The sequence below is a fragment of the Gymnogyps californianus genome, chromosome 10, assembly GCF_018139145.2.
Source record: "Gymnogyps californianus isolate 813 chromosome 10, ASM1813914v2, whole genome shotgun sequence".
Taxonomy (NCBI): domain Eukaryota; kingdom Metazoa; phylum Chordata; class Aves; order Accipitriformes; family Cathartidae; genus Gymnogyps; species Gymnogyps californianus.
This window is the reverse complement of record NC_059480.1, coordinates 5,954,357-6,018,707: the sequence shown is the minus strand read 5'-3', so window position 1 is coordinate 6,018,707 and position 64,351 is coordinate 5,954,357. Positions and strand designations below refer to the sequence as shown.

General features: G+C 46.8%; 2 protein-coding genes across 3 annotated transcripts; one reads left to right on the top strand and one right to left on the bottom strand.

The window, feature by feature from the left end:
• Positions 1–9,332: 9,332 nt before the first annotated feature.
• Positions 9,333–35,002, top strand: ITM2C (integral membrane protein 2C). Of its 2 annotated transcripts, none has more exons than XM_050902385.1 (6): positions 9,333–9,446; positions 24,478–24,615; positions 26,490–26,678; positions 26,994–27,104; positions 31,103–31,253; positions 32,556–35,002. In XM_050902385.1, exons 1-6 carry the CDS (start codon positions 9,333–9,335, stop codon positions 32,645–32,647), a joined length of 795 nt encoding a protein of 264 aa, XP_050758342.1. In that variant the 3' UTR covers positions 32,648–35,002. The 2 variants fall into 2 exon arrangements, with proteins under 2 accessions (XP_050758342.1, XP_050758341.1); XM_050902384.1 differs by having other exon boundaries at positions 9,333–9,488.
• A 16,428-nt stretch (positions 35,003–51,430) lies between these two features.
• On the bottom strand, positions 51,431–52,327 carry LOC127020361 (G-protein coupled receptor 55-like). The gene has a single exon (XM_050902874.1). The coding sequence runs from the start codon at positions 52,319–52,321 to the stop codon at positions 51,431–51,433; it is 891 nt and encodes a 296-aa protein (XP_050758831.1). The 5' UTR covers positions 52,322–52,327.
• Positions 52,328–64,351: the final 12,024 nt, after the last annotated feature.

Here is a 64,351-nt window from a genome sequence, read left to right as displayed (position 1 = left end):
ATATGCCCTCCATTACCCACAGTGTGTCATCTTTTTCACTTGGACAGTAAAGATAGTAGGAGATTTTTTAAATTCCTATATGGTGGTACTTAATGCAAGAGAGATTTTTAGGTTCCTCTTGGCAGAGCAGGATGGGACAAGGGGAATGTGTCCCAATGACTTGTGGAGGGACAAACTGGTATATCCTCCACAATATGACCTGGCTGACTAGACTTTCTGCTTTTTGGAAAACTTTACAGGGGATGAATAAAAATCTGGAAAAACACTAATGAAATCAAAACCACGAGTGATTAAAAATGAGGCTGCCAACTGCCTGTCCCACTTACGCAGGGCACTCTAGGCTTACCGTGAAGATGGAGCAGGGCCAGCATGTGCATCCCAGGACTTCACCAAGACAAATCTCAATGTAAATGGGGAGCCACAGAACACAGCAGCCCATTCATCAGAAGCAAATCTGTGGAAATACCCCAAAGGGTAACCCCAGTCATGCTTGAAATGTCCAAGAGAGTGCTCTATGTCCCACCCTACAGTACTGAAGCTTTGCCTGCTCCTGGCACAGCCAGCTGCGTGGCTGTTCATGCAGCTGTGTTAGATGTTTTGAAAAAGCCTGAGAAGAATATATGTTCATGGTACTCCAGCTGTAATATAAACCTGAAAATACTGCCTCTGGGTATTAACAAGACTCTTTAAATGCTCTACTGACCAGCATCTTCACTGGCAGAACAGGGACTAGCTCTGTCCATGTGATCTGCTAGCTGATGGTTTCCTGTATATGTAGGCTTAAAGCAGAATACACATTCTTGGGAATAAGGGTAATTGGTGGGGAGGGATACAATTCAATAGGCCTTGAAGACAGAAACATAGGGGCATGGAGGCTGCCATTGGAGGATGCTCTGTACATAAAGTCATCTGGATTTGCTATGTCTACGCTACAAAGAGAGGGTGGATAGAGAAAGATTGCAGCGTAGTTTGGGCATCTACTTGTAATTTGGGTTGCCCTTGTTCCTGGGCAGAAAGGTGTCAAGCAGTGTAGGGGGACAAGAAGAGAGTGTAGAGAGCTTGCTTTAGCTGTATGACTATTGGGCCCATGTAATTAGCTGGATTAGGGCTAATCTAATTCCATTTTTCATTGCTTGTCCATTGGCACTATTGGCTTCTAATTGTGGTGGAGTCCAGCTGACCCCATGAAGCAGTCTCTTCTAATCAATGAGCAGCTGCCCTCTATGTCATGTGAGATTAGGCCAGTTTTCAAAGAAACGGCAACAAACAGTGAAGTGTGTGTGTGTGTGTTTGAGAAAAGTTTCATAGAAGCTTGTTTTTCTAAGTGTTTCACCATTAAATATTATTTCTTCCTGAGTCCCGTAGGAGGCAGACTCTGGCAGAAAGAATTTGCCTGTGGCTGGCAAGCTGGGTGAAGAAGAAAGTCCTGGAAAAATACCCTTCATGACTGAATTCTGCAAGGGAACCTGATCTGAATCCCTGGTCTGTAAGATCACCAGGCTAAAGTGCTGCTGCCATGTTTGTGAAGCCGGAGCCCTGTCATGTGAGTGTACCAGACACGGTAAATAGGCGTGAGTAGCTACAACGCTTTTTTTCCCCAAAGGAAAGCCAGCTGCTTTTCCTCAGTCCCTTGGAAGATAAACCCAATTTCTATGTCATCAGCTGAATTTTGGGTTCTACCTCTCATCTTAAAGTTGTCAAGGATAGTTAATAGTAGTAATAAGTGAAGAGGGAGCAAATATAATAGGTGGGAATAGGTAATGCTTCTAGCCCTATATTGAATTGCTTATACTTTTGTAGGGCTGAAGCAAAGAAAAGCTGAGGGCTCCTAGACCAGGTCGTTCCCTTCAGCTTCTTTAATGCTTGAACATGTTTCAGCTGGTCAGTGCAAGGGGAAGCGGACAGATCATTCCCATCACTTAAGACTAAGAATACATTTTGGTACCCTTTTCTTCTCAATAATTTTACTCTTTCAGAGTTGAGGAGTAGTGGCTCGTGGGCAGATCTGCCTACAAAGCAGTTTTATTTGTTCACCAGAAAAGCTGATGGGCCAGTGGGCCAAGCCAGCCAAATTGGTGGGAGCAGTTGAGAGTGAAGGTGGAGCTGATTAGGCCGTGCTCGGTGCTGTCGAAAGGTAGCTGGACTCAGAGTAAAAGAGGCTTCTGAGGTTAGAGAAGTCAGCTATCCTAGATATAGATGCCTACGCTCAGGGTTTGAACAAAAACTATTTTTGGTGAAGGTGGTCTTAGGTGTCATCTTTGTTCCCTTGTCCCTGGGACCTTCTGAACAAGAGCATGGCAATTACTAGATGTGGTTGAATTTGCTTGCTTTGGCTTTTATTTCATTTGGGCTGCAAAGCAGAGGATACTTACATAGCAAAGGCTAGATCGATTTCTGCCAATTGCTGACTCTGAGCTTGCTTGAATTTGTATAATATGTGCCGATGCTATAAATAAAAGCAGTTCTGTCTCTTGCACTGAAAACTCTTTGTCAACCATACAATACTGAGAGTTTGTTAGGTATTAATTGAGTTACGGGTATGTATAGGACGCCGTGTGTTGCTAGGAGGGATGGCAGATTCTTTCCATGTGACCCAATTTGCAGTAGGTTTGGGTATGACAAACAAGGTGTCAGAACAAAAGGGTTGTTCACTGAGTCACCCTCCCAAAAAGAAGGCGAAACTGAGGACGTCCAAGCAGTTGTTTGGCTTGGGTTCTCAGTGGCACATTTTTGTCTGCGTGTCTGTCTAACATGCTGGCCATGGTTTTGTTGTTCTTGTTTTTTCTCATCTTTTTGGTGTTTATTTTCAGTATTGCATTCAAAGGCAAGGCACCAAAGAGAAGTACCAAGTCTAGGGAATCAGGGCAAGAAGGAGGGTGCCTGCTGTGCAAATATTTTGGGCAACGACCGGGCATCAGGCAAAAATTTCAGTAAAGACAGAAGAGGTGAAAGGAGGGAGAAGAGATTCAGGCTCTTTCTTCCTTAGTTGTACCGCCAGTTAACATTGAAGTCTCCATCTCCTAAGGATTATTAGTATTATTACGGTGTCCTGTGATACTTCATCCCTCTTGGATTCAAGGTAATGGTAGTTTTCTAAGCGTGTAACATAAAACCCTGAGATGTTCATCAAGATTGGCTAATTAAAGAGACAGCAGACTCATTTAGAGGATGTGGCTGTCATGAAACACCACAGCAATTACCTCTGAGCTTTGAAAACCAGTTCTTCAACAGTCAAACTCCTGGAAAGAGACGACATTTTCTTTCCTCCTTCCCTGCATGAAATCTGCTGGAGAACTGGTGCTGGTATTCAGTGTCATGCTCCTTTCTCTTCAGTGTGTTCTGCTCTTGCCAGAAAGTGTTTTATTCAGGCTGAGCATGCTCACTCACTCTTAGCAAGTCCTGAAGAAGAGGAAAACTGAGAGATAAGAAAAAGGTGGGGTGGCCTTTGCTCACAGTGTGTTACTTGCATGATGGATGGGCGTGAGCTGGTGAAAACTGGAGGCTGCTGGTGTAAGCTAATACACACCTCTTGAAACTACCCAGCTTTTCTGTAGCTGACTAAAATATGCATTGCGCTTGGAACTGTAATGGCAGGCACATTTTCTTGGAGTCAGGCACCTGACACCATAGAAACTGGAGTCAATGGTGACTCCAATGACAACACTCCCCACATCTAAGACTGATACTATGCTGCGTCTGTACTAAGTAACTTCATGTGATGAGCCTGTTGGTTCAAACACTGCTTTGGCAGAGCTCGTGATGAGGGAACGCTTGCCTGCACCTGTCAGGAGATAGTTTTTGCCAGGCCTAATGACATCATGATATTAGTCCTTATGGTGAGGGGGGTATCAGCCAGCCTCCCAAAATCCCTTCCCACTCTTCTGGTTTGCAGGTCCCTAGCAGGAAGGAGGGGCCTTTGGTTCAGTTTGTTGCTTCCAGAGAAGATGCAGGCCTTGGGCTTTTCCACATCAATTGGCCTCTTTCAACATCAATTGGCCTCTTTCAACATCAGACGAGCAGAATATTACAAGGTTGGTGCAGGTAGAGCAAAAAGTCCAGTTCTTGAATACAGAACTAGAAATGAGGTGACAGAAGGGAACGGGAAAGCAAGAGCTCAGATTCTCTGGGAACTGGGGAAGGACGCAGCTGAACTCTGTGGGGCTAAGACCTCCCACCCGCCTTCTCCCACAACTACTTAAATCTAGTCCCACACCTTTTATCTTCTTAAACCAGCATCTCCCCTACATTCTCTTTCTCCTGCTTTTGTTCCTCATCTGTATTTTAACACTTGCATTCATATGTAAAGGTGAGGAATAGGGCCCTTCCCACTTCCTGGGCTTTCTTGGCTTTTAGGCTCGCATCCCGTTCTTTTCACTAACACTTTCCCACCAACTTGAATGCCCTCCCTGCTGGTCACAGCCTTTCCAGAAGTGATACGAAGTACTCTGTGCAGAGTTTTCCAAAGTATTTTGATTTGTGGAACCCCTAACATGTTTCCAGTTAAATTGTGGATACCTCTATAGGAAAACTCCCTCTAAATCATAAGAAGTATAAACTGTACAATAGTTCTGGTAATTTTGTTGTCTCGGGTATGCTCCCTGCTTATCCTATGACATAAAAATACAGATTGGGTATTTAGAGTACTGTCTCCAAGCCACCTTTTTCCTTCCCTTTCTCACCATCCTTCCCTGCTTTTTCGCACATACCTGTTAGGGGCTTTTGGTGACACAGCAGGCAACCAAATGTTAACAAGCATCCTGGCTCTGGATTACAACAGTCCTGTCACCAGTGATTAACTGAACGTAGTGGTTCCAGTCAAATCCATTGTACATCTGGTCTGTGCATACTTTTTGAAATGTGGATACTTTTTTTTTAATACTGACCGAAGGATGCTAAGCGTTAGCCTTTTATAGACTAGAGTTTATAAAAGAGAGATAACTGAGATACCTGGAGCTCGCTAGTTTCCAGGAGGGAGACTAATCCAGGATAATTCTTACTATTAGGAGAAAATTACTCACTTGTTATTTTTGAAGTACATAATGGTAATAGATTTCCATTTACCCTCCTAGGTGGCCCAAGGGCTTCCTCCTGCTGCCTATCCATCAGTTTTGTTTCAAAGAAGAGAAAAGAAGGAACAAAAGACTCGATCCATGATAGCTGTAGTAGGGATCGACATGTTACCCTGGCTGGTGCGGCATGGACACCCAGGAGTGACAAGAAATTCAGCTCAGTTCAGCTGCAGATGAATGCTGTAACTTTCCATGGAAACTACTGGATTGATTCTCTACCTTTGGCTACAGGTAATTGCTTTGCCTCATGCAATTATGTGGGGTAATTAGAAGTAGATTATACAAGGAATAGGAAAAGCCATCAGTGTGTCCTCCGCATTTGTGGTCTGTTCCTTTAAGAGTGATTATGATTATTTTTTTAGGTTTTTTTTAGCCCAGCCTGTCTCTTGCTTTCTACCCAGCTAATCAATATGGCATAGGAAGGGAAAATAAAAGTATACTTTCAGCACATTACTGAGTTCTGCTCATTTTTACAGCACGCTATCTAGTACAAGCCCTTATTGGAACTGCAGTGGAAAAGCAGAATGATTTAAGGACTCTAAAATTCACATTTTCTTCCAGCCTGATATAGTGAGGGACTATTAATACACCAGGCAGACCTCGGAAATAGATGCAGCTCAGTAAATGACAAACACATTTTAGTTGGCTCAGAATATGTTAAGGCGGTTATCTTGTGCTCTCTCTTTAATATTTTTTTTTTCCCCTACATAAAGTGGTACATTTTTGAAAGGTGAAAAGTGGCAAGGTAGCGGACAGTTTCTCTAATAAAGGTTTATAAAGTTCCCACCGATCATTACTTGAGAAGTGCTATCATGCTGCTGTGCTTAACGAAAGATCAGTCAAGTAAATTGTTCCTGGGATTCAACTTAATTACATGCAAGAAATGGAAACTTTGTTATCAAAGACTAATAAAATATCAGGTGGCTTTGATGAAGTCAGTAAGGTGGCAGTTTTAAACTGAAACCTGCTTGCTTAATAATAGAAGAGACAGTAGATTTGAGCAAGATGTTTTATAAGCAGCATGTTTCTTCTCCACTGCAGGACAAGAGACACAGTTTTTAAGCTGTGTTAGTGAGAAACATTAAGTTCATTGTCAGTGTTTATCCTCTAAGCCTCAGACTGAAGGGCCTGTAGCTGGAGGAGATTTCTTATTGAAAAATTCTTTTAGTCTGAAAGTTGACATATGATGACTGGGGTGATTTTTCTTAATGCTTGCAAAGCCATTCATCCAGACATGTAATTGAAATCAGGAGATGCCTCGGAATGACATGGCTGTGACTGATACTTAATTTTGAAACGTTAAATAAGTAAAGACGCTTAAAGTTTTAGACCTTTAATGTTGACCCATTTTATAATCATTTGGATGTTTTCCTATAAATTTTTAAAATACCTGTTTTGGGTTCATTGTTACGCTGAGAATAACTTGCCTTCCTTGCCAGTCCTGCAAATTTTTTTTGCGGTACAGTAAAATTGAGTATTCCAGTTGTATTCACAAATACTGCAAACTGGTAGATTGTTCGAGGCACTTGTGCGTATTTCCATTAAAAAAAGAAAAAAAAAAATTTAAAAAGCATCTTTTAAAAGTGCTTGTTAACATTAACAGCATCCTGCAGGATTCCTGACCTCATGGGGAGCAGTTTTTGCTCCACAGGTGCTTTTGGGGGCCAGTTCCTGTTTTACAGGGTGACGTTGTTTAAGCCGCGCCTGGGCACGAGCTGCAGAACCAGCGGCCCGGGAGGGCAGTGGGCTGTCAGGTGGGGCTTCCTGATGGAGAATAGCCAGACTGGTCCAAGCAGGCTGCTGCTGAGCTGTGAACAGGGGACGCTCCCAACACATATGCTCTGATGTCAGTCTCGCATATTTGATCAATACTACTTTGCACTTAAAACAGGAAATCAGTTGTTGTGCTCCAGAGAAGACCCGGGTTGATTCAGTAGTTGACAGGCCAGCACCTGACTTGCATAGAAAGGGCAGAGCCGCCATCACTGCTGCCTGGTGCTCTGCCCCTGGCTTGGGGTGGTGTGATGCTGCCTGTTGGTCTGTTTGCCTCTGCGAAAATCAATAGACTAGTTCTGTCAGGAGCCCTGATGAACATCAGGAGCCTTGTGCTTATTTCTTTCAGTATCTTTCACAAATGACCTAAATATTAGAAGAAGATCTTTTGCTGTCCCGACTGCAGGCTTGTCCCACCAGTCCTGCAGACTGACTGGTTGGGGATGGGGAGTGGAGGCACGTTTGCCACAAATGGAAAGAACAAACCCCAATTTTCTATGACTTCTGCCTTTAAACTAAAGATTTTTGTGTCAAGCTTTCTCTGCCATTTATCAGATGTATTGAGAGATTTCATATCACTTTTCCCCAGCTGGCATCCCGGCTTTAGATTTCTTCTCTGTGATGAGAGCTGCCCAGTGGACTGTTGGACTGGAGACAAAGGAGGTAACATAGCGTTTCTCAGAGGGCTGCGCGCGAGGAGGAGTGTAGCCAAACAACATAAAAAAAGGCAGGGCGCAATCTATGCCCAAGAGTGATGAAGGGGGTGGAAGGCAGGATAACCATGTGGGTTGAGAGGACTGGGACACAGGGATTTCTGCCCCTCTGCTCCTGTTCTGGACCCGTCCTTGCTCTAAGGCTACATGTTGTTTAGGATAAACATTATTAGAGTAGTTAGCAATTGCCTTACAGCTTGTGTCATGCAAGATCCTGATGGTGTCTCTTGGTTTGCATGTTGAGTGTGAGATGTTTGGATCTGGCTGTAAGCACTCCTGATGCCAGAAACTCAGGACCATCTTGTCTCAGTTTGAGCTCCTAAAATTAGAGGCTGTTTTGGAAATGCTGCCCCTTATCTCTGTGTGAGACAAAACTTGCAATCCTGCTGTAACTTTTACCCACATGGCAGGATGCCGGGGGGACTGAGCGGCTCTAAATATTGAACAATGGCAAGTCAGCACTGTGAGCAATTGTTGAGTCAACGTTGAATCCCTGCCAAAGATGCCTTTTGCAAATAAAATTTAGCACTAATTTATCAATGGGTTAGTTCATAACATGATGTAAAGCACTCAGTACATAATGAATCCTTCTGGATCGAAAGAAAATGCTCATAACGACTTTATTATAAATAAATACTGTGTTTAAGTGGACCAAATCAATGTAAGGGTATTGCTGTGTTTCTCCACTGACAGTTTGCTACTTTCCTTACAATCCACGGCTGGCAGAGAGGGTTTTGTTAATGTTTTTTTTCCATTTTGTTACCTTAACAAAACTGTCAACATGTGTTCTTTACTCCTTGCTGTGCAAGTGCTTCAGTGAATCCTGCGTACAGCCAGGTCCCCACTGTTCCTGCCATTCAGAGAGCCTTTGTATCCGCAGCCCCTCGCAGGCAGCTCTGCTCCCTGCTGCCCCCCAACCAGCATCCAGTGGCACAAGACCAGAATCAGTGGCACAAAAGCAACCCCCTCAAATTCTCTTCTGCATGCCACACTCTGCTTCTGTCAGGAAGGGCTTTTTCTAGATTGTTGTCCCCATGACGAAGGTAATCCATCTGTTCTGCTGCCCAGCGCTCATCCTGGGGGAGAGACCACCTGAACGCTCTTGGTTCCTCCACAGATTCTGGTCTGAGGCCTTGAAACAAATGGCAGCTGGGTTTTTCTCGGCTTTCCCCAGAGTAACCTCCACTCTCTGTGTGCATCTACTCCAGGCTGAGGCTTCGTTATTTTGTTTTATTTTGGTTTTTTTTCCCATTTGCTGACCCGATTTCAGCAGTGCCGCTTGCAGTACTGAAAATTTAGCACCGCAAACAGCCAGGGCTTCCTGGGGCTGCCGCTGCGCCCTCCGTATCCTAAACCTGCAGAAGGGCTCGAGAGCTACAGCCGAAAGCTGTTAAAGCAGGACCTGATGGTGGCTGGTGGGGGAGCGAACAGCTTTCGGCTGAGAGCGGGAAGCAGCCGTGGGTGCTGTTGGCAGGCAGATCCCTAAGGACAGGCTTATCTCCCGAGACTCGGACGGTGCATTCGGCCCCCCCGGGCACCCCTCGAAGCCCGCGGGTGCCCCGGGCGCAGCCCTGGTGGTTGCAAACCCCCGTTTGCCTTCACAGCCCTCGGCGGGGGGCTTGGGGGACACCCCCTCCCCGGCCCCACCGGCGGCGGGCGGGGGAAGCGGAGCGGCGGAGCGCCCCGGGGGTCTGCCGGGGGCGGGGGCGGCGGCGGCCCCTCCCCGGGGCGGTGCCGGTGCCGGCGGCGGCGCGGGCGGCGGCGGCGGCGCGGGGCCATGGTGAAGATCGGCGTCCAGCAGCCGCCGGCCGCGCTCAAGCCGGAGAAGGAGAAGGCGGCGGCGGCGGGGGGCGATGGGGCGGCGGGCACCGTGCTGCTGCCCCCGGGCGCCGTGAGTGCGGGGCAGGGGCGGGCGGGCGGCGCGGCCCGGGCTGTGCGACCCCGGGCCCCGCCGGGCGGCCCCCGCGGGTGGTGCTGGTGGTAGCCCTCTTTGCGCCGGGTTTTTGCCTTTTTCTGCTAAGGCAGAGCTGATGAGAGCTGGAAGGTGCGTGCGTGGGGCCGGGTGTGTGCTCAGAGCTCGCTCCTGTTCGGAGAGGAGCCCTGGGAAAGATAAAAGCGTCTGGTTTTATGGATGTTAGCTCATGTCCTAGAGGGTGCGTAGGCATCTGAAGTTTGGAGAAGTAGGGAGGGGATGAGGCAGGGTAGTTGTGCCATTACGGGGAGCGGCCATCCCTGGGCACTGAAGTAAATGGCCAGCACGGACAAGTGGCATCAGAACTCATCCCTTTGGTCTAGGTGGTTTTGCCTGGGGGAATGTAATTTGGGATTGACCATTCATGGATGGATTTCAAATTCTAACATCTCTGAAGGCTTAGGGTTGGCATGGAGAAGAGGTGAGAGGAACGAAACAGCTGGTGCTGGAGCAGGATGAGAAGCCAGGGGATAAGAGCACACGCAGCTCTCTAGATGCTTTGCAGTATTCAAGATGGGAGTTGACATGCTGAAGTTGAATTGCTCTGCTGGCTTCAGATGATGGGTATCAGAGGGGAACAAGCACTCATGCCTGCGGAGGTTGGGCTCCTGCCAGGCACGAGGTGAATGATGGCGTTGGGGCATCCCTAGCAGATGCAGAGCATGGATGGGGCCTTGGGGTAGAGTTACATCGAGTCCAATCCAGACTGCGTGAGTCATGGGCAGGCACTGGCAGGCAGTGCCGGGCATGTACCAGTGGTGGTATGGCTGGTGCCCCTCTCGAGGAGGGGAAGGTGGAATGAGCACTGTTGTGTTTGGCCAGGAGTTGAGTGTTTCTGAAGTCTCTTGTGCTAGAGAACCCCCAGCTTGCAAGCTCTTCTGCGAGAGTGGACCCACTGGGGTAAATATCACACTGTGTAGTGGGAGGGTGTTGTCCAGAGAGGTGGGCCTGACCCGCAGCATCAAGTCTGCCTTGTTACAGTGCTTCTGTATCAGAGCAGGAGACTTAAATGCCATTTCTGTATTCCTCATAAATGTCTCAGACTGTGCATGCAGTTTGATCATTTATCGAACCCTAATATCTCTCTGACTCAAAAAACCATGGGGGAGCTGTGGTTTTGCTCCGTTCCTGCAGCAGTTCCGGCATGACCGAGCGAGTGGGAATTATCTGCCCTGGAGAGTTGCTCTGCAGTAAGGGCTTCAGGAGATCGCTCAGTTCTGCAGAGAGTTCAGGGAGTCGCTTATATCGTAATGATCTCTCACATCACACATGGATGTGCTTGCAGCTCTCAGCTGTGCTGTCAGTGTCTGAATGGGCTCGGTCTGTCATGATTGCATCTATTAATCTAATGCCTCAGAGCTGTATAGAAACCTGTAATGGGGGAATGTGGCCAACTGTGATCTCTCGGTGATTTTGAGGCTTCATCTTTCCTAATTACGAACAAAAGAACGTGGTAGGTTTCTTCCTGCCATTGATGTTCAGCCCTGAAAGTTGACTATCACACTGGACTTCCAGCTCATGCTGCCATTAAACCAGCTTTCTGCAGCCGGAAAGTTGGTTGTTGTGCTGATCCTGCTCGGGCAGGATCCAGCTCCTTCTCACAAGCACTGTGAGAAAAGGAGTTTAAAAAATAATAAAATAAAAAATAAAAGTAACAGAAGCTTATTTCCATCATTAGTGCTGCCAGATCCCAGGAATCAAAATTAGTCTCATTCAGGTCCTGCCAGATGAATGAAATTGGCTTTGGTAGTAAATAATTAATTTTGGGTTCTTTACATTGCCTTGGGCCTTTCTCTGACTCCTGGGGGGCACGATACTGTTGTTCTAAGCCCACGTGAGCTACAAAGGAACTTAAAAACATGAATTTAGAACAAAGACTCTTCAGCAGTCTCTTAATTCCAGCAGACAGGCATGTAAGAAAATCAGCATAAGACACGTGACAGAAGGGCAGGTTGCGGTGAGTCAGTGCAGCATGAGGGTGTCCAGGGAGCAGCACATCCACTGACAAGAAGGTGGCCTTTTCCTGATGCTGTTTTTCAGGGTATTTGTGACACTGGATTCTTTGGTGTAGTTTGTGCTTAGCTGGACCGAGGGGTTGTGCTGCTTTGTAAAACACCCAACTTGTGGGGTTGGTCTTCCCGTAGCCGGGCTTTCTCTCTCCTCCTGCCAATAATTCCTGTCTGTGTGTGTCTTTCTCTAGCTGCCTTGCAGCAAAATGGCATTGGTGACATGCAAACAAGATGCTCTGCATTCCTTTCCTCTTTGATCTCACAACTTCAATCCCAGTGATAGGAACCAGAGCTGGGAAATGATTCAGCGGCGGCTTCCGCAGCCTGTGAATTTTGGCAGGTGCTCTGTGAATGCAAAGATGTGGCAGGCAGGAAGATGTCTGTGATGCTAATGTGTCCTGAAAAGTGAGGAGTCCTGACAGCAAGCTCGCATGTGCTGAGCCTTGTTTCTCCCCTGTGCAGTTCAGTTTGAATTGGGAAGAATATGCAATTTGAACTCTGTCAGAAAAATCCATGTAATTTTGAGGCAATTGCAACATTTTAAGGGCTTGTAAAAGAAACAATCTTGTTGTCATTAGTAGGAGCTGGGAGGATGTAGCAGCCTCGAGCAGAAGGCAGTTTGAGGTTATGCAGTCAGTAAAATAATTTGTTGTGTTCGTTGGAAAATATTTTCTCAGGTGCAAAATAGTATTCAGTGAGTTTTAATTGAACTCCAGATTTACAGTCTGAAATGGAAATAAATACATAGGCTGTGTCTTTAACTGCTCTGGGAAATACGCCTCTTGCATTTGTGCTGGATGTTGAAATCCACAGGAACCGAGTAAAACTGATGGCAGGAGCTCTCCAGTCAAAATTCGGTTTGGGGTTTTTTTGGTTGATTCCTTGTAAACCCCTCTAATACTTGCAGCTAGTTATTCTGCAGAGACAGCATAAGAGCCAAAGGAGACGGGGTTTCATTAAAATCTTCTGCTTCATGAGCTGTAAATGATAAGTATTGGAGGGAAGAGGCATCTCTCATCCCCCTCACTCTGTACGTAGCGGGGGCTGGCTGCTCAGCTGCCCTGGCCACGGGCTCTGCCAGACGCTCCTCCGTGCTGGCCGGGGGTGAATCGTGCCTTACAGCAAACGCTGCAGCGCAGACTGGGTGTCCGTGGGGACCGGGACGGTTTGCAGATGATGGGAAGACATCTGTGTGTGCCGGGGCTTGCTTTCACAGAAGCCTTTGGGGAGAGGAAGCAGAAAGCAAAACCTGTTGTCTGGGAAAGGCAGTGCTGAGACAGCGCATGCGATCGTGTTCGTCTTTGGCTTCGGCTTGCCAGAAGGATGAATGCTGAGGGGAGGATGGTGTCTGCTCAGGCCGTGACTGCTAGGTCTGGTTGGTGGGAGAGAAGGGCTTTATGGGCGAAGCAGGAGGACTGGGAGAGCTCTCTCCATACCTGCAGGCCTGGCAAGCCCGCTGGAAACAGCTTGGCAGTGGGTCATAGGCCTGGGGGCTGAGAGGGGCTTTCCAGGGTGCGCACAATGGTGTCCTGTGGGTGCAACTGGTGTTTTGCTGTTCGTTGGTTGCAGTAATACCAGGCTTTGGTTTCCTGCCTTTCATCTCATCCGCATTCCCCAAGACTTGACCAGACTCTTCCTTTCGGTGGACTTTGGATCACACCCTTCCTGGTCGTATGGAAAAGCTTCCCACAAGGAGCTGTTTGCTGCGCGGCGCTGGATCCGTCCAACCCTTCTGTCTCTCTGTGTGGTCTCTTTGTAGGCTGCACCTCAGCATGACCATCTGGTGGGGTGCCTCAGCCCTCCTGGCTGCGGGGCCACCGCTCCCCAGGTGGCTGATGGCCGAGCTGCCCCAGCTGCCCCGGCCTTCTCCTTGCTGCCAGCCTGGAGCAGCCAGCAGCAGCTCCCACACCGAGCGTGGTTGCCTGTTTGTACAGAAATAGCAGGGGAGAGCCCTGAAACCAGCATGTTCCCTGAGGGGACAGCTGCCTGTCTGGTGCCCGCGAAGCTCTCTTTCCTGTGACTGCCACTGTGAAAGTCCCCAGTGAGGAGCAGGTCCACTGTGGATGCGGAGCTCTTGGCAGACAGATAGTGTCTCGCTGCTGGGGCTGTTGCTGTGCCCTCACTCCCCACCTTTTTTTGCACTCAGGCAGGCATGGTGAGCTGTGACTGCTTTGCATCGCCTGAGCAAGCCCAAGAGCATGTGTGCTTCATGGGAGGTGGCCGCAGCTTGGAGCAGGACAGGCAGCCATGCCGCTTCTGGCCTTCCCGGAGGTACTGGTGCATCATGAGCAGTGATGCTCCAGAGCTGGGCTCTGGTACATGGGGCAGGTGGAGGAGCAGTGGCTGTTGCTGGCCGTGTAGGCATCTCTGCCGGCCCTGTAAAGCGGAGTCCCGCCAGCTTGGTGGAAGCTGCTGTGCCAATGCAATGCTGGGTTTTGTGAGCGACTTCCTTGCAGGATGCTGTGAGGTGGAAGACAGATGGCGAGGGAAGAGGATGTGAGGAAAAGTCTTTTAAACAGGCTTTTTCACAAAGCAAGCTGTAAATCCAGAGAGAGGGAGAAAAACCAGCTGGTAGCGATGTGATTGGTTATGCTCCATGTGATTGACATGTTTGTGGGCTTGAGTCCAGGCCTGATGCTCCTGAGCTACAGGTATTTTCACCATGTTGAGGTCTTGATTTAGGGATCTAAACATGGTAGATATTAATTTGAAGAAGCTACCTCCTGTAACAGAAGGTTATTCCTGGCCTTTGCCCAACCCTCGCATATCGACGCGGGCTGAAGTGATGACTTCTTTTTGTGTCCTGTATGGAGTCATCAGCTTAAAAAGAAGCATTGTCACTGGTTCTCGGTTCTCTGTGGTTTGGGGATGCCTTGGAAGCGGAGGAAAAGGGCTGAATTGGAAAAAACGGCTCGGACCTTAGTGAAATACTAGACTTGAGTATCTTACCAGACTCCGGACATGAATATTTGATATTCCAGCTGAGCATGACAAAGGATCTGGCTAAAACTGGTAGGGGGATTAAGAGAGGGAATGACTGTTTCTAGCAGAAATGTTATAAATGCGACTGAATTTGGAAACACGAAGCTCTCTTTCACCAAAGAGATGTAGACTGAAGAGCTGGAGGCAGAGAAACTTGAAATGTCTGTCTAGAGGTGTGCATTCTCCCAAAGTTGGAGGAGAGCTGAAGCCAACGCAGCTTTGCACATAGGTGTTCTTTACATGGGAAGAACCTGTTGCATTTACCCACTTTGGGCGCAGCAATTTCTTTGGCAAAATGCAGAAAACCAAGAAATACCTTTAAAAAGAAGCAGTTTTAAAGGGTACAAATGAGCCAAATGTAAGTATGAGGTGGAAGCTTTGCTGTGTATGCTGCATGTATTAATACTGCAGTGCTACAGGTTCCATCCATAGGACGGGAGCCGTCCTTGCTTTGCTGTAAGAAGCCCTGTGCTGTGCAGTGATAAGCAGAACGCTGTTTTTCACCCTGTCGTTGCACTGTGCTGCTCGCGTGGCTGTTCAGGGAGAGGTGGCCTGGCAGGCGTTGTGTATGGCTGCTCAGAGGAGGGGAGCTCCTGCACAGCAGAGCACTGCTTCCAGATCAGGAGAGATGGAGCATCTAGGGAGGATGAGTTGTCCTTGTGCGCAGTTTGGCAATTCCTGCTTTTGCACTACCAAATCTTTGCTCATTAATGTGTTCACAGAGATGGAAAAGGCATTTTCACTTCTGGATGGGTATTTTCTTCCCAGGTGATGCGTGGGAACCTAGGCATGTTTTGGGTTTTTTAATGCCAGTGTTACCGTTTGAGGGAGGACAGTGTGAGGGGTTTTGGTTTTTTTAATTCATCCCTCTGCACCTGGCTTGCAGAGTTGTCTGCCTTGCTGCCATGCCCTACTGTTGAAGTAATTTTGAACAATAAAGCAGAGAAGGGTAAATTTGCCGCCTCTTTCTTGCTGTTGTTAAGCTAGACACTGTTTCTTTGTGGTGAATTTTCGAGAGTAGGACTGACTGTCAGGGTTTTCCTACGCTGCTGCTGTGAGAAGAGATCATCAGTCAGTGTTCTGAAAGGGAGCAGTGACTTCCTTTTATGCTGTGACACTGTGTAAGTCCTGATTTTCAGGGAAGAGGCAAATGTTCTAACCTGAAATCTGGTTCCTTGTTAAGATGCTTCAGCTTGAACTCCGGGAAATGCTGGACTCTGACCCCTCTGCTTGGAGCGAACAGTACAGGTTTACAGCTCTGATGCCCCCTCTTGTCTGCAGAGCCAGCAGAAGGCGGTGCCTTGGCTGTTCCAGCTCATAAGCGTCTTGGGCATGGCTGTGTCCTCCTTTCTGCCAGCCTTTTGGGAATCAGTCGCCTCTAGTGGAAGAGTGAGGTGGGACAGTGATGGCTTAATTGGCCACAGACAGATCAACAGTGCTTGGCTTGCCCTTGGGACATCCAAATGGCTAATTTGCTCTTGACCACCTCTGCCTGCCTGACTGTAGATGCTCAGAGGTGGGTGCTGTAGTTTTTAAATTGTACATTTGTTTGGACCCCAAAACTATCCGGACACGGACCCCCCTTGGGGGAAGCAGTGGTTAGAGCGCAGTGGCGGTGTTCAAGTGAGTCCTCTGCCCAACTGTTGGTCTGCTCTGGTGCTTCATTAGGATCCAAAGCCATTGCTGATTGTGAACAACTTCAGGTGAAACTGTGTGAAACCTTTTGATGTATGTGGAGGTCTTTTCCCTGTCACGTTTTCTGCTTTCAAATGTGTTGAGACAGCACCTGATCCTTTGCACCTTTTGCAAAATCAGTCACTAGCGCTCTTGGCTTGTGCCCAGGACTCCCTGGGCCTCTTGCACAGGTTGGTAGTTGTGTGTGTTTTATATTGGAGCAATTGTACAATTATAGTCTGGGAAAACATGAGCGTGTGGCTGTCGGAAGGGAAGTCTGTCCAGCTCTTTCCCGAGCGCGTGATCCCACTGTTCTGCCATGGGACAGCTCATCACTTTGGTGGGCAGTCAGGCTTGTGACTTGCTTCTTCCCAAGCCACGTGTGAAGGGGGGAGCAAGCAGACTGGTTTTGTGGGCAGCTGGTAGCGGCTTCTCTTCACTTCACCTGGGAGGAGAAGGAAGACTCAGGTACACCAAGAACAAGCTGAAAGATGTTGGCATTTCCTTGCCTCAATTTCTCAGTGTTCTTGTATATTTTTAGCATTGGTCAAAGGTCTTTTAAGGAGTCAAGTGTCTGCCCACCTGCGTATGTCTTTACCTTTGAATCAAGTCTCTCTCTTAAATCAAGGGGTTGGCAAAGTTAAAGAGCTTCCTGTATTCCCAGAGCAGCTGCCGTGCTTCACTCTTGCTTGGGCTGCCTTTTGTTTTTAATTGCTCTAGATAGGTTTTGAGACCCAGTGCCAAAGCTTAACCTTTGTTCTTCTCCTGGGGAAAATTCCCATTCTTTTAATGCCACCTCCCACTTCAGGGTTGCAAAAAACCCCCTGGCCTTCACTTGGCTGTGCTTTCTTCTTCCTTCTCCCAAGTGAGGTCTGCCCAGGTGCTCCAGAGCCTTTTAGCTGTGATGGTGGAGCTGCCCTGGGGCAGGCACTGATTTTCCCCATCATCACAGTGAGTGGCTGCAGCTCCTGTTGATTTCTAGAAATCAGGCTGTGTTTATCAGACTCTGTATTTTGGCAGTCAGGCTGTTAAACACCCAGGTTGGGACATTTTTTGCCTCTGTATCACAGCTGTCTATTTTCTCTCTGCCTGCCTGTCTGTTCAGTGTGACGCTCGGGGCTTTAGCTATGTGCCTGGTAAGAATAGCTGTTTTTTCACAAGGGGCTTTGTTGGCTCTGCTAATCCTCTGAATGGTTTTACTCCTGGGAGAGAGGAGAGGGAGGCTGGAAAAACTCCAGCTGGAAGTTGTTCCTCTGCCAAAAAATAAAATAAAAAAATATATGGAAATGAATTCCTCACCTCTGTGCAAAGAGGGAGGAGAAACAGCACCTTAGTTCCAGAAAGGGATGGAAAAAGCAGAAGGGGGGGGGGTTATCTCTTTTGCTGACGAGGAAGAAGGAGAATGTGATCACTGAGCGCTTAGGAGCTCCCACATGCTAGGCTGCATTTTTAACATCCTGCTGTCTTTGTCGTATAGCAACAAAGCTGGGGGTTTTAATTAGCCAGTGGTTGGTTTTGATATTCTAATTTCCAGCGCTGCGAAGTGACTCCTGAGGCAGGTGGCTTTGTTGCTAGTCACGTGCTGTGGTGTCATTTAAAGATGTGATTAGATTTATTTATTGCAACTTTTTTGCCTTCAGCTGTGATAGTCTCTTAATTACAGGCTTTTTTTTTTTTTTTTTTTTTTTGGCTTCCAGGCAGCTTTGAGTCCAAAAGCCATCAGTTGTGTTCTCCGTGGAAATGCTGCTGCATGCCCTGCACAGGCACTGCTCAAGTACTGGGTGCAGGGAGTTCGGTTGCCTTGGAAACTGTATGCCATATATGTATGTGTGTGTGTCTCTCTCTCTCCCCCCCACCATGCATGCACACATTATTTTCTTTTCTGACCTAAAGCATTAGAAATGCTCTTCAGCCTGGAAGGACTCTCCTTCCAGGTAACGTGCTCATTCAGAGGCCTTTCATTGCTAGTGCTGAGCACTGACCTCTGTGACTCTCTGCCAGGGCAATGGCCCAGGCACTGTTCCCCCCTTGGTGTCACCTGGTATTGCTCCTCATTTCACTCCCTCTCCTCCCTCCAAGCATAACTGCTTTTGAGGACAGGACTCATTTTTTGTTCATCTGGCAGAGGAGCCTGTTTTGGAGCATGAGAGATGCTTTGGTGGATGTAGGGATGAACTGCCTTTGCTGCGATGGTTTGTTTCTCTCTGCTCCTCTCCCCCTTCTTGTCTTCCTTCATCTGCCTTTTCCCTGTGTATAGTCTCTCACTTTCCTTCTCCAGAGCTCTAGCCTCGCAAGTGCTCCAGTCTTGAACCCTGACTGGCCACCCCTGCTTGCTCTGGCCATCCCTGGGGACTCTTCACCACCGAGCTCCCCTGGGTCTGAATGCCTAAATACAGGAGTGGTTGTCTCTGAGGGGCAGGTCTGGATCTCTTTGCCTGACGATTTATCCCACAAACTCTCCAGTGCTTTTTATCATACAGAGCAGCAGCAGTAAGTGCCAGCAGTGCCCAGCACCTGCAGGTAGTAGGGGTGCTGTTTGTGGGGTGGATGGACGAGAGGGCTTTGCTTCGCGTGCAGGAAGAGCAGGCTGCGTCGGTGCGGACATGGGGGTCACTTTCTCGAGAGGTGACACTCAAAGCCAAGCCCGGTGCATCAGAGGGGAGAGGTCAGTCTGTACCCCTTACACCCACTGTGGCAGCACTACAATTTTCCAGCAGTCAGCTGTGGGGTTTTTCCATCTGAAGTCAATGGAGGTGCCGATACTGCAAGTCCTTACGTTTTGTGAAGCAGTAACTGATTTTGACTGTGAATATGGGACTTGATGTGCTGGAGGTAGAGACCTTGAACTGATTTTTTTGTTTTCCCGTAGTCTATATTGGTCTTTGGTTACCAGAAATGAGTAAACGGCAAGATCAGTTAGATTTTCTGATGTGGGTTTCTTAGGTTTCGAGCTGCATCCTTTGAGGAAGCCATGGCTGTCTGTGGCAGTGTCTGTAGTTAATGTCAGTACATCTTCTACGTCGAGAGCTCCCTTGAAACAAGAAGCAACCTCCCAGAGAGGGATGACATATTTTGCTGCCTTTCAGATAGCACTCCTCTCCAAACCACATCCCTTTGAGTATTTACTCTGCATCACATTTCTCTCCTCACTTGTCAGTCGTCAGAATCACATCTACTATTTTCAGTTGCCCAACGCTTCTTTGCCTGTTGGGGGTGTATATTTAGACACTTGCCGAGCTGTGTCCCCTGTTTGTCAGGCACTGCTACACCTAAAATGAAAGATTTCAAACCTCTGTGTTTCAGGAATGCAGGAAAAATGGTTTGTGGAGAGCTCAGAGCTGTTTCCAAAGCTGAAGAAGCAGGAAAAGAATGTGACCTGAGCCTATCTCTGCCGAGGCGGTGTGTGACTCAGGAGGGAACAAGGCGTGACATGACACCTTTAATTTCCTCACTTCTGTCATCTTCAGCAAGACATTGGTGATGAAGGAGCGATAGAATCAAATATCTATTTTTCATAACCCTGTACCGTATTCATGAGAAATATCAAAGGCAACACCTCACTGGGTATGGTTCTTGCTAGCAGCTCCTGCTAGTGTTCTGTGTCCAAAGGCTCAGCGCCATGAAGCCAGTAGGGTTTGCTCAGCAGCAGGTGCCCCTGGCAGTGCCTGGCAGGCGTTGATAGTTTCCCTGCTCTGTCTTACTCTGGCCTTTGGACTTGATTTCCATGCTATGGACCAGACGTTGTGCCTGTAAAGCACAGCCAGGCTTCTGTCCCCCACCCCTTTGTAGAAGAGATGTTCCTTAGCCATTCAGTAACAAATAGGGATAACAGGACACCAGCCATTTTCATCATGTCCTCAGTAAGACCTGAAATTCTGAAGAACATCCGCAAAGACTGAATTAGGACTTCTTTTCCGCCCTCAGGCTAATTTCAAGCCTCCTCTACCAAATAGTCTGTATCATAACTTCATCCTCTCCCATCTGGGTATCTGCCGCCTGTGCTCTGTTCCTGTGCTGGCCCCATGAGCAGGCAGGGCACTGAAGCGTAGTGAAGAGCCTGTTTTATCCAAGGAAAGGAATTCCTTTTTATATTCCAGTGTCCTGTCTGCTGCTGGGCGCTGGGTTGAGTGTCTGCGAAGCAATCGCACCTGTAAACTGGAGCCGAGTCAGCATGTCTGGTTACTCAGGCTTGTGTGCTGGAGCTGCCTCTGTCTCTCGCCCGGTGGGATGAAGTATTAGCAAGACAATGCCTGGCAGAAAACCAAGATGCACGGGCACTCTGCTTGAGAGATGGATGCTTTCCCCCATTGCCCGTGGGGAGGAGGAGTGAGCTGTGCCTTCCCCTTGGGTTGCGCAGGGGAAGGAGCTCTGCCCGCGGCCTCTTCCAGTTTTCCCACTGGAAAGGGAGCCAGCCTGGCCCTTTCTGTAGGGTCAGCAAAGTGGTGGCTTCCGCTGCCTGCACCAGCACTGGAGCGTGTGGTGGTGCCAAGAAATACGGAGCAAAGAAAGGATCGTCGCATGGAGTGGCAGGGTTTTCGTGCCCTGAAATCGCAGTGGGATACTCTGCAGAGCTGTGGATCTGTCTGTGCGTCTTCCTCATGTGCACATCCGTAGCGCCTGGACCGTGGACATCATGCTCTTCTTCCGCCCCTGTTACTTTTCCATCTGTTCATTCATGGAGAAGCAAATGAATGTTTGTCCTCTGCACAGCCAAGAGAGGGGAGGAAGGGCCTTATGTTGTTTTTTGGGTAAAATATGCCCATCTGTTGGAATATCATGTTTAAAATGATGAAAAAAGAAAAGGAAAGCCCATTTGCTGAACTGAAATACTTGTCCCTGCCTCTGCCCAGGGATGGTTTTGACCCCAACCTTTCCCATTTCTCTTGGCCAAAAAACCCCATAGTTGTTTGAGGCAGAAAATTAGTAGGATGGCTTGTTGCAAGAAGAGTGTCTGGTTAATGAATTCTTATGGAATATTGTTAAACATGTGGTGAATGTACAGCGTTTTTGCATGTTAATATTTTGATTTTTGTCCTTGGTGGAAATGCATGTCTCGAAGGCATGATCTGCTCTTCAGGAGAACCTCACTGCCGAGTCTACTTCTTTTCCCCACCACCAAAATTCATGGAGACCGGCAATGCTGCCAGATCTGCAAAGTCTGCTGTGCGGCATGAGTGCGGTGCATGGTTGGGTTTGCCGGTTGGTCCTGGGAGTCTTTCTGGCAGGGATGGCTTTCCTGCAGCTTGCTGCTGGGACCGCCTGGTTCTCTTTATGATAAGGTTAGCTTAGGGGAAAACTGCTCCCTTGCTGGGGAGCCAGGCGTTCCTGTGGCAAGAACAGATGGAAATCAGCTGCGATGGATTTCCCGTTTTTTAAAATACCCACATTTCTACTGCAGGGAGTGGCGGTCCTGTGGGAAGGAGGTACGTTGCGGCATGAGTGGTGCAGCAGCTTGTGGAAGAAGCTTCTTGGGATTTTTCCAACCTGGTGAAGATTTGTTATCCTGGATGAAATGCTGTTAATACAGGCTGTGCACTGCGAACACCTCCAGCCTGAAGCCAAGGTGCTGACTGACGTGTAGCTGCTTTTAAATTGTAATTCATTCACAGTGACAAAGGCTGGTGGCCTTTTAATCTGCTGGGCTGGGGGACGGAGATGCATATTTTAGTGAGGGTTTGCGCAGGTGATTTTTTTAAGCAATATTTTGCAGGACTGTGGTTAATTGTTCCCCTTGGCCTGCCTGGCAGCATTTTTAACCTCACTGCTTTAATCTTCGCTCCATCAGAATGGTTGCTGTTGTGTTTTTCTTTTCCTCAGAATTTGAGGTGGTTTTTTTTGTTTGTTTGTTTTTTTCATTTTTCCTGGTGTTCTGTGACTTCTCCCAGGGGAAAGCTCTGCTTCGCTTCCCCTGCCTTCTCCCAAAATGCAAAACTCAGGCATTTTTCCCAAAGCCAGGAATGCTTTGTAGGGAGCAGAACTCATCTCCTTTGGCAGTGAGAGGTGGGATGTCTCGCTGTGTCTTTGGCTATGCAAAGAGCACAGAGCTGCTCTAGCAAATAGCAAACCAGTGAGGGCTTATTTGCTGCTCCTTACCATTCTTCAAACACAGTATTTCTTTTCAGTGGGAGTATTTTTTTTTCCTCTTTGAGTTGCTATGTCCTTCTGAACCCTCTCCCCAACCTCTCCATGGAGTTAGCACGTGCAGCTCACCCAGGAAGTGAGCAGTGTATTATCACGGGAACCTGGCACCTTTCGGATGTAATTCACTTGCGGAGCATTAAACATTTTCTCAGCCGTGCTTCAGTGTCAGTAGCAGGAGATCTTTTCATTGCTCTTCACCCCCACTGTCTGCACTCCTTTTCTGATGAAAAGTGTCTGGGGAAGTCTGTTTTTGTGAAACACTTGACATGTAGCATGACTTTCCTGTCCTAGCAGTTCATGTCAGAGAGCCTTTAAACTTCCTCTAGTAATGTGATTTTTTTTTTTTTCCTTTTTTCTTTTCTTTGTGGCTCTTCACAGTTGCTGCCCCTCATCTGCAGAAGGAGAGGAAGGGAAAGATTGGAAGTGAACTTAAAATGTGGTATTTTTCAGTTTGCTTATCCCTGTATTTGCTGGAGGAGCAGCGACAAACTAATTACACTGATCCTTCAATGTAGGGAGCTGGCAGTGAATAGAGGTGCTGCGGGTCTTTCAACAGCTGGGATGAAGGAGAAATAAATATAGATTAATTTCTCCTGGAGGTGGGCTGGAATTGTAGCTCTCCCAAAGCAATTTGGTCTTTGCAGTTATCAGTCTGAATGTGGCTAGAAAAGAAAAAGTGGATAGCTGAAGCAGTCCGCATAGGCTGGGAGTGGAGCAGGTAGCAGAGGGGTTGCAGGATCGTGTCTCTGCCCCTCTTCTGCACTTCGATGGAGCTCAGGTGCTGGGGAGGTGGGGGGGATCCCCGCCTGGCGGGCTCCCCACGGGTGCCCCAGGGATGCTGGGGTGCTCTAGTCTCAAGGCAGGAGCAACCTGATGCCTCCAAGCCTGAGACTGAACCGCTGCTCTCATGAGGGCTGCTCCATGGCAGCGAAAGGGGAAAGAGGTGTTTGCTGCCAGCTCTGCTGGGCAGAGCTGGTCTCAAGCCACGGGAGGGCGGCAGGGACCCAGGGGCATCTCCCCTTGGGGCTTCAGCACCTGCACCACCCTGTGGGTTTTGGCCATGTTACCCTGGAGAAACATCTCTCCTTTAAAAAGTGATGCATCTTAGAAATGAGAGGCGGCTGTTTGCTTTTAAGTCTGTTCCTCCAATTCGTACCGGTCTCTGGCTAGCCATGGAGAGAGTGTCTTTCTAATCAAACATGTCAGATCACGTACTGTGCAGAGGGAGTTCATCTGCAGGAGCCCTCCCTGGCGCCTCTCTCCCCTGCCTGCGTGCTCAGCTGAGGTCAGCTTTCAGCTGTTCTGGGTGGAAACTGGGGCATCTCTGGACCGGCTTCTTTCATCTACTTCTGAAAGGCCTTACATCCTCCTGCTTAAGATTTCAGAGGGTTATTTTGGTGGTAAAAACAAGAGCATCGTAGGCTGGGATGAGTGGTCCCCAGGAGGTAACCCTGCCTTTGCACTGCCCTCCTTTTCGAGGGCTGTAACGAGGTGAGCTGGCTACTGTCTATACAGATTGGGCAGCACTCTAAAACTGGCAGATATGTTTTCTTTAGATGCTCTGACCGTATTCCTGGAAGGTGTACAGGAATCTGCTTGAAAATGAAGTTGAGATCAACATAGCTGTTTGGGTAGGCTCACCCCAGCAGGGCCAGGAGGTACCTCTCTGAGACCAGTAATTTCCACCTCAAAAATTTCCCCTGAAAAATTCTGCAAGAGTGGCAGCATTTCAACAAAAATTTTTGAGTATAAATACGTAAATGCTGTTACATTCAGTAGCCAGGAACTGTTAGTTCCTGATTTCCTTTTTTTGGTCAATCCTTATCACCCAATGAAACAAAGCTTGACTTTGTTCTGAGCACTTGGTGAGAAGCAGAGTGTACATATATGTGCGTGTGTTCACACACACACACATTTTTGTATATATATAAATCTATATATATTGGGGGTGTGGGAGAGCAAAATGCACAAGACATGTTTTACTCTTGCCAGAATGCTGTCAGATGTGAAGTCGCTTAGCAGGACGGTGCCTGCCTTCTTCAGTCACACACCACAAACCCGTGCGTGGCCTTTGCATAAAATATAGTTGATTTTCTGATCCCTTGCAGCAGCAGCTGACCAATGCTCTCATTTTTGTCTCGCAGGAGGAGCCGGCTCCCGTGGTGCAGGGCCGGAGGTCATCCCTCAGCGGGGTGTGCTACCTGACCATGGGTCTCCTCGTACTGCTTCTGGGCTTGGTCTTTGCATCGATGTATGTGTACAGATACTTCTTCATCACCCAGGTAGGGGCGAGTCGGGAAGGACTGCTGGCTCTTCAGCCAGAGCAGCCAGACAAGCCACTTCAACCTTTGAAAGAGGTGGTGCAGTTATTTATTGCTTTGCACCTTGGTAACTCAGGACCCAGCCGTCTGGGCACTGCAGACAAGGCATGTCTTAAGTGGTAGGCTCAGGCTCACCTCCACCCTGACTGCCAGGAAGGGCCTTCCAGAAACCCTCCTCTTCCCTTCCCTTGTGGCTTTGTTGGCTTTGTTTTCTTTTTTTTTTCTTTTTTTGTAAACTCCATGAAAATATCCTGCCAGTTCTACCTTTTAAACCCAACACCACCGTTGTCAGGGGTAAGGCAGTCTGAAAGCGTGGCTTGTTGCGAGGGGAGAGCGGGGAGGTAGAGGCAAGGGAACAGCTTTTTGCAGTAGGTTTTTTAGGCTCTAGCACAGCAAAACTCTGTAGGTGTAACAAAAATAGGTGCCACTATTAGTAAAGCAAGCAGAGAAGTAAAAAGTAAGTGGGAGATGGTATGGAAGGTGAGCCCTCGACCTCCATTAAATTCAGCACCTTTTCTTCCACATAGTCTTTGCAAAGCCTGGCTTAACTAAGGCACTGGGCTGGCAGCGTTGTGGTGCTTTTTAAGGAGGAAACTGCTGAGCAATATGGCTTGCTGAGTGTTTAGCCAAGAAACCCCAGAGCATCGATTTGCACTGAAGCCCTTGTTCTGATGTGGAGCAGCTATTAGTGAATGAGTTCTCACAGGACTGCCGGCTGCCTTCATCTCTGCAGCCAGCACTTATCCACTCAGCAATATAGTCTTTTTATACACTCCCTTGCTCCATAAATTTTCTTGCTGTCCAATTAATTTGCAATCTTTGTTTTAAGACACATGAGTGCTTTATTACCCGTGCTCATTTATACCTGATCTGGAAACCCTGTGACAACCGTAGGGCTGCTCAACCCTCCCACACACCGCTGTGTTAGTGTGACGGCACCCTGTTGCAGGGCTTTTGGTGTAGACGCTTCCTTATGAGAAGAAGCCCCCAGCACTGAGGGAAGTTTATCGACCAGGTTATAGACAGCATTCAGTCCATCACCCTGTCAATAACCTACCCTTGGCGCACGCTGAACGGCACTGGGAAATGCCCGCTGGTACGTTTGGGGCCGCCTGTTGTCACCCCAACTGCCTGACTGCGATACCAAATGACAGCTCATATCCAATTACACAGCAAAGCCCGTTCAACGTGGTTGGAGATGCTTTGGGGAGACCAAGGCAACGGGACCTTTATGTCTCAGTCTCCAATGGCTGCAGTTTGTCCCTGTGATCCTCGTGCTCAAACTTGATCACTCACCCTGCGTTAGCTCTCTTGCCCATACCTTGTGCTCCTGGAGCCCTGGAGAGCAGCTGCTCCTGTTTTGCAGTGAGGCGAAGCTGCTTTGTTTTGGTGCGTTTGCCATATCCAGGCTACAAGTGCCTTTAGAAATGATGCTCTGCTCGCCCCAAGCTTGTATGCCTTATGTAGTAAAATGCAGTTACTGGAAGCCATGTCTGTGGAGCAATGTGAACAGCCTAGTTATGAAATTTAAGAGCCTATAGGCAGTCAGTTTGCCTTTCTGAATTACTCCTCATGAAATCCCACAGGGAATCCTTTATTCCCTTTGGACCTGGCTAGCAGGAAGGGAGACGTGGTCATTTCACAAGGGTGTTTTGCACTATCTTCATCAAGAACGTTTTATGGTAAAAAGACTGATCTTGAAATATCTTCAAGCATCTGTTTGAAAAGAGTGTTTTTACCCAGTATGGCTACATTTCTTCCCATGTTTGTTGTAGCTGTTAATGGGGTGTGGGGTATATGAGTGTTGCACCTCTGCCTGGATCTCGTCCCCACAGCTGCCCCGCGAGAGCGTGTTTCACTGCGGTGTCCTTTATGAAGACTCGCTGTATTCACCGTTCAAAGGGCAGCTGGAGTTGCACGAAGATGTCAAGATTTACATTGAGGAGAACTACGAGCAAATCAATGTCCCAGTGCCCCAGTTTGGAGGGAGCGACCCTGCAGATATCATCCACGATTTCCAGCGAGTAAGGAGCTCTTGGGGCCTTTGGGGGCATAGCACGGGGCTGAGCTGGGGTGCACCAGCACGGTGCTCATGGCCTAGCACTATCGCTATTGTCACATATGTCTACAATGATCTTATTACTGAGCTGTCCTCCTTCCCAAAGCCCCCTCTTAGATTTTCCAATCTGCTCACCTTACTTGGTAGGGGGAGGTTCTTGGGCAGGTTTGTTGTTTAAAGCAATTTCCTGTCTTCCCTGAATTCCCTCTTTTCACCCATTTTCACCACTACATTTCATTGTGAAGGGCTCAATTCCTTAATTTCTGTGCTTGGAACACAGGGTCTGACAGCTTATCATGACATAACGCTGGATAAATGCTACGTCATCGAGCTGAACACCACGATTGTGATGCCTCCTCGCAACCTGTGGGAGCTGCTGGTTAACGTGAAGGTACAGCTGCAGTCCTGCTTATTTTGCATGCTTTTCTTGAGTTGGCTCATGGGTGCCAACTGGAAGCTCGTGGGAAATCAAAACTGCTGTGTCTGTGGAAGTAGGCCTTGGCCCTGACAGAGCTGAGCCTTCATGTAGAGCGAAGGCTTCAGCAGGTTTAGCTGAAATATTAATTTTGCAGACAGCATGGTAATACTGGCATGATGGATCAGCCTGACCAGGGTGACACAGAGAAGCAGCAGATTCCTTCCCTTTGGTGTTTACTGATTGTAGGAATCAAGTCAAAAAAGAAAAATTTCCCTCCTTTCACTCTTGCCGTGGTCACCGCTGCAGTTTGCCATTTGCAGAGCTCTCAGAGTCCCTTGGGGAGTACCAGGCCTTCAGCTTTCACCCTTTTGGGGAAGGGGATCTGTGCTGCTCTCCCCACTGTGCTGCAGGCTGCAACATCGGACTTGGGCTCGTGCAGTTTTGCTCACAGCCAGCATTAATTGGGTTTAGTACCAGCAGTTTTGTTCAGTTCAGAAGCCTGTGCCGCTATTCCAGTGACTGAAAGCAGTCTTCTTAAAATAGAGTACTACTTAATCTAACAGCAGGAAAAAAAACCAGGATTTTTAAGACTGCAGAAGGTACATATCTATCTCAGTCTGTTGCAGGTAAAGCAAAGCACTGAGCCTGGGTCTTTTACACCCTTCTATGAGGATCTATTTAAAAGAAAAGAAAAAAAACCAAACCCCAATCTAACTCTTACTCTTTCTTAAATTCCCTTTGCTCACTTGCTGCTACATGCAGTGTGATGAACTTTGTAGGGGTTAAGCTCGGATGCAAAAGGTTGTGCCTTGAGAGATGCCGGATCTCCAGTTCTTGTCAAACTCCCAGTTTGTTTCCTAGCTGTCCTCGCAATTTCGTGCACCGTGACCGTCTGGCATATGTGCTGGGAACCCTGCTGGGGTACACCACACATTTACTTACAACTTGCTCCAAACCAGCCACAGCTTCTGACCATGGCAGGTGACCAGTCCCTGGGGCAGAGGGAAATGGAAAAGGCAGGATTGCACAAGCTGACAGCAGAGCCCCAGAAAAAAAACTGAGAGATTGGGAATGCTGGTCACATCCTAAAATAAGAGATATAAAATCACAGTCAATGAAAATTATGCTTTCTCTTTATCAGAAATTGAATTAAAAAGGGGATAAAAATACAGTTAAGATGATCTTACGTGTTTGATTCTTTAAAGAGAGTATAAAGCAGATGTGGGTTTAAATAACTTTCTGATTATTGGGATGGGTAAGCATCCAATCTGTCTATGGAGGTTTTAACATGAACCTTAGAGACATTGTTTTTAAGTGTTTAGCTTCATCTTGAGCTCAGAAAAGGTTTTTTGCCATGAGGACAGAAGCGGTGGAACAGGTTGCCCAGGGAGGTTGTGATGCCTCCTTGGAGGCAGCCTCCAAATCCTTGGAGGTTTTCAAGACCAGACTGGATAAAGCCCTGAGGAACCTGGTCTGATCTCGTAGCTGCCCCTGCTTTGAGCAGGAGGTGTGACCAGAGACCTCCTGAGGTCCCTCCCTAGCTGAGTTATCCTGTGAGCCTGTGATCCTCATGTCCACAGGCATAGCCTCGCTGGTGGCCTGTGTCAGGCAGGGAGGGCAGATTTCTCCCTGCTGTGGGGAACCTTCATCACCTGATGACTTGGCCCCCTGCTCTGAAGTGCTCCTGTTTGGATGCTGGATGAGCTGCGTTGGTCCTTAGACTTGGAGACTTTTGCCTTGCTTCTCTTGCGCCTCCTTTTGCCTTCTCCGCTCCTCTGAATCCAGTTAAGTCCTAACGAATGAGACTAGTTTCCAGCTGAAAGTTTAGTTTTGAAGATGTTCAGTGGCTTCAGTCCTGTTTCTAGGACCAAATCTCAGTCCAGCAAATAATGTTAGCTGTTTGCGCCAGCAGACTGTGGCAGCACAGGGAGCGAGTGAAGCTCCTTTGCCCTTTCCTCCCCGGCCAGCCTGCTGCTGGGCTGCCCCTTTGCAGTGTGGTTGCTGCGTGCTCTGTGCCTGCTCTGCAGTCCCTGCTGTGTGCGGGCACGGCTGTGCCAGACCTGCTCAGGTCTTGGCCCTGTCATCACCACGTATGTGTTACCAGGCCTCTTGTGTCTGATTTTTCTCCTGTAAATGGCAGCTCTGCTACTTCTTGTAGACGTTATTCTGCATAGGTGTAATGGTTTAGTGAACAGGGCTGCATAAGTATCTGAGAGAAAAGGATGGAGGGATGCTCCCCCTGTGCAGCAGCAGGAAGTTGGAGATGACCCAGTTAAATGGTGGACGATCCACATCTTTTGCAGAACCCAGGACGCTCAGTGCTCTAGTTTTCTTAAAACTCTTGGCAGAGAATTGAAGGTATCATGCTTGTTGCACAGTTCTGCAATGGAGGAGCAATGATTCCTGACTGCTTCAGCTGCCACAGCTATTTAAATCTAAAACAATGAAGAAACTGAATTGTGTGCCTGTGTCTCTAAGCCCTGTTGCCATGTCAAGGATATGGCAAATCCTGAGCCTCAGCCCCAGGTCTTAACTTGACAGCTCCTGCCAGTAACTGCGTGTATCGCCTGCCCTCTCCTGCACTCTCCCACTGAGAATCAATAAATTAATTTCTTGCAGAACTGTTGTGTTAGTGTAGTACAAACTTCCACTAATAGTCTAGTCCTCCAGCATTAGAGGAGAGCTTTTTCAATCCAGTAGGCTATGCCAGCCCAACAGCATGGCTAAGTTAAGACAGTGTGTTTCCAGGTACACCTCTATGGACATAACCAGTCCTGTGGTGGAAACTGGAGAGGTGATATTTGAAATTGTGCTGTTGTTGGTTGCTTTCCCCCCTGATTATATTTATATTGGCCCCAGGATCTGCTGGTTCTTTTATTTCTTTGACCCTTCCTAAGCAAAAGGGACCAGAAGTGAGTCTTTGCTTCATGGCCTAGTTAGCATCCAGTCTGCTCAGCAGTGCCCCCCAGCCCAAGCCATAATTGTAACACAGCTGCTTATTGCTGCAGCGGTGCCCAGACAGCTGCAAGATGCCCTGAGCATCCGGGGATCAGCTTGCAGAGAGTCCTCATTGCTGAGGTGGTCTCTTTCCTGCAGGGAAGGAGGCTGCCTCTGTCCCTGGGGTGCTCCCACGTCCCTCATTTTCTCTCTCCCTGTTTTTTCTAGCCCCTGGTGGCTTTCTGCCGTGTCCCCCCACCAGGCACCCCACTCGTCACCCTGGTCTTTATAGCGGCCTCCACCCCAGCAGCAGGGAGCTTGTGTGTGCTGCTTTGCCTCAGCTCGGTCCCTGGCGTGAGCTGCCTTCCTGCACTGCCCCAGTCGCTGGACGATGTCCCTGGGGTGATGGAAGTGTGCCGAGAGCTGGCTTTCCCCTGAGTGCCCACCGCTGCCATGCAGGATGGTGTTTCTGAATGTGGTTCCCATGGCCCATCTCTAGTCCCCGTTCCTGTGGGCTGTAAGGGCAGGAGGTTATTGTGGCTGTGCTGAATGGACGGAGGAGGGGGAAATGTGGAAAACTCAGGAAACTTGGAATCTGAGCAGGGCTGGCATGTTTGGTTTTTGCCTTTTGAAGTATATGTAAAATGCGCATTTTCAGTGTAGTTCCTGGCATTTTGGTTGAGCCGTGATCCTTCTCCAGATGGGTTTGTTGTGCTCTCAGAGTTACAGCTTCGTGCGCCCTCCTTTAAAACTGGGGTTAGTTTATAACAGGGTTGATCCTACACTGGCTTCATCCCCTACGTGAATGTTCAATTTTTGGATCTAATCTGTTTTGTGTGCCCTGTGCTAGTAGCATGGGACAGTTTACTGTAAGGACAGGGAAGCATGTTAACTGGCCTCGGTAAGGGGAGTTTGAGCCTTCAGTGAATTTTCTGCAGTTTGGCTGTCCTTGGTGCTCTGTGTGAGACAGTTCTGTTCGAGGAGATCTTGGCACCGTTTGTGCTTTTATTTTGGTGGAAACTGTGTCATTTCAGAAAGGGACGTACCTGCCTCAGACATACATAATCCAGGAGGAGATGATCGCGACCGAGCACGTCAGTGACATGGAGCAGCTCGGCTCCTTCATCTACCGACTCTGCAGCGGCAAGGAGACCTACAGACTGAAGCGGAGGAGCGCAAGGAGACGTAAGAGCCTTGCCGTGTTCAACTGTCCTAACTCGGTTTCCCCCTGCATCACAGTCGTTATTTCTGCTGTTACAGCTATGCTGGCCTCTTCATGGCGAGAGGGGAGGTTTCCCTGTGGGTGTAAGCACACAGATCTTTTGAGGTGTTTCCCATCTAATTCATCTAAACCCAAATCTGGGATGCTGCTGCTGCAAATGGGTGCTGGCTGCTGTGTTTCTATTGTCTGTCAGCTTAATGGAAACATTGAGAAAATGGTTGGAGGAGCCAGTAATTCATTTACATGTGGCTCATGGGGCTGAACTAATAGCAGTGCTGGTGGGAACTGTTTGGAGAATTTCCCTAATGGAGACACCCGCTTCAGCGGCAGCTATTCAGAGCAGATCAGATCTGCAAATTGCCTTTAATTAATTGAGTTCCTAATAATATGGAAAAAGTTGTGAAGAGGGAACATTGGACTACCTTAAAATGATTTCGTGAAAATCAGCAATATGTATCTTATATACAAATGGTAATATTGCTGCAAAAAGCTCCTTAATTTCAGTATTTGTATTTGGTTTTTTTTAGATACTGGTGTACTTAAAGGCTCACCTGAAACATGAACCTGTAGTCAGTTTGGGTTTGGATCTCTGGGGAAGCTGCAGGGTGCTGAGAACGTTTGGGTGCAGAAGTCACCATGGCTGTAGTTTGTGGTTGCTTTCCCAGTGGGAGCTGCACAGTTGCGCACAGCTGCTGGCACGCTGGCTGCTGCTCTCATGGAGCCCTGGCACGGTCCTGTTTGTCAGTAGGGTACCACTGGGTTTGCCGTAAGAGGGGAGTAGCTGCCTGGCAGAGCTGCCCAGAGTTGAGGTCCTGCAGTTGAAGGGCATGGGGAGCATTACTTGTTGCCCAGGGAGGCTGAGGCCATAGCAGGGTCAGTGCATGAGGGGACAGAAACAGCCAGAGGGGTGGCGATTTTAAGCCCTCCTTGGCTGCATTCAGAGCTGTGCTCTGTACCAGCCTGTGACTTCTGCTGGTTTCATGAGGCTTTCTGGTCTGAGATAACACTGAGATGCTGTCAGCTGAAACCAGCTGTTTCCATGCGGCTCCCCCAGCTCATGGCAGCTCTTACTGCAGGACCATAGCCTAGACAATATGCTATTCTTCCAAAGACCAGATGATGCTGCTTTTTGTATGGGCTGTGTTGTTCCTGCATTTCAGTGTTCAGTGGTTGCATCTCATCTGCTTTCCTTCCCCCACTTGCTGCAGCTCTTCTAGATTATCATTTGTTGAATTTGCCCTCTCCTCTCTTTCAATCACTTCTAGGTATCAGTCGACGTGAGGCTGGAAACTGTCATCGTATTCGTCACTTTGAAAACACTTTTGTGGTCGAAACTGTTATCTGCAAAAAGTCATGAAGCCACTCTCCAGATGTAACCTTCCTTGGCTTTGCTTGCATACACATGCACACACATGCTTTCAGCCCTTTCTTTAGACATGGTAATCTGTCTTACTTTTTTTACTCCCTCCCCTGCTTGTGCAGCTCTAACCTCTTGGGTCCATTGTGGCCTCACAGTGGCTTCTCTTCTCTCCCTGCTACCTACCTGAGACGTTTGCTGGGCTTAAATTTACACAGTGGTCAAAGATAACCTGGGAGTATGTGTAGCTTCTTCCATACCACAGGATGGGAATCTCTTTTGGGAGCAGGTTTGGGGTAGAAGGGATGGCTGAGAAATAGGAGTGCTGGAAATAGGTGCTCTTTTCCTGGCTGAGCAATTTCAGGCTGATATAGTGCTTTGAGGCTGCCTTGGCACCAGGACAGAAGGCACAAGAGGAGGGTTTCTATTTTGATGCTGATGTAATGACCAGAAATATGTAACCAGATGCACTTAGGAAAAGAATAGCTGTGAGGCTACAGACAGGGTGATTCAGAAAGGTTAGCAGAGGGAGGGTTTCTGCCCAAACCATGCTGTAGTTGTCCCAGCTTGCTGTGTGCTGTCCCCCTGAAGACCAGATTTTCAAACATTGGAAACAACCACTATGTGTTGTTTTTATGACTGGCTCCTGGACTCACCCCTCGCGACGTCTCCTCCTGAACGCAGCATGGCTCAGCGTGACCCACTGAGCAATGCAGGGTATCCTGACGGGTGTTCAGGGTGGGCAGGAGGCCAGGGCAAGGGACCATGAGGTGGGCTGGGAATGACACGAATGACACAGCATGTCCCTGCTCCCCGGCCACAAAGCAGAGGGTGAAGTGCAAGGCGGTGTAGCCTTTTCTCTAACACACAGCTGCAGCTGCGGTGGATCCTGGGCAGATCTGCTGTCACTTTGCCCAAATAAATAGAGAGGTAAGTCTTTGATGCAAGGTGCCAAAGCTCCACTGATGTCCCATCTATAGGCTGTGGCTGTGGGTGGAGCCAGGTGGTTTACTCCAGTCCCGTGTCTGTCCTGGCCAGCTCTGCTTGCTTGGGAAGATGAGTTATGTTCACATGGGTCTGTCTTCCTGAGTTGTCGAGATCCCATCTGTGTGCGGATGGTGTGCCATGCCTACCTACAAAGTGGTGTCAACAGCAGAACTGGTAGTTTCTGGCAAGTGCAGAAGCAGATTTTTTAATTTTTTTTTTTAATAGAGTGTGTATTCTTGTATAACTCCTCTGATGAAAGCTGTTTTGACAGTAATTACTGTAGTCCAGCCATGTATCACTTTATCTGCAGGCACCATTGCAGTACAGATATTGATACAAGGCAAGGTTCAGCTGATCAATATACTGCAGAGAAATTGTGTGAACGAAACTGCATTTCTATTGATCATCAGACAGAAGAATTGCAGAGTAATTAAATGTTCTTCCCTCTGTTCCATAACTATAGTTAAAACTAATTAGGTTCTTGAAATGCAGGCAGTTTTTTGGCTTGAAAGAATGGGGTGAGTTTCAACTTGGCACATTCTTGTTAATTGGTTTCCAGCAAATCTGGACCTGTTCACCATCTGTTGAAATGAGCTTGTTTTAGAAGAGGAAGGATAAAGTAAATGCAAGTACAATCATTAACTCAGCAGAACCAAAAAAAGTGAATATATTTTAGAATAAAACTTTTAAGTAATAATACTGTGAGTTAATTATGTGAAAACAAAACAGGATCTCAAAATGGCTATGTAATGCAATAAGAATTAATATGTCCTTAGATGCTGAGAATTTATTTTTTTATACAAAACATGTTAAAACTTTATAGTTGACTAAGTAGAGGAGGACACCTTGGTTTCATTCTGCTTTAAGCTTGATGTAAAATGAAGAATTATGTGCACTTCCTGCAGGTTGGTAAGGAAAGTTTCCCACTGCCAGAGGGGTATTTGCTTTTCTAGTGTTGTGTTTTTCCAACGATAACTTGCTGCTAGTGCTAACCTTTCATTGTGGAGTGGATGACAAGAAGTGGGTCAGAGAATTGGTGCGCTTAATGGAAGTGCCGCAAACTGGTAAATTTAAGCCCTGCATTTCTCTTCATTTCTAGGAACCTAAGCCTGCACTCAGGTGAGCATACAGGCCTTTTTCCCCTTCTTTCTGATTCTGCATGAATTAACCGGTCATTGAATATGCTAACTCTGTGCAATCCCGCAGCTGTAAGGACAAACCTTGGTTCTTTAAGGTGAACTAATGTGGTCACTGTTTCATAGGATGAGAATGCAGTTGTCTAGAAAGAAAACATAAGATGCTTTGTATATTTTGTCTGGTAGGACCCTTACTTCTTAGGAAAAATCCATGGGATAATAAAATCTTTTACCTCTGATATGTAAAGTGTGTGTTTGTTTGCAATGAAAAGCACATGCCCTCCACGAAGCTGTCGCTCGTGGGAGGCAGCAGCCAGATCGCCCTGGAGGGGCTGGCCTGGCGGCATCGTGGAGCCGGGCAGTGGGAGGATGCTGCAGTGTGGAGGCCCTTCCCCACGGTGACGGGAGAGCTGCGTGGGGACGTGGCTGAGCAGCCCGCTGTGGAGCCTGCCCATGCCTGCAGGCTCTGCAGGGCTTTTCCCCCTGTCCTTGCACTTCCCTGGGAGACCCAAGAGCAGCCCGTGGTGGGGAAGTCGCTGCCAAACTGAGGTCTGTGAAGCAGCGAGATACCTCTGCTACGTGGGTGGCTAGTGGGTGTCTGATCTCCGTGCTCAGCCTTGCTTCTCCAGCTGCCTGACTTCTACGTAGAAGTTTGTCTGTTTGCGTGTGGCCTAAGCCTGCTGTTGCCTTCTGGCTGGCTCTGCAGGGCAGGTCTTCGGAGGGCTTCCCTCGTCTCCTCGCTGCACACAGCGATGTGGGTCCCTTAGTGCTCTCCTGAGCTTTCTCTCCCTGTCTTTGATCCTTCTGGTAGGGAAGTGTAAGAATATTGTTCCTGAACTTTGTTCCTCTTTCCACAATTAGTCTGTGGTCAATCAGTTAGGAAGTTCACGTTTCGCTTGTTACAGTAATTTTTGCTGCATTTTGCAGTTACCTCTTCAGTATCTGGATGCTTTTTCCATTATTGGGGTTCTGCAGAAGAGCTGCATCTTACAGTAATTATGTTTGCCAAAGCCTCTTCTCCCAGGCTGGCCCAGCCAGCTCTGCCTGACGGCCCTCTCCTTCCATCGGCACTGGGCCGAGGAAGCAACTCTGCATCACCCCATGGGGAACCTGACCCCTTCAGACATGTTCACCTTTTGAAGGCTGAAATGCTGATACTAAGAACATGACTGATGCATTTCAGTAAATCTAGTTACCAGTAAGTCAGCCACCTTGAGATTTGTCCAGTGCAAAGAAAACGAGCTTGTATTGTGAAAGTTTACATTTTCTTTTGAACATTCACTCTTGGTTCAGTTTTTCATTTCCTGAGGTTGTGTTCATTGCCCCTTGCTCTTAGGAGACTTGAAATAAGTCAGTTCTACTTCTTAACGTTGCTCACACTCTGGCAGAAGGCTGCTTTATTTGATTAACAGTGGCACATATAAAAGCTTGGGAATAAAGCCTGCTTTAGGAGGACTGTGTGGCAGTGATGCAGTTGAAACCGTAAAATATGGGTCACTGTGATAGCAGCTACCACCTAATATAATTTACCTTTTAATACTTGCATATTGCAGTATGGCTCAGTGGTTGTTGTTTAGCTTTGCCAGGCAGTGCTCAGTAAGTCAAAGTTTTGGTTTAACTCTAGGAGCATCCACTTCCAGGCTCTGGTGGATTTAAAAAAAAAAAAAATGTACTGGAAACCTATTAAATTAGCCCTTGAGGGGAGGGACCTTAATGTCTCTTCTAAAACATAAATGAGTTCTTTATTTGTTACAAGTCGTCTACAGCTACATTTACAGTCCAGTCCCATCCCACGAAATACAGCCCACTGGGATTTCTGCAGCCTTTGGATGAGGAATGTTTTGGCCGTGATGGACCAACCACGTAGGCTCCAGCAAGGAGGCTGAAGGACCTGTTTTTTCACCAGCATGATGGAGAGCCCGTTTTTGGTGGGGGCAATGGCTGCATCTTGTTGATGTGTCGCACATGCGTCTAGGCAGGTGGCAGGAGGGCTGCTAGGTCCCTTGGGAAGGGGCAGCAAAGCATGGGCAGTGGGTGCACTTGTCCACCACTGGCCTGGTGATGCCACAAGGCACGGGGAGCTCTGTGCTCACAGGCATCCCACGCAGCAGCTCTGCCAGGGCTTGGCTGCCCACTGCCAGCACAGATGTGGGGTGGCTGGTCCACGGGGTGTCCTGGGTGTCTGAAGGGCCGTGCTGCCCACACTGGCTTGATACGGGCAGCACGAAGTCCTCTCCACAAATCACCTTTTGGCTTTGGGGATGAAGAGGGATTGTTGGGCCGCTTTTATGCTGTGAAGAATGAAAATATCTGTCAAGTGTTACCACGTGAAATGGCTCCCTGATGCACGTGTCTGAAAATTGAGCAGTCCCCATTGTATTACGGTTTATAAGACTTTCAGTTGTCCTTACTGGGAATTGCTACAGCCCATTTAGCTCAATATGAACAGCTGTCTGATACATTATGTCGATGCCAAGCTAATGAAAGCCTGTTCTCACTCTTACACATACTTACGTATGTGCCTTAGGATGTACAAATTGTTCCCGAGCGTTTTGCTGCCATCGTTCTGATTTCCACCCAGGACACTATAAAAGTAAGCATTGTGGATGCTGTCACAGCTTCCCAGAGAAAAAAAGCTATATAATCTACCAAAAATAGCTTCCCAAGTTAGTGTCCCAGGTCTCCGGAAAATGCCAGTTTCTCATCTTTTTGGTAAGTACAATTCCTGGTGGTGGCATTCATGTCCCAGTGAAATCAATGAGGTGCTGCAGGTCCGTTGGAGGGAATGTTTTCTGGATTAAGTGAACAGAAAGCAGAGTTTGAGGGGAGGGAGTCGCTAACAAATATGGGTTGAGCTTTAGTGAATATTTTCAGCTGAAAAAAAAAATAGCATAAAAAGGTAGGTGGAAGCACCTAAACTTCCTCATGTTAAGCTGAAGCATTTGTTTTAATATTTTTAGTAATTAAGTTATTGTTTCTTGTTTTGAAACAATTTTTATCTAAAAATGCTGAATTAAAATGGTCAAGTAACATGGGAATAAAACCAACACGGTTCATTTTGTGTTAAAAGAAACATTTATGTTGACCAAAATGTCAACAAAACATTGCTACTTTTTTTGTGTGTGTGCTGGAAAAACCTGAGATAAAGAACCTAATTCAGGTTCGATCTGAATTTTTTTTTTTTTTTTTTTAATTTGCTTCATACCCCAACAGAAAAGTCCCTTATTATCTATCCAGTATCCAGCCTTACTGCCAGCAGGGCCCAATACGACTGAAAAGGGAACTGGAGCTTGGAGTGACGTTTGGACCATCCAACTTGTCATACTGAAATTAGGAGCCTTGGCTTCCTAGAGAGTAAGGACATCTCTAGAGGATGATTTTGAGTGCTCAGTTCAGGAGTTTCTGCATACCTTAGTCTCCTAAGTTACACAATATGAACACCCTTGTGTGTCAGATATTTTTAATGACTGGTATTTTTTAAAGCAAGACTGACTTTAGGATGGGGTGATACTAGCCGTTGCTTTTCCTGGCTGCTGCGTACATGGCCCCTTGTACGTAGGACACTTCTGCTTCTCTGTGTGAGGACTAAACCTGCTTGCTCTGAAATGCAACTAGCTCTGACTTGCTGTGTCTGCAGGTAAGGAGGTAAGTGCTGAGCAGAAATACCAGTTGGGTGTCCCTGCGTGCTGGCTTGTGGCTGCTGCTTTCAGAGTCTCTGTTGTATTAAAGGAAAATCTCTTGATTTAGGTTGGAGCCGCCTCCACAGCAGCTTCAGCCGATCACTGCGTGACCTTCCCCATCCCTATAGTCTCCTTTCGTATAGTCCCTTTTCCATGGGGTCCTCACAGCTCCCAGGTGGATCTGGTGGGGAAGAGCTCTCCCCAGCAAGGTGGCATGGGGCAGTGCCCCATTGCAGGGGATAGTCCCCAAGAGGGGTCCCCTGACAAAACACCTGCAGGTGGGAGCGGTGCAGCACAGCCCAGAGCCTCAGCCCCTGCCCTCAGCCTTTCCGTGACTGGGCTGTGACTAATGGCCTGCTGGAGGCAACGGGGGGATACTGCAGAGGTGATGTAAGATGCAAGGCAGCCTTGCAACTGGGACTGATTATATACGCTTACACACCTCTTCTGTAGGCAGGTCACGTCAGAGGATGGGCTGGAGCTGGGTGCGTTAGGCAGTCAGGAAGAGCACATGGTGCAGGGACTGCTCAACAATTCCCAGCACTTGAACTCCTTCACTCTTGCTAAAATCTTAAAAGAAATGGGTGGGTTGAAGAATCAAGAATCAGACATTTCCTTAAGTTTGCTGAGAATATTTGCTCTGGGAATATTATTATTCATAGTGAATGTGGCAGGTGTTTGTGCCAGCTCTAATTAACTGTTCTCGCTAGCACAAAGATGTTCTCCAGTGGAAGCTAGCATGTTATTCTATTCATTTGGATTAATTAATGTGAAAAGGCCAAGTATGTAATTTTATACTTGAACTTTTAGATCTGTATTTGAATTGAATTGAAATAATTTTATGCAATGATTGAAATATTCTCATGATCTGACCAGGGAAAGAAGTTTCAAAAAAGAAGAGAACTTAATGTTGGAGAAAACCTCTCAAGTTAAAAATTTGTCGTCTTTTAAAGAGATTTCTCTAGGATGTCACTCTGTTCCGCCATTTGTTATTCATGGAACAACTTGTTCTCAGTAAAGTAACAGTAAAAGCTTTGGATCAGGCCCCAACTCATTTCTCACTCTTTTCAGACAGTGATTTTGTGGTTGCCACTGCTAGAACGACAGTCAATCCTCATGAGCCGTTCTCCCATCTCCAGAAATTGTTGCATGTTAAAACTCGAAGAAGAAGCTATAAGCTTACTTGTTTTGGCACTGTGGACACATGGGGCTGCCTTCTGAAAACGGCGCGATGTCAGCAGCGTTGTCAGAGTGTTGCCCTCTGCAAAGTCTGCAGAGGTTTTGGGGGGTGCAGCCTGCTGCTGGGCCCCGGGTACCTTCTCCTGTGGCGTGGCTGGGTCTGACGGTACCAAGGAGGCCTGGGAAGCGCCTGTGGGCGAGCGGGCAGTGACTTAGCAATGCACATCATTAAGAAATTTGGCAAGCTGTATTTGAGAAATGAAAGAAAATTACAGCTCAGAGTTTTTGAATGTATAGCAGCCTTTGTGGTAATTAAACCAGCAGCACCATGTTAATGGTCTCTGTGGGGGAGTATTGGAAAATATAGACCAATGGAGTTACCCTTCAGAGAAAGGTTTGGACCTGACACAGCTGTGGTTTTGGTTTTGAGTGCTGAAAGTAGCAACTTTAGGCAGCAGTTTATATGACTTGGCTGAGTTCAGTTTGGTCTCCAAATGGACTGATCATTTTGTAGGTTGAATATTTGGGAGCAGTCTAGTAGACTGATGTGTTGTTATACAAGCTAAAAATAAACACTGGAGGTCACTACAAAAATGTCCCCCCCCCCCCCAAAAAAAAAAAAAAGCCCAGGGTGGAATAAACCACGCACAGACACCTACATCTACAGGCTGCCTTTAAAATTAGCTGTGACTGACTTTGCACGGCCACCTGCAGCCCCAGCTCCTACTGGGGGAAGCCGTGGAGGCTGTGTGGGTTGGCAGCCCCACGCTGCCAGCTTGTTCATGTCACAGGTTGTGCAGCTGATTGGTTTTGCAATGATTTTAGCAAGATCTCAGAGTGAGTTAGGGCTGTCAGACTAGCTGGGGGGGAAGGGAGTAGGGGACTCAGTGTAGGGGAGCTGGATGCTGGCTCCAAACTTCAGAAAGTGCTCCCCATCCTTGGCCTTCCCCAGTGCTACTGAAGACTCTCTGCGTTATAAGGAGCTTTTAATATATATTTCAAATGCCCCTTTGGATGTGGCACGGTATGGATGCAGCTTGCTGGGGGACTCGCGTCCCTTTGTAGGGCGCATATCGCAAAGGGCTTGCGGCACACTGCCTTCGAGGCAGCCCGCTGGGGCCTGAGGTGCTAACACAACCTCCTCCTTGAAAACTAACAGCACACCCAGTTATTGAGCAATGCTGGAAAAATCCCACGGCACCACACGCAGCACCTGTTTGTGCACAGGTCCCCGTGGTGCAAATGAGGCAGACAGAGCAGGCGGGTTCACCTACTCCTCCCTGGGGCAATGAATGTGGCTGGGAACAGCAAACAGGTGATTTCCCACTCCACCGCTGGCAGTAACTCTGTTTAAACGTGTTGTGTTTCCCTTTGTGGGCAAGGTCGTTGTGAAACTGTCCCCTAAGTCAGGGGTCTGGGTCAAGGCAAATGCGGTTAGCCCCTGGGACCTGCTTGGATGGCCACGGTGAAATGGCAGCCGTTTTGGGGCAGACTGTTGCGTTTGCCTCTGTCATACCGGATGATGACCTGTTGGGAAAGAGTGCTGAGCTCATCCATAGCCCCGCGCCTTGGCTGGCTGTGTGCTCCCTCCCTGGCCTGCCAGCTGCGGAGACAGCCCTTAAGTAGGTTCTTCTCTTTATCAAGTGCTTAGTTATATTTCCAGGACAGCTGCATATTCGAGGGGTCACAGCTGTCAGTCTCACCTCTGCTTGAGCCCAGGACCTGAGAAGGGAATGAGGGCCAATTAAGCGTGTTCTGTCTCCTGCCCTGTTTTGGTCACTTCTCTCCATTCAGTTGAAGACATCCAGGTCCCCTGCCCTGCCAGGAGGGGCTCCTCTCTTGGCGGCAGCAGGCTGGGTTGCTGAGCAGTGGAAAAAAAAAAAAATTGCCTGATAAAAGTGCTTTGAGAAGCATCTTACAGTATTTTGAAAGAAAGGAGGCCCTTAAAACTGATGCTCATCCACTTCTCCAAGGAACATGAGTGCTATGAAAGTACAGACAGTTGCAATGTAGCTTGGGCAGGTTTGCAATAAGCTTTTGGACCATCTCTCTCTGAGCTTTATAACAGCTTTAAAAAAAGATTCAATTAAGATGTCATGGATATAAATGCATGAAATCCATGAGCAAACAACAGTCAGACCTAGTTGCCTTTATAACAGCGGGTACCAAATATCAAATTGGCTGGTTGAAATGTTAAGCAGGGAGAGGAAGGCATGTCAATTCTGTAATGAGGTTTGCAAAGGAAATGCACTTTGCTTTCATTCAGTGCTTTTGATGAAGTTTTTTAATTGTACTAAAAGGTAAATATTTGGTATCAATCTCCTTGACAATTTGAATTCATCCAGCGTAGCTGTTTCTGAAACGCCACCTCTGCCAGAGCAGTGCTTTGTGCTTGCCCATAGGGACTTCATGGGTCTTTACATTTTCAGTTCACTTCTCTCCCCAAATTTTTCATTAACAGCAAGTGCTCGACTATTTTTATGCTATGACTGCTGGAAGGGCAGCTCCGTGTGGGGCTCTTTGCAGAAGCTGTAAAATCGATTAATGCCTTCTAATATTTGCACCTCTCAGCGCATTCAGTTCGTTTGCTGTGAAACCTGTGGGCAGTGTAACCTTAGCCCCTGCAGCTGTAACAGGGCAGGGCAGCCGCTGCTTGCATCCACCGGCTTGGCCAAAAAGAGTGAATTTTTCGAGCAAGGAGAAGGCTCTCCATGTTTGACACCTGCCTCTGAGGGCTTGGCGGCCACCACCATCACGGCTCTGGTCCCAGGCAGCGAGCGGGGCTGAGGGCTGCTCAGCACCTGTGCCATAGCGTATGGGGCTGCTTGCATAAATTAGCATGTCATTAACTCGTCAAAGGACCCCCATCATTCAACAGGTTTCCTGGCCGCGACTCCCCTCAGCTGGCTGAAGAACACGCTAGGGCGGCAGCACTGAGGGAAGGCAGGAGCCGCCGGCTCAGGCCTGCATGCCCTGCGCCTCAATCCTCCTCACAATTGGTTTTATATTCGCTCGTGTTAATGTCCTGGCACTCACCCAAACACGAAGTAAGTGGGGAAAGCTTAAACAAATAGTTCAGTGTTGAAAACTGTATTGTTTCCTTGCAGAAACATGGCCCTGTGGGCAGCGTTTTGTCACTGGAGCTGTGAGCATTTCTGTGCAAAATCTTCCCTGGGTACAGGAAACTTTTAAAAGTAATGCTGCTTCTCTGACTGAAAATATTTTTGAGTTTGGCAAATGGCTTTGAGGAGGAAAAGGTAAATTCTTTGCTGTCCATATTTAAAAGAAACCCTTGGGCCGCTGCGTCGAGGCGTGGTCTGCACACAGCTGGGCTTGCCCTCCCGGTCCCTTGGTCTCTTGTCAGGGGCCATTGCAAAAACAGGATCCCCAGGTCATCCCGTGGAGACGAAATCCCAAATGTGGTGGTGTATTTAGGAAAGTATTTGAGGGTGGTTGGTGTTTGTTTTGGTTTGTTTTTTTAAACAAAGAAAATAATCTGTGACGGAGGGCGGCAGGAGAAAGGGCTGGTGCTACAGCCTGCTCTCAGAGGATGTGCGGCACCATGAGGGGTGGCATTTCTTTGTCATTTGTTGTTGCTTTGTGATTTAAAAAAATGTGGTAGAAGAAGTAGCTGGCATGGTTGGAGTCAAACGCTGGGCGGCAGCGAGCCCTTCCCGATGTGAATGTTGGATGTGACTTGCTCTTGCTGTGCTCTGATGTCAATGGTGTAGTTTGCAAGAAAAAAAAAACAAAAACCAAAAAGAAAAAAACCAGAGGAAAAAAGCTGTCTTATGTCACCAGGGCTTAACACAGAAAAAAATTGCAAAGCCGTTGGGAGAAATACATGCAAAATACATGATTTATTCAAAGAGTTGTCACTGTGTATATCTTTTCTGGGCATTTTCCCTCTGTGGCAGTTGAAGGCTGGAGTTTTCCCCGTGGATGTAGCAGTGCTTTGCACAAGGCCTTAAATGCTCTCCGCCTTCTGCTGCAGGCGTTACCAACTGCTGCCCCGCTGCTTGTAAGCTCGCTGTACCTGCTCCGAGATGCTCCCTCAGCCCTCCGTCATCTCCCACCGGCAGCCTTCGCTGGCACTTGCTCACCTTGGGTCAAGGGTGCTGTTGCCAAGATCTTCCAAAGGAGCTTTTCACAGCCGGCACCTGCCAAGGAGAGCTGCTATCATTTGCCACCACCACTCTTCTTACTGCATTTTTCTTTCCTTCTTTTTTTTTTTTTTTATTCTTTCTTTCTTAAAGTTTCTTTCTCCTTTAAAAGTTTGGTAACAGATGTTGAAAAGTGTTCCCATCTAAGGGTGTGAATAGGAGCTAAGTGACAAAAAGAAAGTTAAAGCAAATTGGACCCTTGCTTTTGGTTGCATCTACCAACTCCCACCTAGGGATGCAAAAGCAAATCTAAAAAAGCTCTGAAATTTTGTTTACAGTTTAAAGAGCAGCTGATACCTCTTGAAAAACCTTCAGCCCAGAAGGATCCAGTTGCTTTGTCTCTGACTTTTCTTTATTTCTCCTTCATTGTTCTTCCTAACGAATGCTATTTGCATGCAAATGGGACCTTTTGTTTCTCAAGAGCTGATCCATCACTATTACTTATTCGTCATTTGGACATTGACTATCGGAGTTTGAGTCTGTCCAGGGAGTGCAATTAAAGCAGACCCTTCAGACTAATCCTCTGGGATACCGGGCTCATTTCCACAGCAACTGATTGTGATACAGAAAAGGGTTTCTAACTTCAGGTGGATTAAGCATGCAGAAGTTGAGCAAACGTGGTTGTAATGGAGAGTGAGGTGCAGTAATACAGAAAATGAAAGTTACATTGGTGAACTACCTTTCTGACAGGGATGCTTCCCCAGAGTCCTCCAAGGGGCAAGTGTAGGTGTTAAAGAACTGAAATTTGCATGTGCTGTTTCCGGCCATGTTTGAAACCCCACTTCTTCCCTGGAGGTTGTGAATCCTGGAGCCACAGGTGCCTGATCTGCTGCCCCTTTGCTCCAGTGGCCCACCTGCAACACGGCTCTGCTCCACAGCTGTGTTTTCACCTGCCATAGGCTTGTGGTGCTGCTTCTTCATCTCGTTGGATTTGGGAAACTTGCCTAGTGGTACTTCGTGCTGTCTTCATTAACACTCAAAATGTCACAGGACTTTTCTAGGTGTCCTTGAACTGAGCAGCAAAGTGCTTCCGTTCTCTTGGCTCCCTGTCAGGATGACCTTCAAGTTTTGCTGCTTTGACATTTTGTGTTTATCCAAGAAAATGATAGTTTGTACCCTGAACAGTTTTGCCAAAACTTTGGTAAGAGAGATTCCGACCTATGTGGTTCTGTTTACATCTGTGTTTAAAGGACATGTAAACATGAGGTGGGAGCTGGATTGTAAACCTAATGTGACTAGGAAGAATGTTGAAAATAAGATTCTTGGACGTATGCAGTGGAGTTCTGGAAAAACAAACACTTCATCTAATGCAAACAAAATAGTTTTCAGTATGGGAGTCTGGCTGCTGTGTTGTGCAAGTTACACAACCTGATAGACTAAAAGTCAGAATGGGTAGCTTTACCCACAGGATGAGATTTTTGATTGCTAAAAAGTGGGAGAGAGATTTATGATGTCTTTTAAAGATGTTTTGTGATAGGTGTATGTGGGCATCCCAAGGCAAGTGACACAGGCTAATTTGAGAGAGCAATAACCCATAAGAGCATGAAGTATAATAATGATGTGAAGAGTGTGATTATGTCCAGAAATGAAATCTAGGATAAGACTCAGTGATACTGCTTGATTTCTGCCCCATTGTTCCAAAACAAGGGAACATATTATTCTTGCCTCCGTATTTTGTGTTGTAAAGACGGGGGGCATTAAAGGTGTCACTATTGCTACTGAGTGTAGGGTTAAGTTTTGTCTTGCCATTATAGCATGGAGTTGGTTACAAATGCAAATGTGTCCAGCCCATTGCTTTACCTCCTCTCACTCCTGGCAGCCTAAATGTGTTTTTTCTGAGGAATCATAAGGCAAGGTGTGTCAGGCTGGGGGTTTGAATTAAGTGTGATCTGGCTCCTTTTATATGATTTTTGCAGTGAGAGACAGGTAGAGGCGAGAAGGGCCCAGAATAGCCCATCCCCATTCGATTCAGCATTGGAGGCTGGGTGGGATGCCCCAGTCCATCTCAAATGGGAGCAAACACCCCTCGTCGCACAGCAGGGTCCTGCCCCAAGGTCCCAACAGGTCTCTGCGCAGACGCAGGCAGGAGCGGCAGCAAGAGCCTGAGCTCAGAGCGAGATGAAGAGCGTTTTACAGCTCAGGCTTTCTTTTATCTTCTCACTACTCATATAAAATGGTCTACATAAACGTGTTTATTATTAATACCAAGTTATTTTACTCTGCATGAGGGAAACAAATCTATCTGCAGGGTTTTTACAGCCATGCCGACCTTGGTCTGTCTGAAGTCCTGTTCCTTTATTTCTGCCCCATTCCAGCTGCGACGTTTTCAAGCCACTGCACTTCCTGCTAGCGTGAATGAAGTCAGACCGGTGTCTGCTGTCTGCAACTTCTCGTGCTTTCCTAAGCTCCTCTTTAAACTGAGTAAAGCTATTTCAAACAGTGTCCTTCATTGTCTCACATACTATGGCTGGCCGAGTGGGACCAGGTTAGATGCTGGTCTCTGGGAGGTGGCTTTACTTGTAGTCACAAAGTTAATACTTCACAGGCAATGGTCGGGATTGTGTTGGTGTACTCTGAAGTGTAATCTAAACTGGATTTCCTGGGTTTGTAATGCTTAGTTTTGGATTAACAATTGCCTGGCCGTGTTTATAACTCTAAACTGCTGATACTTGCTCTCAAATATAATCCCAGTTTAATGCCTGTTTTGTCTTGGAATAGAGAGAAGGATTAATAGGAATCTGTAGCATACAGCAGACGTGAAGTTTTACATCCTTTGGTGTCTGCAAATGGCACTGATTCAGCTTTTCTTCCTGGGAAACATTTCTGATTCCTCATAGGTTTTTGGTTGTATCAGTATCCCGCAGCAACTTTCTTATCACATTAGACAATGTGGTAAATGTCATTCTTATGGAGTGACAGTGTATAAAAATCAGAATAAAAGAATAAATGAGATAAAACGAAGGAGGTTGTAGGTGTCCTTTGTCTTTCACGGTAGCTAAAGACACTGATTCATTAGAGTTTGTTGCTATGGTAGAAGTTTCTCAGTGAGCAAGAAACCCGACGGAGGCAAAAGTCTCAGCTTTTCTAGAGAATTCAGTGCCTCCAAAAAGCTGAAGACAGAGGCTTGTGAAAGGGAAGGAAGGATGAAAACAGGGCTGAGTAAGGCGGGCTGCAGCACTTGATAAAATTGTAGCTTTGCACTGGCCAGTTGCAAATCTAGGAGCAAACTGCATAGGTCGAGTTTGAGAGTCAAGACTATCCTCCCACCGAAACTGGACACATTCAGGACTCTGCGTGTCTCTGTCACACCAAGGTCAGCAATGGGAATGCTCTGTCACTTTATCGTGTCACTTAGGACACTTTCATGTCTTTATGAGACTTCCATCTCATACCACCAGTAAATGCAGCAGATGAAAAGACCACACAAACAGCTTTGGTGTGTGGGGAAATAACTGTGAAGTGAGCTGGGGTGCGATTTCTGCACGTGCCTATCTGTAGTACTCCACTTTCACAGCAAAATTAACTATTTCACACTTCTTGTCTGTGCAAGTTTTCTCAGATGGCTTCTCCCTAGCATCTAGAGTGCTACAAATTCATCTTTAGGTCATGGTGCTGTCTTTCTGCAGAGAAAACAAAGGACAATTTTAACCCTCTAGTGGCAATAGAAATGCTAAAAACACTTTGAGAGGAGCGTATGCATATGACAATTTCTATAAAAGCCTATACATTTCTCTTGTGACTTGCTTTTCTGAGGTTTTTCTCATTATCACTGACCACAGATGCAGCATTGCTCATGGTAAATATTTTGTTCCATTCATTGTACGTGGACATCTTTCATAAAACATAAAAGGCAATAGTGAAATCTGTAGGAGATACTGCATGCCTGGTACTTGTGCTGATTCTTCCTTTTGGGGAGATGAATGCTTTGGTTGGGTTTTCCATGGTTACATGCAAATACCATCAGTGATTTTTTTCTTATAAACCTTTTTCCTTCCCAATCCACACAGATACTTCCTGAGCCTGAAACACAAGATAATAGCTCTACTAGAAGAAAAGAAATTTGGAGAGCAAAGGACAGATGTGCAGTTAGCGGATACCTAAGTTTGAGCTTCACTGCTTTCCCAGGTGAGTGAGGCTGCAGGCAATAGGACACTTGGCTTGTTTAAGTGTGAAATATCAAAGCTGCTGAAACATATGCCCAGTCTTTTAGTGAAACCTGCAAATAAGTGAGTAGGAAAATTACTTATGTGAATACGATGCAGACATGAATGTCTGCAAGACAAGTCTCTTGGCAAGAAATCTGGCAGCCTCAGGGTGCATTTTGTGAAAGGCCTCTCAAATGAAATGGCTTGGTTGGCCCAAAGGGTGAAGTTCGCCAGCAGAGCAGCTTCATCATCTCCCATGACCCGCTATACTTTCAGTGCTGGTTTAAACCCTTTCCCTTTCACTATCCAAATGCAAAAACAAGTGCAAGTGGAAAAAGTGCTCCATAACAGCTCTCTAGCCCCCATTCGCATTCTTTCAGAATAAACTAATGATTTTTAGCTAAGAACTGCATGTGTTAGGAATGAGTCCTCAGTTCCTGGGGATGAATAATTTCCAAACAAATCCTCGGTTTTGCTTTCTTTTTTCCTCAGATGAATCATTACCTGTATTCTGGAAAGCCTGTGATGGCTTTAGATTGCAGACTTTCAGATTTTTTTCTCCTTTTATTTCTTAGCACTCTGTCTTTAACATTCTCTTGGTGCAAACAGAAATCTCTCTAGTCTCACTAGATAGCTGGTGTCATGATTTGGATATAAAGCCCTACAAATGAAAAAGCTGTTGCAGCTACCCACCTGAGCAAAGCAGGGATCAGACCACACCAGATTTGACCTGGAAAGTGAATGTTCAGAGGCCTAGAAGTAATAAGATCCAGCAGAGAACTTTTGAGTAGAAAATATTGCCTCTGCAAAATTATCATTTCCCCCAGAAATCTAGAATGAAAGTTGTTACCCTGCCCTGATAATTAGGGCTCTCTTAGAGTGGGCAGAGGCACTGCGAGCCGTGTGTAGAGGCAGGGAGCTCAGACGGTGGTTGGTTGTACCCTGTCCATGGGCAGGGTACTAGCTTTTCCACAGCTCAGCGAGTTTGTTTCTAGAAAAATGAATGGCCAGAAACACTGCAGAAACATAGGGGAGAGGCTTGGGAGAAGAAGAAATGCCTCAAGCACTTCTAACTTGTCCTTTGTACAGTTTTAACTATGCTTAATTTGGTCGACATCGCTGCCTCTTCTAAGCAGTATGTTATTGCTGAGGTAGGTAGCCAAGAAGCCAAAAGTCCCTAAATTTAATATTCATCTTGCTGCTGTCTACCAGCACTCTAAATGAAATTACAGTGCAAGTTACTTTATGATCTGTGGGACCAAGGACAGCAGGGTAACAAACAAGTAAGAACAGGCATACTTAAAAATGGAAAAAAAGCTGAGCAACAGAGGAAGCATAAAACTACAGCTGAGCTTCTAGTCTCAGTTATAGCAGTGTAAGCCCAAAGTCGTATCAGTAAAACTAACGGAGCTGCCTCAGGCTATAGAAAAGTAATTGAGATCAGTTTTCTCATAGACTTTGGCATTTTCTGCCTCCTGAGGTACTGACAAAATCCCTGTTCCCTATGTTCAGGCATTACCAGTTAAAGAGGAGGCCCTCTTAGCATGGCCCACTGCTTTGAGATGTAAAATAAATCTTCTGCATCAGCACTATTTTCTTCTATTATTTCTTAACTCTGCTTCCAAAAGGAGCCTGAAATCTCAGTGGTAAAACCTTTGTGTCTGTTGAAGTGCAGTTAGTTAAGAGATAAGTTATGAGCAAGGAGATAAGGATTCACTATCTGCTGGCAGGGAAGCTAGTCAGATATTCTGAATTTACGGAGGGAATCACTGGAAATGGCAATTGATATGGAGAGGGAATTCTTGCTGGAATATCCTGGTGGGCTTTATTTTCATGCACTTGGACATAACCAGGATACGGTTAGTGTAAATACACAGCCCTTGTATCCTCAGAAGCACGATTCATCGCCTGAACACCAAAAGGACTCTGTAAACACCAGCACACCCTTACGTCTATGTTGGGTCAGTGTTTCCCTCCTCAGCAGCTGGACTTCTTTGGTACAGTCTCATACATAGATGTAGCAACTTCAAAAATTTCACTTTTACAGACTGGAGTCTCTACATGCAAAGTCACCAGCTCAGGGAAGGAAGAAATCAATACACGGTTTGTGTGTTATCCTTCTCAAAAGTGCACAGAGAAAAGACAGTTCAAAGGCTGGGATTAGTATCCCTGCCTAGAAGAGGTATTGCAAGGATCCAGCTCAAGATGAATATGAAAACTAATTGCTTCGGTTGTCATCATCCTCATCACTCAGGAAAGCGGCAGCTGGCTGCCGGAGTACCAGTAGAGGCAGCAATGGGGGTCTCCCAGAGCAGTGAGCTGCCTCTCTCCAGGCTGGATGCATGTTGTCATTCAGTTTATCTAGATGTCTGTGAGCACTGATAGGCAGTAACTAACTGGCATGTTAGGCTCCTGCTGGTGGCTTATTTTTTATTGCCTTGTTTGTTTGGGAAGTGGTAGTGCTCAGCTTGCTCCGAGGTCCAAAAGGTTGCTTTCCCCCTAGGATCCTATGTTGCTGGCTGCTGCTTTAGGGATCAGGGCTGCTCTTATCTTATCCCCCAGTAAGGTGGGGGTTGTTCCTTCAGATTCCTGTGTTTGCCACTACATCGGGCTCGGGCTTTTTATTTCATGCTCTTGTTTGGTTTGGCTCTGTTCATGAAACTAGTTTTGTAACGAAGCAGGAAGGAACAGATACGTGAAAAGCCTGCGAGTAGGAGAGGAGCTGGTGAGGAAGCCTGGAACTGGGATAGTCAATTAATCTGAGCTATCTGGGGACTTGAGCTAGCGGCAATATTAGTTAGAAGTACAATGTGGTAGGCACAGGACCTGTCGCTAAAACAAGCGCTGCACCTTGCAGAACAAGTCAACAAGGGGAGAAATGGCATGGAGATCTTGCTATACCCATGTTAACCTAAAGCTGCCTTTAGATTTAGAGTTACAGTCATTTTATTTTTTTAAATAGCATGTGCAAATCTAAACCTGACAGGTGTGCATGTATGTGAGCACGAGCATACATGATCAGGGCAGGGGAGGCAACAGAATTTAGTCTGAAGTTTTTTAGCATACACTCCAAGTCTCTGTTTGTCAGCAACCCAAGTCTATAGTGACTGAAGTCCTGAGGAAGGTTTGCAGGTGCCGTGTAGACAGGGAGGCTGAAAGATGCTACCACATATAAGTGAACAATTTTTTTTTTTCAAAGTAAAGAGGAGTCACATCCAAAGAGATATGCATCACCATTTATAGGAACAATTCAATTTCTTTTTACCCATAAATGCTAACACAAAACTTTATGGAAAGAAATAAAGTTAGGAGCAGTCTCCTGGGAATGGACTTAGTTCTGTTTTTTATGAAAATTTTTCAGATCTGAATATTTAAAGGAAATTGGTTAGACAAGTCATTCAGGACCCTGTACTTTCCACGAAAGCCTCTCCACACGTCAACCCAAGTAACTAACATGCAGCACATGGATCAAGGCTTTTGCGTGGCAGATTTTTCACTGTTTTGTAATGTCTTCCAAGGACTCCTTTAAAACAAAATAATAACACACCCCATCAAGACAGCAGTTCAGGTTTGCCCAGCAAAGGGTGACCTGAACTATGTCTCGTAGCACTTGCTGAAAACTGGTGTGAATGATATTATTCTTCACCAAAAAGTACACGAAGTATGCCACGTGGTAAGGTGTGAAACAGACCAAAAACGCAACAAGGTTGGTCACCACTATCTTCTCTGCTCTAGTGGTGTGTGTTTGGGGGTTGTCTCGTTTTCTGTGCTTTCTCAAGCACCTGACAGTCTGAGCAGTGCAGAAGGTCATGGTTGCCATGCTGCCGAAGAAGGTGGTCTCCAAGGCGCTGAACAGGCCTGCGTTTTCCCACGTACTCTTGGAGAAGTTATGGAAGCAGGATGAGATGTTGTGGCCCTCTCCATGCAGTTGGAAAGTAGAGACTGTCCCGGCTGAGGTGCCCAGGCAGATGACAGCACAGACCATAGCAGCTTTCTTGGTGGATCGCAGGGCGGGAGCTGTGAAAGGGTGCCGGATAGCGATGTACCGGTCTACACAAATGCAGAGGGAGATGAGGATGCTGCCGTACATGTTTACAAAGTAAAGACTCTCCAAGGTGGAGCAAAACACAGACCCCAAGTTCCAGTTGTCCTGAAGGTGGTAGGAAATGATTTTAAAAGGAAGAGTAAACAGCAGCAAAGTATCCAGGAAAATAAGAGCTATCATGTAGACTGTAGATTCTGACAGCTTTTTAACCTTAAAAAACAGGAACGACAGAGCCATCACATTGAACAGCAATCCCAGGGTAAACGTGGGGGTGTACATGATGAGCTGGAACAGTTCCACAGTAACGCTGATATTACTCTTGGCACGGGTGTCATTCATATCTCCAGGTATGCTGGAAGAGAAGAAAATTACCTTCACCACAAGGAAGGATGAAGATCACGTTTAAGACACGGTACAAAGGCCAATGAGGTCTCTATGTGTCCACAGACCTGGAGATCCTTTTTCCTCTCAGGCTGCTGTGTGCTGAATTGCAGCTCCCAGTAACATGGAGCTGCTCAGTGCCAAGGGATCCTGGGGCAAGGTCGTGCCCCAAGGAGGAGCAAGGCTTTCTGGGGTCCAAGCCTCCCTTGCACTGTTACCTCTTACCCCAAACTGTGCTGCCCTACAGTTTAGGCTAGGCAGAGTATAGATATGACTGCACCATCCCCTTGGAGTGATGCGATCTCTTTGCAGAGCCAGGGTAGCAGCCCCTGATTTTAGGGTTACTTGGATTGTGGGGATGGAGGCAATTAGTTGGATCAGGTTCCCTGAATTAAGCTATTGTAAGAGACCTTGGGGAGCCAAGAGCATGAGGGTTCCCCATGTTTACTAATGTGAAGATCCCAAACAGTTGCTGCCATCCTGCATCCTCTCCCACAACCACTGGGCAAAGAGGGGCTGAGATTACCTCCGGCCCTTCTGACAAGCTTGCCAAAAGCAGCAGGCAGGAAGTTTCAAACAGGCTGTTTCTAGCAGAGGTTAAGTCTTTAGAAGAAGAAAGAGACTTAAGAACCCAAGCTTTTGTCTAAACCAGCCAGACTTACCACAGTGGATAAATTTCTTATCTGCAGAGACAGGGGTTGCAGAAAACATGCAGCTGGTTTCTCCTCTGCAAAGAGGGGACTAAAATTGTTGAGGTAGGCACCCTCTGAGCAGGGGTTGTGAAGTAATTCTCTTCTTTAGAGGAAGGGTGCTGGTTTCATCCTGCCCTCAGACTCTCCTGATAAGGACTGGGAAGGCTCTCATTCGTTTCTGCAATGCTGGTCTTGGCTGGAATTGTTTGCAAATGCAAATGCACAGGAATACCTGGTCCTTTCTTCCAGCCAGTTCCGTCACAGCAAATGTAACCTGTAAATAAAGCCTTTCAGAGATCTTTCTGTCAGTGCCCAGAAATTACTTTTGTCTGCTGTTCTCTAATTGTTATTACTTTGACCTAGTGCCTTTCCTACACGAGTTACTGATCTTGATGCTGTTTCATTTCAGATTTGCCAACCGGTTGTCAACTGTGCAGTAAAAGTTCCTGTTCTGCAGATCAAGTCACTCCCCGAATATTTCAGAGGTAAGCTCTCCCGTGCTGTGGTTTGAGAGGGATTAGGCTCTCTTTGAGAGAGATTAGGATCAGCAAAAAGGAAATTTATTTCTTACTTAAAAACCAGTAATTATTGTTAGGATGCCAGAGCAGATTGGCTGTTTGCTCCTTAAGGACACACTGATGCCAGGTAAATGATTGTGTAAATTACTAGTTTACATTACAGAAGTGAGAAAACCAGCTCCAGAAACCCAGCCTGATGAGTAGAACAGGGTGCTGGCAGGGCTGCGGGTGCAGGAGAGCGTACCTCTGGCGGGGTCAGGTGCAGGGATCCATCCACAGCTTCTGTCCTGCTGTAGCAGGTACAGATTTTATTCGGTTCCCCGCAGTAGGCAGTGCTGCTGGCTGTGTAAAGCACTTAACAGCCTCCCTACAGGCAGTAAGAAGGCATGGGGGGACATGGCTCAGTGGGGCAGCAACCCTGTCAGCAGCGCCTGCTCTGCTGCCATCTGCGAGGGACTGAGGGAAGTTTGAGGGGAACTAATGACATTCCCTCGCCCAATTAAAAAAGGGCGGGGAAGCCTGAGTTTGTGAAGCGCTTGGGGATCTGAGTGGCTGGAGGGGAGAAGCACTCCTTGTTATGCTGCAGGTTGCTCACTGCCTGGGAGTTAAACCCTCTCGCAGCCACAGGGCTGGGGAGTTTATTGGGAGCTGGGTTGGGTCCCTGAACCTCCGGATTCACGTGGCCCATGGCAGACGAGGGATTACACTGATGACCTGGGCAGAGATACTGCGCAGTACAAGAGAGTGGCCCAGGCTCGGCAACCTAAAATGCTGCTCTCCCGCTGAGTTCCCTTCACTGAGTGAAGCACTGTCAGTCTAACGCTGGGAGGGAACCCATTACTGAGAGCCAAAGGGATGAAAAGTTAATTAAGGAGTTACTGAAAAGTAATAAATATTGACAAATTTCTTTACTTCATTGCCTCTGTAGGATATTTCATTAGTCCTTTTTTTTTCCCCCAATCCTTTTTTTTTTTTTTTTTTTTTGTTTGATAGTGTGTCTAGGAAATTCTGGGTCTAGAGAAACAGAATTTCAGCTTCTTACCAAGATTTTTACCTGAGAAAAATCTAGTTATGATAAAAAGGCATTTTAGACTAGAGTCTGTTGTGTAGATTTATAAACAAAACAGAAAAAAATGATTTAAAGCATAAATGCAAAGGGTAGCTCTGTTCATTCTTAAAAAAGATAGTATGTAAATATGCTATAAGCAAAACAAGTTATGTAAAATATACTTAGTTTTCAGATCTTGTAGCAAGAAGAAAGCTTTTAAGGCAAGGTTTCACTACAATGAAATATTCTCTCTTGCTATCTTACCTTTGGGCTGTCTCTAGCTCTGGTTGTTGACTTTTTCTCCTTCTCAACTTGTAGAATTCTCAAGTCTTGTGTTTTCTTTTAAGGCAGTGGAGTGAGCTGCATGCAAAGTAACTGCTGGTCAGGATGTCAGAAAGCATGAAGTGCTCCTGCTTTTCGTTTCATCACGTATTTCCACTACGACATCTGTCTCCCCACGCTGTGTCTGCATACACACGCTATATACATAGTATGTCACACAGAGCTCATTTAAGGATGTAAATACATGGCTTTGTGGGGCTAGCGTCTCTGTGAGTCATCCGTTCAAAATAGTCTTCAATAACAGAGAAGGAAATTCTGGCCCTACTGAACTTTCTCTGATTTTTCTTCTACAAGACATGATTTTATTGATTGTATGTAACATCTGTGGGTAGACTGTTAGCTGTCAAAATGTGCTTTAAGCGAAATCCTGAGCTATCACTGTGATTGTTTCCCTTACTTTTCATGATACCAAAAAGGAAAAAGAGATCATTGATTTTCAGTGGTGATCTGATATGTTCACTTCAAGTTGGTATTTTAAAAAAAGACAAGGGTTACTCTTAAATCTGTTTATACTCCTAGGGAGCAGGGAATGTACCCATGGAGAGTGTCAGGTGCTGATTTTGTTCAGGGGGGAAGGGGAAAAAAAGATTTTTTTTTTTTTCTCGTTGTATGCGTGTTTGCAATCTTCTTACCAAAAGGGGAAAGAAAGACCAGAGGGGTAGTTTTGCTTGGTCCTCTGCATACCCCTTAAATATCAAAACTGAGGATTATATTGGCTGAATTCAAACTGTGCATCTGTGAAAGAGATGGGGGATAGGAGACAAGAGAAGAAATAGTACTTGGGGTTTCCCCATGGTATTTTAGTTGAAATGACTCTACTCAAGGAAAAAAAAAAAAAAGGAAACACCATGGGGAAAAAACATGATAGAAGGTCTGAGTGAACAATACCTCATCACATTACTCAGCTAGGTTTCACTTCTGTGTATCCAGTGGTGGTTTTGTGACCACGGCTGCGTTTTGGATATTAACAAAAAACCCCACACAACACAGGCAGGCACCACTACCGTGAAGAGGCATTTGGGCCTGAGCCAGCCTGGGTGGTGGGAACTGAGGCTGCCGTGAGCATGGGATGTAAGCCCAGCTGCCGGAGTGCTCCATGTCTCCTGCCCTGGTCTGGGGTTTGCACATGCCAGTTCTGATACTGCCACTAGTGCTTGGAGTGGATGCTCTCTCTTCCCCATTCAAGGTTTTCCCCTTACACACTTGGAGCTGTCTCTTCTCTCTCATTTTCTCTTTGATACTCATATTCTCATGCCACCTAAGCGCTGCCCACCTCACCAGCGGCTGCCTAGAAGCAAGCCTCCCTGGGCGTGCTTGCTGCACAAAGCCCTCTGTGGCTACATGTCTGGAGAAAGATGCTTTGGAAAGGGGAGGATGAGGAAGCAGCAATGCCAGGGTTCGCACGTCATAGTCTAGCCACCACCAGTGGTTGGTCTGCTTTTTTTTCCAGCAAATGTCGTTGTGAGTTTTTTAGGGAGGGATCTGAGAAGAAATGGCCAGGAAGGCATGTAGGGGTTACAAATGTACTTGGGACAAGGTGTGAAGGCTCCTCTCCCTTCAGAATCGAAAGGGTGAAAAAGGATGATGCTGAGGGCTAATGGAGAGGGGAAAATGAAACCGAGTGAGTAGCATAATGGAAAGGCTGGGATCGTCCATGAAGGACTCTCAGACTGTTGATTAATAGCCTGCTTGTGATGCAGGGGTGAGAAAGCTGTGAGCAGCCAAGGTACCTTTCTTTTCTCGCCGCAGGCCCCACTCTGTGCTAATGGAACATGACTTTTCACGAAGCCCTCAAGAGCAAGTGTGCTTTCCCTTTTCTTGCAGACGGGGGAGAAGAGGGCCACACCCTGCAAACTCTGCTCTGTCCTTGGTGCCTCTGTGCATGTCACCGATGCCACCAGCGTGTGAAGCACCTGCTGCTTTGTGCGATTTCAGATGCTGAATGCATCATCTTGTTCCTTTTTCCTGATGACGGAGCTGTTTCACACGCATTTTTTTGCTAGTATTGAGGACCTTGCCGTATCGCTGCTGCCACACAGACCTCCCCTTCAGGCCGTGCACGCATCCGTGGGTGGCAATCAGTGAAGCTCTGCTGATTCCCTGTGCTTGCCCTTGGGGCCGACCTTCTCCTTGCAGTGCCGGGCTGTGCCAGCCATCCCAAGGCACTGCCGGTCCATTTCTGTGCCCTGACACCGGACTGCACTGCAGACAGCAGTGCCATGGTCCTGGCTCTTCAGCTGTCAGTCCTGGCTCTCAGGAAGAGTGTCCGTATGGGGCTGGTGCTGCTGACATCCTTCCAGTTTAGGAGCTAAATCGGTAACCATTGCACCACACAGGGCTGTGCAGTGGAGACGTGGTGTTTTTTTCTTGATCTGAATCAGAGTCTAAGCAGTGAGAAAAATATTTGCTCTGCTTGAGAAGAGAGAGCATCCACTGCTGTGATCCCCTTGCTTTCCTGCTTGATTTCCCCCAGATGCCCTTCAGGTCTTCACTTTTCAGTTTCATTCACCTTCTCCCTGCCCTTCCATATCCCCAGGCCCCTGGATTTTCTCTTTTTTGAAGGGCTGCTCTAGCTCTGTTCTGGGGAGGAGGCTTCAAAAGCCAGCCAGAAGGAAACAGCAGGAGGTTGGGCATCAGAGGCCACAACAGAGCAATGTGTGGAGACTTGGGATGGTCCTGGAGAAGCTTTTACTCGTAAAGTGTGCTTGGTTGGGGTTGCCATGGCAGGCTGAGAGCATGTCTGAGCTCCTTGATCCTGCTATGAGGCCTCGCTGGGTGGCACCCAGGAACAACCACCTCTCCCTGCGTCCCACCTGGGACATGGGCCAGGAGGCTGTTGGAGGTTGCTCCTGCCCGCCATGGGCCACGTACTGGCCTTGGGCCATTGCAGCATCCCACCAGGGCTGCCTGCAGCCCCTGAGTGAGCCAGAACTGGGATGAAACGTCCCATCACGTAAATCTGGTGGCTCTGCAGAGCCGTTTGTTATTGAGTTGCTCCATCTCGTGGCCACAGGGGAAATGAGAAACACAGCTTCAGCCCTGTGATGTGTCTGTCTCTCTCTCTGGTTGATCACCAGGAGGAACAGCTTATCCTGTAGCTCAGACAGCTTATCTCACAACCTGCCTCCACCAGTCGAGCACTAGACTCCTTGTCTTTACTGGCCTCTGTGTTTGCTCCACCATCCACACTGTGGACAGCCCGGGAGTGATGAGAAAAGGGAGAGGCAAAAGCTCTGATGGTGATGGGTGGAGAGGGCCTGTGCGTTGCTGGTGAGGCCTCTGCACTAGCACAGGAAGCTGCTGTGCCGGTACAGAGGTCTGACCCCAGGCAATGGCCTTCTCACTGGCGTTTAGTGTCCTCTGGAAGGACCCTACAGCTTGAGGGAGGCACCAGCAAATCTTGTGCACCAGAGCCAAGAGTGTCCCAGCGGAGAAGGGTCCTTTCAATGCTGGAGGAGCTAAATCTGCTGCTTGGCAGAGCAGGTGATCTGATTTCTCTCTTTGAGCCCTGACATGTTTAGTTTTGAAGTGATATAGTATTTGTTGAGAGACATGTCTCAGTTTCCACAGAGAAATCAGCTGGGGATGCTCCCATGGGACTCCTGAGGCCAGGTCAGCAGGGTGGGTATTTTCCATGTCAGTGCTCTAAGACTGGTGAAATTTGAAACTGGTGAAATGTGAATAAACCCAAAGGAAAATAAACTCTTTTTCCCCAATCTTCTACTACATTCTGATCTAAGCCCCAGGCAATTCAGGCATTCATTCCCCTACGTCCTTATTCTGCTAACTCTCAAGCTGCAGCACTAACGGCAACAACTTGGTGGACATCTGTCTCTTGTGTTGCAGCTTTTGCACTTTAAGTTATTCTCTGACTCTGCAGAGCCGGTGTTCAAGCAGGGCTCGTGCACCCCAGCTGCGGGCCCTACATACCACATCACAGCGTATGCCTCTTTCCAGCCTAGTGACTGAGTCATTTTGACACTTCTAAGTTTTTTTTTGTTTTTTTGTTTTTTTCCTAATCAAACCATTAGCTGCACTGGTCTTCAACTCATAATTACCTTTGAAAGACTTGAGACAGCATTTTCGTATATCAACTATTTCCCAACAGATCATACAAACCTCCAAACCATAAGACCCACCCCCTCCCCCGGCATGATGAGACAGGCACTTCAGCTGTAATTTTGCAAGATGGGAAAAAAAATAAGTTACTGAAGATGACCAAGGAGATCTCATTTTATTTTTCACAGTGCTGAAGTGCATATACAGCTCTAGGAAAGTAATTGCATAACGGGACCTCCTTTCCAAAAGGCACTCGTACACATTTTGAGCCAACTGGGCTGCTCATATGGCCGAGGAACTGTGTCCTTCTGGGGTGCACCCCGTGGTGACTGGGAGAGTCTCGATCAGACCCCACATGGCTCGGCTCCATTTCTTCTTAATGGCAAAGGTCAGTTTTCCTTGCCCTGTTTCTGGGGCCTGTGTAATAGCACAGCGTGTTTCTGTGAGAAATTTTTAGGCATATTTACGGCAGCCCTCGTGGCAGGGAGGGAAGTTCGTTGAATGTCATTATGAGAAAATAATGAACTGAAGAAGAATGTAAGAGTCATTTTAGGCAAGATAAAAAGTGCATCTAATATGGCATCCTGTCTTTGACTGAAGCTAGCAGTGGATGTTTAGGGGGAAGAGCATAAGAAACTGTGTTCCCGTTGCTGACAATGCTTCCAGCAATAAGCAGTTTAGAAAATAAGGAAAGCTTGATTGTAAAGGCTCCCTTAGGTTCCAGACTTTCCTCTTACCATATCCCACAGTGTTTTTCTACTGAGGCCTTACAGATATATGCCATGCATTGAACATGATACGTACGTGTCTATTTAGCAGACAATTCTAGCATCTTTATGCTGAAAATACCAAAATGTTTTATCCATGTATCTTTAGTATTTTAGGGAACCAGTTGGATATCGATGAACTGTATTAGCTAACAACTGCTGCTTCAGGAACATTTCTTAAAAAAAAAACCCAAACAAATTGTATGATACTACAACTTAAATTTTCCAGTGTTTAGTAGCAGTAGTTTGTTAGAATTGCTTAACAGAAAAAGCAGGTAGGTTGCCAGCTGAATCGTGGTTTCTGGTCTTCCTAAGGTAGCAGAAATTGCAAGACAGCAAACCTCCGAGTTTGGATAATTAGCATGAAGGGATGAATTAGTTAGAAACGCAGTGACAGCAGTCAGAATTTGGCAACACTGCTTTTCCCTGAATTTATATTGGTGACATATTCCTCAAAGGAAATATTTTTACAAAATGATGCATTTCCAAAAGACTTATTTGGGGAAAAAAACAAAGAAAATTTTTAAAAACTATTTTTTATTAAAATCCATTTTGCTTTCTCTGTGTTCTGCTCTATTACTTCATTATGTAAACTGTATGTACCATTATTGTGCCAAACTCATGGTCTACTATAACATTGACAGGCCAGTGTCAATACATGTATTTATTATATCGTGACGTACTAGTAAGATTTAACTTTGCTATCACCAGAGGTAGAGTGCACAGAGGATTTGGCTGTTAATGAAAATCCCTCTCTTCTTGTTGTATGCATAGTTGGACATGTCAGTTTGGTGCTTCACTAACTTTACAACCTGTTTATCAAATATTAGCTCTGCCGAACATTGTGCTGATGAGGTGTGGTGTTTGCTGTGCCTACCACACCGCTTTTAAGGTGATCTGGGTGTCTACACAGGACGTTGCAATGTACCATGGCAGGCTTGCCTGCTTGACACTGTCAAGTTTGGCGTTTTCCATCGTCTCCTAAATGTAACTGTTCTGGTGTCATCCTGGTGGCGTAGGTAGGGTCTGTTACCCTTTCCAGTTTACATGTGGGGAATCGAAGCAGAGATAAGCAAAAGGACTTTCCAAAGGTGATACAAGATACCTGTAGTGGAGTGCAGTTTCCCAAATCCAGATACCTCCCTCCCAATGGCAACACACTATTTTTAGCCTGTCCCTTCCTGGGGCCCAGCTCCCTGTCTGCAGCCCAGGAGAGGCAGCATTGCATCAATCATGTCTGGATGTTCACACCCCTTCTAGAAGTCTTACATTCTTCACAAATAATTTGTATGTTTGCCCTTTCATATTCAGAATTAACTATTCTTGGTTGGTAAGTGTTGAAACTATGTTGAAACTATGTAGTAACATGCAAAAGAAGTAATCAAGAATATGACAATGTGTATTTCATGTCATTTTCCATATATATGTGATCACTTAATTCACTTGAATCTTTCAGTCTTTCTATTTAATTTCAGTAACATCTTAGTTAGAGTGAGACTGTGCATATGTGATAAAAGCATAGTGCCTCTGCAGTTATACTCTGCGCAGATTTCAGCAAGGATTTAGAGAAGAATATCTTTCTCTCCCTCCTTTTTTCTGTAGCTGAACTCAGGAAGTGGTGGCCTTCAAGCAGATCTTGCACTCTTGTAAGTGTGTTGACGGTATGGTGTTTGTGCAGAAGCACTTATCGTTTAGTCACCTAAATTATGGAAATTTGCTGAGCACTCATAATTCATCATTTCTTTTTCCATTATTATTCCTTTTAAGACGATACAGCTTAGAGAAAGAATCTGTATTTCTCAATGCTTGGTTTCTTTGGCCAAGCGTCTCTTGTGCATTTAGCAGAAGGCTTTCTTCTTCTTTTCGTGCCTTACCTTGCCTTGCCAGCACATTTTTTCTCACAACAGACACAGGTGCTGAACCACCAGTTTGGTTACGCTAAAGCCTATTGCAGTGCTGCTGATGGTTTTTAGACTACTGTTAAGCAGTAGCGTTAAGCATTTGCTTTCTCCTATGTGAAATGTGCGTGCGGCATCCCACATGTCTCTGAATCATAGAAAATAGTCTGCACGTTTTTGTTTCCTTTTCACACATTTGTAATTTGCTTACCTTTGATACAGTATTTTTTTTAAGTTTTTTTTTTTTCTGAGGTGCTGATTTTTATAGCTTTGGTTGCTAACAGCGAGAAGTTTATGCAGAAGGAAGTCCATTCCTTTCATGTTCAGATGAAAGGCAGAGGAAGAGGAAGACTTCTGATAGCTTTGTGTCCCTTGTCATTCTTACCATTTGGCATTAGGTACCTTTGCAAGAGCTAGCTTCTGAGCTGCTCTCTCTTCTCAGAAGAGCTACTGTGCAATAACTACCTTTGGGTGCAGAAAGGGAACTCTGAATTTCCAGCCCTATTTTTAACACCAAACCCTTTAAAAGCCATTGACTGATAGAATAGACTATTTCAGTTGGAAGGGACCTAAAACAATCATCTAGTCCAACTGCCTGACCACTTCAGGGCTGACCAAGTTGAAGCATATTAAGGGCATTGTCCAAATGCCTCTTAAACACTGACAGGCTTGGGGCATCGACCACCTCTCTAGGAAGCCTGTTCCAGTGTTTGACCACCCTCTCAGTAAAGAAATGCTTCCTAATGTCCAGTCTAAACCTCCCCAGCACGGCTTTGAACCATTCCCACGCGTCCTCTCACTGGATACCAGGGAGAAGAGATCAGCACCTCCCTCTCCTCCACTTCCCCTCTTCAGGAAGCTGTAGAGAGCAATGAGGAGGCTGTCAGCCTCCTTTTCTCCAGATTAGACAAGCCCAAAGTCCTTAGCCACTCCTCGTAGGACATTCCTCCCAGCCCTTTCACCAGATTTGTTGCCCTCCTCTGGATGCATTCAAGGACCTTCACATCTTTCTTAAATTGTGGGGCCCAGAACTGCACACGGTATTCAAGGTGAGGCTGTGGCAGTGCTGAATGCAGCGGGATAACCACCTCTTTTGACCAGCTGGTTATACTGTGTTTGATGCACCCCAGGATGTGGTTTGCCCTCTTGGCTGCCAATGACCTCGTGGGCATCTTCCCATTGCCTGGCATTGAGGCTGATGGAAGGAGAGCTCCTCATGGGATGGGGCAGAGAGGAGCTCTTCTGCGGGACAGTCGGGAGAGGAGCCAGGGACCCCGGTGCAGGCGTCAGCCGGGACTTTGCAAGGCAGTTTGAGCAGTGATCGCTGGCTTGTTCCCATCCTGCAGGCTGGCACCCGTGCTTGTTGTAAACCAAAGCAGCGGACCAAAGTGCCTGAAAGAAGCTGGTCAACCAGCAGCCCTATGGTTCGACAGTGTGAATAATTCCATCAGTGTTGGTTTACCTATAAAATGTGTAATGTGCGAGGTTTAATGTTCATGGGGGAATACATACAGAATAGTTTTGCTGTTACGTTGTCCTTAGAAAAGCATTTGTTGAACCACATTCAGGACATAACTTAAAAGTATGTTCAGAAAAGCACTCAGCAAGTGGCATGTTTAATCCTCTGAGCCCCTCATACTGCAGCATCTGGGGAGAAGGGTTCAAGCATTGTCTCAAGAAATAACCTGTAAAATAACCTGATTTAAGGGAAGCAGTTCTTCCTAATACCCATCGTTTTGCATCTTTGTATTGTTCCATTGAATCCTACTAAGTTCTTGGCTTTGAGAAAAGAAGAAATGTAATTTAATAGAATGTGGGTTGGGGTTTTTGGGTTGGTTGGTTGGTTTGTTTGTTTACACTGTGGAAGTGGTGGGTTTTGATCACGTTTGCAAGTAAAGGCTTTCCATATTACTGCCTATGCTGATTTTTCCATTATGCTTTCTTGCACCTCTGATTGTTCAGTAAGGCCAAATTTCGGGTCATTTTTTACTATTTGTTCTCTCTAAGACAGAATGCTTAGAGCTGCAGGAGGCTGACACAGACAGGAATGATGGAGCCTCTGCTTGCTGTCTGTCTGCACATACTTGTGGGGAGAGACAGGACACAATGGGAGGGAGAGGAAAGGTGGAGGAAAGGGGTTTGATGGCCTTTTCACAGGGATTCAGCTGAAATTGTGAGGAATTTTTTGTCCTTATGTGCTTTCTTTAAGTTTTTCCATCTGTCCTTGCTGCAGGTGTGTGCAGGGTGTTCCTGCCCTGCAGAACTAGGGCAGAGAGAGGTTCATGCCACCTATACTCTAAGGTAGCCTTTGTATCTATATGTAACTATATGCTATAGTATGTATGCATAGTTAGCTATGTAGTCCCTATAGAAAGGGGCCCACATGGCACTACAAGCTGGGTTTCAACCAAATGAAGGGAGAACCCCTGCTCCTGCCCTCTCCTTCATGCCATCTCCCCTCTCCTCTTTCCACTGGCCATCTCTTGCTTTCCTTAGAGGGTTGGTATGCGGGGACTGAGGCTGCACCATTCTGTGCCTTTTCTTTTTTTTAATGTGTCTTCAGTGAAAGCCCTTCAGACCTTTCACTGGACAGCATTTGCTGTGAGTTTAAAAATGTCTGTCTTCCTGCCTGGAAATGGAGCTTATTTAACTGCTAATTTTGAA

Excerpts from the sequence above, each read along its gene's own strand:
- ITM2C (XM_050902384.1), top strand. The coding sequence starts at position 9,333 with ATGGTGAAGATCGGCGTCCAGCAGCCGCCGGCCGCGCTCAAGCCGGAG. Across the intron at positions 9,489-24,477 it reads CGGGCGGCGCGGCCCGGGCT|GAGGAGCCGGCTCCCGTGGT; the intron begins GTGCGACCCCGG and ends TTTGTCTCGCAG. Across the intron at positions 26,679-26,993 it reads TCATCCACGATTTCCAGCGA|GGTCTGACAGCTTATCATGA; the intron begins GTAAGGAGCTCT and ends CTTGGAACACAG.
- LOC127020361 (XM_050902874.1), bottom strand. The coding sequence starts at position 52,321 with ATGAATGACACCCGTGCCAAGAGTAATATCAGCGTTACTGTGGAACTG.